Genomic DNA, 72,089 nt, shown 5'->3' with positions numbered 1-72,089 from the left:
ACAAGTTAACAATAGAGGACAAAGAAAAGGCTGAGATATTAAACAGGCACTTTTCATTGTGTTCAATGAATTAACTGTACCAAGGATCATTCAGCAAGGTAAAAACCAAAGTTCACTACCTGATATAACTAGTTTAACACAAGAAGAAGTACACCAACGTCTGAGTAAATTAAGCACTAAGGCTGGTTTCACATTTGCGTTTTTTTTCGCGGTAATTTAGCGCTAAATAGCACATGCGTTTTTTTTTCCTATACTTTGCATGGGATGCGCTTATGTGCGCATACACATGCGTTTGTACGCGTTTTACCGCGCATGCGTTTTTTTGCGGTATGCGCTCGGGCGCACAAAATGCAACTTGTTGCATTTTTTGTGCGTCCGATTTGCCTCAAAAAACGCATGCACGCGCAATGCGTTTTTTTACAGCAAGACACCCATTATAAGTCTATGGTGAGCATATGTGCGCATTGGCATGCTTATGTATGCGTTTTTTTGCACATGCGTTTTTTTTTACCATTAGTTTAGACAATGGAATTTAGGGGTTTGGGTAAAGTTAGGGTTAGTTAAGGGGGTTTAGGGTTAGGGTCAGGGTTAGGGTTAGGGTTAGGGTCAGGGTTAGGGTTAAGTATGGTTTGGTTAAGGGTTAGGGTCAGGGTTAGGGTTAGGGTTAGGGTCAGGGTTAGGGTCAGGGTTAGGGTTAAGTATGGTTTGGTTAAGGGTTAGGGTCAGGGTTAGGGTTAGGGTTAGGGTTAGGGTCAGGGTTAGGGTTAGGGTTAGGGTTAGGGTCAGGGTTTGGGTTAAGTATGGTTTGGTTAAGGGTTAGGGTCAGGGTTAGGGTTAGGGTTAGGGTCAGGGTTAGGGTTAGGGTTAAGGTTAAGTATGGTTTGGTTAAGGGTTAGGGTCAGGGTTAGGGTTAAGTATGGTTTGGTTAAGGGTTAGGGTTAGGGTTAGGGTCAGGGTTAGGGTTAGGGTCAGGGTTAGGGTTAGGGTTAGGGTCAGGGTTAGGGTTAGGGTCAGGGTTAGGGTTAGGGTCAGGGTTAGGGTTAGGGTTAGGGTCAGGGTTAGGGTTAGTAAAGTCATGGTTTGGGTTAGTGTGAGTGGCCACCTAATGTTGGAAAAAAATGCAAACGCGGTAAAAACGCATACAAACGCTTAAAAACGCTGCGTTTTTTTCATGCATGCTCATAAAAATGCTTGAAAAAAACGCAGCAGTTGTATGCTTTTGTATGCATTTTTCAATGCTTTTTTTGTGGGAAAAACGCGCTGCAAAAAAAAGCAAGTGTGAAACAGGCCTAACAAATACTCCAGCCCAGATGGCATTCATCCACGGATACTGAGGGAGCTGAGCTCAGTAATTGACAGACTGTTGTATCTTATATTCTTAGCCTCTCTAGTAACAGGGGTAGTGCCAAAGAATTGGAGGATAGCTGATGTGGTACTGATATTTAAGAAAGGTAAGAAGGTGGAGCCAGGCAACTACCGTCCGGTAAGCCTGAATTTTTTAGTGCATTATAAGAGATGACCTGCAGAATTATCTTGCAGAGAATAATGTAATAACTGACAACCAGCATGGATTGATGAAAGATTGGTCGCGTCTAACTAACATGTTGGGTTTCTATGAGGAGTTGAGTGCAAATCTGCATGTTGGTGATGTGGCTGATGTGATTTATCTGGACTTTGAAAAGGCATTTGATACTGAATCTCATAACAGACTTATACTGAAGCTCCATAAGTAGGGGCTGGGAAAAACTATATACAGAAGTGTAAGGAATTGGCTAAATGACGGGATACAAAGAGTCGTAATATATTCTCTATCTGGGAAATAGTCAGCAGTGGGGAGCGCATGGATCTGTCCTAGGATCAATTCTTTTTAACTTCTTTATTAAGGACCTCTTGAATGTGATAGAGAGTAAAGTGTCAGTCTTTACTGACAACACCAAACTATGTAGAATTCTAAAATCTGACCTTGACATTATAATTTTGCAAAATGATCTGTATAAGTTGTCTGATGGGCAAACACTTGGCAAATGAGGTTTACTGTAGATAAATGTAGAGCAATGCACCTGGGACAGAGTAATCCTATTGCTGTGTATACATTAAATGGGATCACACTTTGGACTACAGAACAGGAGAAGGAGTTGGGTCTTCTGGCTTCAAGTAAATTGAGCATTAAAACTCAATGTCAAACAGCGTCCACAATAGCAAACAAGATCTTTGGGTGTGTAAAAAAAGAGATAAAATCCCGCAATTCCAATGTATTTTTACCGCTTCATAAATCACATGTGAGGCTACATCTAAAATATTGGATTGTTTCGTGCTCCATGTGTAAAAAAAAAGGCCATTCAGACATTAGAGTCAGTTCAAAGGTTATTACAAAAAACGGAGGCCTCTCATATGATGAAAGGTTGGAAAAGTTGGGCTTGTCTAACATAGAAAAAGACACCTCAGTGGTGATCTCATTGTATAAACATATGTGTAGTCAGTGCAAGGGGCTGATGCATGACCTATTCCTTCTAAGGACCATACTAAAGACTAGGGTTCTCTCATTACGGGTGGAAGAATGGTGATTCCAATAGCTAAATAGAAAAGGGTTCTTTACAGTTAGAGCAGTCAAAATGTGTAATGCCCTAACACAAGAGTAATGGCAGATACTATAACAGCTTTTAAAAAAGGGTTGGATGATTTTTTTAATACATATAACATTGCAGGATACAGTTAATTTAGTGACATAATGAACAATTGGTGGAGAAATGTAGAAATGGAGAAAGGAAGACTTCAGGTACAACAGGTGCAAAATGTGGACATACAGAACATAAGTCAAGGTGCGTGCAAGAGCGCGCCGAGGTCCAAGATTTGAGGAACTCTTCAGGGTGCAACAAGAGCAAACACAGAGTTCGTGGAACAGGGTGCGTGCAATGGCACGCCGAGGTCCAGGCATGGAACATGCAGATGGTATGCGGACATCGGACTCCGGACAACAGTCCACGATCAACCAGGGCATCAGGGTCTGTAGCTCAGAGGCTGATCGGCAGGATCCGGACTTCCAGAAGCCAGCCAGGGTTCCATGCAAGGAAACAAGATAGAGTTAGTGAAATGGTGCGTGTCAATGGACACGCCAGGATCAGGTTCACAGAACAGAGACCTGCGCATGCCAAGGGGCATGCCAGGGACGGGTCAGGATCACAGGACGGTGGCCTGCACATGCCAAGGGGCATGCCAGGGACTGGTCAGGTTCACAGGACGGTGGCCTGTGCATGCCAAGGGGCATGCCAGGGACGGGTCAGGTTCACAGGAATGGTGGCCTGCGCATGCCAAGGGGCATGCCAGGGAAAGGCACAGAGTACGGTGGCATCGGAATCCAAATGCTGGCATCGACCGACAGGGTCCAGATATCTGGCTATGGACATCAGCTCAGGACATCAGGCCGCAGTCATCTAGGTCTGGACCTCTGGCAGCGGTCGGCAGGTTATGGAATCCGGCAGGCAAACTAGGGAACAGAGAGGAGCAAAAGAGGCAAAGGCTTTGTGCAAGAGTAGCACAAAAAGGCACAGTGCGAGAACCAGCGTGAGTGTAAGAAAGCACAGAGACCACGGCTGGGAGCACCGGCAGGTGGTACCGACGATGGCAGTTGCAAGCGGACACGACTAGAGGCGGCACCACTGCGGGGCCATGCAGCCAGACCACTATAGCACTGGACGGGGCACGGCTGGGGCATACAGGCGAGCACGGCCAGAGGCGGCACGGCTGAGGCACACCAGGCAGGCGCAGGTGACCAGGCACGTGCACGAAGGCATGGAGCCACAAAGCAGGGCTAGGCAAAGGGTACAGGACAGAGCCACATGCGAGACAGCATGGCAAAGCCTAGTACGAAATGTGCAAGAGCGCACGAAACAACAGGGACAAGACAAAGAACGAGGTAGAGACCTGCGCATGCGGAGAGCATGCCAGGGACAGTCTAGCAGTTGAGCATAGGCCGAAGCCCAGAGCCGGGCCAAGGAAGGACCTTGGGACTAGACAAGGTACAGAGTGAGGCCTGCACGTGTAGAGACACGCCAGGGAGAGGTTCAGAGCGGAGACCTGCACGTGTAGAGACACGCCAGGGACAGGTTCAGAGCAGAGGCCTGCACGTGTAGAGACACGCCAGGGAGAGGTTCAGAGCGGAGGCCTGCACGTGTAGAGACACGCCAGGGAGAGGTTCAGAGCGGAGGCCTGCACGTGTAGAGACACGCCAGGGAGAGGTTCAGAGCGGAGGCCTGCACGTGTAGAGACACGCCAGGGAGAGGTTCAGAGCGGAGGCCTGCACGTGTAGAGACACGCCAGGGAGAGGTTCAGAGTGGAGGCTTGCACGTGTAGAGACACGCCAGGGACAGAGACAGAGGCAGGGTACCTGAAGCCACAAAGCAGAGCGAGACATGACACGAGGACAGAAACACGGAACAGAATCAGAGCAAACAAGGACTACAAGGCAAAGCAGAGCAGGGACAAAACATGGGATGAAGGACAAACACTAGACAAGACACGAGACCAGAGAAGGAATACGAGCACGGAGCGTGAGCAGAGATGCACAACAGAGCAGAGTGCAAGGGCACAGAATAGAGGGCGCGCCCCACAGACCAAGCAGCCATGCAGGGACACCACACAATACTCAGGCCCTGAGCATAGGAAGGGGCGGCCTGATATATGGCATAGCACCTCCTCTTCCAGGTCAGGACCAGGGGAGCACTTCTGGGTTCAGATCCACAGGATAACAGAGCGTAGTCACATGATCAGAGTTCCAGACATGACGAGACGACTGCAGAATCAGTGCTGAAACCTAGACAGGTCACATGATCAGAGTTCTAGACATGACGAGATGATTACCAAACCAGACAGTGCAGGATCCTAGGAAAGGTCACATGATCAGCGTTCCAGACATGACGAGATGATTGCAGAACCAGACAGTGCAGGATCAAGACAGGGACACCTGATCAGAGATTCTAGACATGACGAGAAGATCACAGAAGACAGAGCAGAAACGCAGGCATCCTGCAGCTCAGACATGAGGTGAGTGTGTGCACACTGCTCTAGGGAATGAGCAGGATAGCAAAAAAGATATGCGCATGCACATCGCTCCAGGAGTTCTTGAGAGAAAACAGACAGGGCAGACATGGCGGACATGACAATTAGCTGTGTGTGCACATTTCAGCAAGCCAATCAGAGCATAAGAAATATTAACCATGTCCTGACACAACGGCTTGTGTCTTTAGCTACTGAAATCACTTACATAACTAGTGTCTTGTGTGGCTGTGAAATTAACCTTCCATCATATATTTTTTTTGTGCCATTACTGAGGTCCACAGACAAAGACAGCAGGGTCCATGTCATAAAAGAGTGTTGTGCGCTGTTTCTATTGTTCTCCATGCAGGACTCGACATTTCTAAATGTTATTTTTTCAGTTGTTAAATGTTTTACAGCAAATCCGATGTCATATTGTCATTCAGTGACAGTGACATTGTTCTGCAATTTGAGCTGTTGGTCAGGAAAAGATATGTTTTTGGCTGTTGCTACTGTGATTCATCACACCATATCTCACCTTGTCATTTACTGGCAGTGAAATGCAACTGTTTGCATAGCTCAAGCACATTAAAAAAAAAAAAATCTGTTGCTAAACATGATACAGCCCGACATATCACACGTTGTAATTTTATATAAAATTCTGAGGACTGGTTTTTCCAGCAGGACAATGCGCCATGCCACACAGCTAGGTCAATCAATGTGTGGAGGAAGGAGCACCACATCAGATCCCTGTCATGGCCAGCCCAATCTCCAGACCCGAACCCCATTGAAAACCTCTGGAATATAATCAATAGGAAGATGGATAGTCACAAGCAATCAAACAAAGAACTGCTTACATTTTTGTACCAGGAGTGGCATAAGGTCACCCAAAAGCCATGTGAGAGACTGGAGGAAAGCAGCCAAGACGCATGAAAGCTGGGATTAACAATCATGGTTATTCCACAAAATATTGAGTTCTGAACTCTTCCTGAGTTAAAACATTAGTATTGTTGTTTCTAAATGATTATGAACTTGTTTTCTTAGCATTATTTGAGGTCTGCAAGCACTCTGCATTTTTTGTTATTTTGACCATTTCTCATTTTCTGAAAATAAATACAAAATGTAGTGCTTGGAAATTCGGAGACATGTTGTCAGTAGTTTATAGAATAAAAGAGCAATTTACATTTTACTCAAAAATATAAAGAGAAAAATCAGAGAAACTGAAAATTTTACAGTGGTCTCTTAAATTTTGCCAAAGCTGTATATATATTTTGTAACATGTGAAGAAAGAGAAAAGCGCGGAGGGCACCGCTTTTACCATATAACTTCTGGTGGTGTGCGGTATCCGGAGCACTTAATACTGGCAGCTTCAAGTGCTGGTCTGGAGATCCACAAAGCTGAATATACCCAAAAAGAAAGAGAGACCGCACTCCATAAGCTGGTGAAGATATTTCTTGATTTATTGGCACATGTAGTACATGTCGGCCGGGGGAGTGATATCAGGGAATGAAATACAGCTGACAACGGCCGTTTCGCGCTATCAAAGCGCTTCGATGGGTCCGGGTATATATATTTTGACAGTGTGTATATTATATATATATATATATATACAGTATATATATATATATATATATTTATATATATATATATATATATATATATATATATTATACACACATGGTCAAAATTGTTGGCAACCCTTGTTTAATGACATAAAAACCCACAACGGTCACAGAAATTTGGCTAGGTGAGAGGCTTTTAGCCTAAATCATATTACAAGACTCGCTAAAGGGTTGATTGTGACTTGTAGGATCGCTACTACCAACAGGTGGCACTGTAGAATTCAAGTCCTCTACCTCTCTGAAGAGGAAAATTGCATATTACTTTCCCAGAGGAGCATTGCCTTGACAAGCCAGAGCTGGCATGTCACTCTCCACAAGGAGAAACCTTACCCCTTAGACCTCAGTCTAGAGCCTCTCACCTTGCCAAATCAGTTCTCAAACTTTGCACTTTACTTTGCCAATAGCCCAAAACACCGTGTCTGCAAATTGAGATTCTGATTTGGCTTTTAGCCTAAGTCATATTACAAGACTCGTTAAAGGGTTGATTGTGACTTGTAGGATCGCTACTACCAACAGATGGCGCTATAGAGTTCAAGTCCTCTTCCTCTCTGAAGAGGCAATTTGCATATTATTTTCCCAGAGGAGCATTGCACGGCGAATAAGCCTCCTTACCTTGACAAGCCAGAGTTGGCATGTCACTCTCCACAAGGAGAAACCTTACCCATCTGTCTTTGTATGAGCCAAAGTGGACTTCATGGGCGACGACAAAGGAGGACACCATCGTTGAAAAAAAAAAAAACATTAAAAAGCCAAACTGGAATTTGACAAACTACATGGTGACAAAGCTTCTGGGAGAATGTCCTATGGACAGATGAGACAAAAATGGACTTTTGACAAGGCACATCAGCTCTATGTTCACAGATGGCAAAATGTTAGGCGTCAGTTTCCTGCTTCTGCACTGGAGGAAGCCCAAGACTTGCCTTCTGCGCTCTCCCATTCTGTTCCATCCACAGAGGATGTTGCTTAGCAAAGGTGTCAATCCCGGTGTCTTGCGCAGGCACATGCTGTAAGGTTGGTTGCTGCCACCACCTCTGGTTCAGCTTTAGCAATCTGCACTAGCCAGCAGTGAGCAGCTCCAGATTCTAAGTCCTTTTTGCAGCCTACTGAACATGCCCTTGGGCATCAGTTAAATATCTCTGCATGGTGGAGCATGGGCTGCGAATGCACCTAAATACCATGTTTATTATTTGGTGCGTTCCACCAGCCCTTAAGAGTATACTAGCGCCAGGGTCTGGCTAGTAATGGCGGATGAACAGTGACTGCTGCGGTACATTCGGTAGCTGAGGGCTGGTTGGCTGCTCTCGAGCATTCAGTCTCAGTTGCGGATTTTACCATGATTGCTGTTCAGGCAGTCACAGATGCCAGCTCCCATGTGACCACTGCCATCCCTGCCCACACTTTGTCCCGCCTCCCATTGCCCGAGAAATTCTCGGGTGATGGTGCTTCATGTAGGGGTTTCGTGAGCCAGTGTGCTATACAGCTAGAGTTGTGGGCTGCACGATTCCCCTCTGAGCAGGCTAAGGTGGGATTTGTTGCTTCCCTCTTGTTGGGCAGGGCTTTGGAGTGGGCCACACTGCTGTGGGAGCGTGGTGATCATGTGATACAGAGCGCCTCTCAGTTCTTGGCCACTCTGAAGCAGTCTTCTTGTGACCGTGAGCCACCCATGACACCACGCTCCAGCTGCTGGCTTTGTCACAGGGCTCATCCTTGGTCAGCTATTTCGCCATCCCGTTCTGGACTCTGGCCTCCTAGTTGGAGTGTCCAGATAAGGTCCTCATTCTGGCATTCTGGAGAGGTCTGGCTGACCATGTGAAGGATGCCCTGGCCACCAGAGAGATTCCCGCCATACTGGAGGAGCTTATCACCGTCTCCACCCGTATAGATCTTCACTTCATCGAAGGAAGGTCGGAGCGGTCCCAGTGTAGTCAGAGGTTTAGGTTGTCGCCTAGTTTTGCTAAACCCCTAGAATCTCTCGATCGGGTATCCGAGCCTCAGGGGGCTTCTCGTGCGGGATCCAGGTCCCGGTCTGCTCGAGCACCTGTGGTCTGTCATGTTTAAAGTCAGTCTGGTCACCTTGCCAACTGATGCCCACAGTGGCCGGGAAAACGGTCGCGGCTAGTGGTCGTAGGAGGAGGCTCTCTAGAATCAGCGGCGTTTTCCTCCAAGCTGTCCTATAAGGGGATGCTTGAGTTTGGCTCATTCACTCTTGCGGTGGAGGTTTGCGTGGACCCTGGAGCGGAGGGCAATTTTATGTCATCTGCATTCGCTCAATGGCATGCAATACCCGTGATATCTAAGCTAGTCACCATCAGAGTGGTGAACGGCGCGACTCTACCCACCAGACCGCCCCGTTGATACTCTCGGTGTCTCCATCTCATCCGGAGACGATATCCCTTTTCGTCATGCCTGAGGGAATTGATCAGGTCCTTTTAGGGGTCCCTGTTATGAATGGGCACCGAAGAGTATAGCAGGCCCAGACTAAGCCACAGAAATCCAGAGAGGTTGGTAACTAAGCGGAAGCAGACCCCTGATCATGTCCACACAACTAGCAGTAGCCGTGGAGCGTACCTACGATAATCCTAGATGCCTCGGCATAGCCGGAGAGCTAACTAAGCCTAAAGTAAGGAAGGGGAAATCTAAATTGCCCCGGAGAAGACCCCAAAGGAATAGATAGCTCCCAAACATATTGTCGGTGAGACAAGATGAAAATACAAACGTAGGCATAAAAATAGACTTAGCAAACGATGGGGCCCACACTGACTAGACAGGACAGGAAAGGAAAGACACTGTCTGCAATCACACAAAAAAACCCTGCAAAAGTCTGTTGCAAAAAACACTGAAGTCACACGAGTTCGCCCCCCACTATATCAGCACCCTGGTATATTCTGAAAGCAAAGCAAAAAGAGACCAATATAAAAGGGGACAAAACAAACCGGCACATGCAGTAACATATAGGTGGTGATTCAGCACAGCCCCAGCCAGAGCTAGCTGACCCGCACAAAGCAGAGATAAACAAAACCAGATCAAATGCAAACAGAATTGCAAATTAACCACTTAGATGAACATGCAGGGTAAGAGCAGGAGACATCAGACCTCAGGAGGCACAGGAAAAAAATCACCAGCAGGGATAGAGAGAGTCAGCTGTCTTAAATTCCAATCAGAAACCCCAGATCTCCAATCGTCTTCCTCATTATCAGGTGGCAAGCCTCTGTCAATCAGATCAGCTCCACTACCTCCAGTAACCACCAGAGGGAGCCCAGAAAGAGAACTCTCAATCTGACCAGCTACACTATCTTCAGCAATCACCAGAGGGAAGCCAGAGAGAGAATTCACAACAGGTCCCCTGGTTGCGGTATCATTCTCCCCATATAGAGTGGTCCTCGGGGAGAATTCTCGGTTGGAGTAAATCCTTTGAGGGTAGATGTCTGAGGGAGTATGTTCAGGTTGCCTCCACTGAGGTTTCCGCTGATCTTTCCTCTCTCCCCAAACACTATCAACAGTTTGCAGACGTGTTCTCCAAGAAGGCGGCTGAGAAGCTTCCGCCTCATCTCCCATATGACATTCCTATTGACCTCTTGCCTGGTGCTGAGCCTCCCCGGGGTTGAGTCTATTCCCTGTCTCTCCCGGAGACAGAGGCCGTGTCTCAATAAATCAGGGAGAGTCTGGCCTAGAGGATTCATTAGAAAGTCGGTGTTAGCAGCGGGGCGGGATTCTTCTTCGTCCAAAAGAAGAATGGAGAGCTTTGTTCCTGCATCGATTACAGGGGCATTAACACTATAACCGTTAAAAACAAGTATCCTCTGCCCCTGATATCGGAACTGTTTGATAGATTATGGGGAGCGAGAGTTTTCACCAAATTAGATTTGCGGGGGGACCTATAACCTGATTCGTATCAGTGAGGGGGACAAATGGAAGACGGCATTTAACACCAGGGATGGCCATTATGAGTACCTGGTCATGCCCTTTGGTCTCTGTAATGCTCCGGCCATCTTCCAGGACTTTGCAAATGATATTTTTCGGGATATGCTCTCCACCTTGGTGGTTGTCTGTCTGGATGATATGCTCATCTTCTCTCCAGATATGGACTCCCACCGGAGAGAGGTTTGCAAAGTCTCCGACCGCTTATGAGCTAACTCCCTCTATGCCAAGAAGGAGAAGTGCCTGTTTGAGCAGGAGTCCTTGCCTTTCCTGGGCTATATCATCTCTGCGCAGGGTTTGGCTATGGATTCTGCCAAGCTACAGGCAGTAATGGATTGGCAGGAACCCCACTCGCTTAAAGCAGTGCTATACTTTTTGGGCTTCATTAATTACTACCGCCAGTTCATTCCCCACTTCTCCACTTTGGTAGCTCCCTTGGTTGCCCTCACCAAGAAGGGAGCAAATTCCAAGTTGTGGTAGGAACAGATCTCCAATGCCTTCTCCTCCATCAAGACCCACTTTGCTAGCGCTCCCATTCTTCATCGCCCCAATGTAGATAAGCCATTCATCTTGCAGGTGGATGCCTCTTCCATCGGTGCCAGAGTGGTCCTCTTCCTGAAGGATGCTCAAGGTCAGAAGCAAACTTGCTTCTTCTCCAAGACCTTTCGCCGGCGGAGAGGAGCTACTCCACAGGCAGTTGCTAGCAATAAAGTTTGCCTTCTCGGAGTGGAGACATCTCCTGAAGGGGGCTTGGTTCCCCTTCCAGGTGTTCACTGACCACAAAAACTTGGTGTACCTGCAGACAGCCCAGCAGCTAAATTCTCGCCTGGCCAGATGCTCCCTATTCTTCTCCTGGTTCCATTTCACCCTTCATTTTCTGTCCGGTGAGAAGACCATCCTGGCTGATGCTCTCTCTTGCTCTGTGGTGTCTGCGGAGGAGGAGGCGGAGGAGCTTCAGCTGACTCTTCCATTGAAGAGCCTGAAGACCGTGTCTCCGGTCGCCCTCGAGTTGGTACCTCCAGGCAAGACATTTGTTCCTGCCCGTCTGAGACCTGAGGTCCTCTCTTGGGCTCACGCATCCAGGGTGGGTGGACACTTTGGAACAAAGCAGACATCTGAGCAACTGGCAAGGTCATACTCGTGGCCGCATATGGCCCGTGATGTCGTAGACTATATTCGGGCTTGCATTTCCTGCGTCAAGAATAGATCTCCTCGGCAATAGCCTGCTGGGTTACTTTACCCCCTGCCGGTGGTGGACAGGGAAATGGTTGGCATGGACTTCATGGTGGGTCTACCCAAGTCCAGTGGCAGCACGGTTATCTGGGTCATCACCAACCATTTCTCTAAAATGGTGCATCTGGTGCCTCTCTCTCGGCTACCTTCTGCACAGGGCCTGGCAGTGCTGTTCATCAAACTTGTCTTCTGACTACACGGCATACCAGACAAGATTGTCAGTGACCGGGGTCTCTAGTTCGCGCCTCGGTTTTGGAGAGAGCTCTGTCGATTGCTCAGCATTGAGCTGATTCTCTCCTCGGTCTACCATCCCGAGAGGAAGGGGTTGGTAGAGAGGGCCAACCAGACCCTGGTCACATAGCTACAACATTTTTTCTTGGCCAGGCAGGATGACTGGGCATCTTTGCTGCTGTGGGCAGAGTACGCCTTGAAAAACACAGTGGCCGACTCCATCGGTCAGACCCCATTCCTCGTTTACTACGGCCAGCATCCGCTCGTCCCTGTGCCCATGCCTATGTCTTCCACCAACTCTAGGGTAGCAGACTGGGAGGTGGAGGCATGTGATATTTGGGACTGCACCCAGGATGCCATTTGGGCCTCCAAGGAGAGAATGAGGGTTTCCGCGGACACACACCGGCACCCTTCTCTGATCTTCGTCCCTGGTGACTTAGTGTGGCTCTCCGCCCATAACATCAGGCTGCGTGTCGAGTCCACTAAGTTTGTGCCTCGCTACATAGGTCCTTTCAAAGTCCTCGAACCCTGTGGTCTGACGGCTGGCTCTTCCTCCATGTCTTGGTATCACTGATACCTTCCACATATCCCTCTTTAAGCCTGTCCACATGTTCTGGTTCTCCGAGTCATCTGCCGGGACATCAGGCTTGTCCTCGGACGAGTTTGAGGTGAATGCCATTTTTGGGTGCAGGGTGGTATGTGGGAAAAAGTATTATTTGGTGGACTGGAAGGGTCATAGTCTAGAGAATCGGACCTGCAAGCCTGTGGACAACATTCATTACTCATTGCGGTCTTTGAGCATAGCGAGGCTTATGGGGGAGGGGGCCCTGGGGGGGTAATGTTAGGCGTCAGATTCCTGCCTCTGCACGGGAGGAAGCCCGAGCCTTGCCTTCTGCAGTCTCCCATTCTGTTCTGGCCGCAGAGGAGGCTGCTCAGCAAAGGCGTAGATCCCAGCATCTTGCTCAGGCGAGTGCTGTCAGGTTGGTTGCTGCTGCCACCTCTGGTTCAGCCTTTAGCAATCCGAACTAGCCAGCAGCAAGCAGCTCCAGAGACTAAGTACTTTTTGCAGCCTACTGAGCATACCCGTGGGATGACCTCTCATTGGAGGTCGGGGCTCACATGCTCAGGTCCTCAGGCAGCTCAGATTGGACCATCAAGAAGGTCTCGGAAGGACGCTGCTATAAAAGGTTCGCATGGCCTCTCGGCCATGCACTGGTATAGACTCTATTTGCTGTTTGTGTGTGTGATGCTGGATGCTTGAGATTGGTGACTCATTATGACTCCCTCCCTCTGGTTGTGCTTGTTTGTAGGGTTTAGGGTTTAGAGTCAGCGCCCACTAGTGGCATGGTCTTGCGCCACTGAAGCTGCATAGTCACAGCACATCATGTAGCGCCATACGGTACTGTTCTGTTTAAGGCATCTCTGTACCGAGTTAAGTAACTGCATCCACCAGTGCGGCATTGTGCGCAAGTCTAGCGCTTTCCTCCCTTTTCCGGGTGGTTAGTGGCATCCGCCAGAGCGGTGTTGTGTGCATGTAGTGCACTTTATCTATTTATTTGTCTCTTCCTGGCACCGCAGTTGTGATGCCAAGCACTAGTGTGTCTAGAGGGATTCTAACCCAGTGTCACAGGGGCAGAGTCCTGTGACTATACACTAACGCTCACACTGACGAGCTCTGTGGGCATAAACAGGCTATGGCATATATATTAGGCAGTCGTACAGCTCTGTGAGGTAACAGAGTCCGCCTATATACACACTGGGTGAAGGTAACCCCATGTGTTCCTCTATTATACCATCATATAGCGTCCGCCATTACCGAGCAGCAGCTAAACATCTCTGCACGGTGGACACCGGGCTGCGAACACACCTAAATACCGTCTTTATTATTTGGTGCATTCCGCCAGCCCTTAACAATATCAAGGACACTCTCCTTACTGTGAAACATGGAGGCGGCTCTGTTATTTTCTGGGTCTGCTTTGCTGCATCTGGCACAAGGTGTCTAGAATCTGTGCAGGGTGCAATGAAATCTCAAGACTATGAAGATATTCTAGAGAGAAATGCGCTGTCCAGTGTCAGAAAGCATTGTCTCAGTCACAGGTCATACGTCTTGCAACAGGATTATAACCCACAACACACAGCTAAAAACATCCAAGAATGGCTATGAGGAAAACATTGGACTATTCTGAAGTGGCCTTCTTTGAGCCCCGACCTAAATCCTATTGAGCATTTTTGGAAAGAGCTGAAACATGCCGTCTAGAAAAGGCAACCTTGAAAAAATTTCAGACAACTGGAGCAATTTACTCCTGAGGAGTGGGCCAAAATACCTGTTGAGAGGTGCAGAAGTCTCATTGACAGTTACAGGAATCGTTTGATTGCAGTGATTGTCTCAAAAGGTTGTGCAACAAAATATTAAGTTAAGGGTACCATCATTTCTGTCCAGGCCTCTTACATGAGTTTTATTTTTTTTAAAATTCTGTGGAAGCATGGTTGTAAAGCAATGTCTGACCTTCATTTGTTCAGTTTCATAGATTTTTAATTTATTATTACTCTTGTCAGATTCAAGTTATTACTGTTATTACTGTGACTATTGTGGGTTTCTCTGTCATTAAATGAGGGGTACCAAAAATTTTGACCACGTGTATATATATATATATACAGTGGGGCAAAAAAGTATTTAGTCAGTCAGCAATAGTGCAAGTTCCACCACTTAAAAAGATGAGAGGCGTCTGTAATTTACATCATAGGTAGACCTCAACTATGGGAGACAAACTGAGAAAAAAAAATCCAGAAAATCACATTGTCTGTTTTTTTTTCATTTTATTTGCATATTATGGTGGAAAATAAGTATTTGGTCAGAAACAAAATTTCATCTCAATACTTTGTGATATATCCCTTGTTGGCAATGACAGAGGTCAAACGTTTTCTGTAAGTCTTCACAAGGTTGCCACACACTGTTGTTGGTATGTTGGCCCATTCCTCCATGCAGATCTCCTCTAGAGCAGTGATGTTTTTGGCTTTTCACTTGGCAACACGGACTTTCAACTCCCTCCAAAGGTTTTCTATAGGGTTGAGATCTGGAGACTGGCTAGGCCACTCCAGGACCTTGAAATGCTTCTTACGAAGCCACTCCTTCATTGCCCTGGCGGTGTGCTTTGGATCATTGTCATGTTGAAAGACCCAGCCACGTTTCATCTTCAATGCCCTTGCTGATGGAAGGAGGTTTGCACTCAAAATCTCACAATACATGGCCCCATTCATTCTTTCATGTACCCGGATCAGTCGTCCTGGCCCCTTTGCAGAGAAACAGCCCCAAAGCATGATGTTTCCACCACCATGCTTTACAGTAGGTATGGTGTTTGATGGATGCAACTCAGTATTCTTTTTCCTCCAAACACGACAAGTTGTGTTTCTACCAAACAGTTCCAGTTTGGTTTCATCAGACCATAGGACATTCTCCCAAAACTCATCTGGATCATCCAAATGCTCTCTAGCAAACTTCAGACGGGCCCGGACATGTACAGGCTTAAGCAGTGGGACACGTCTGGCACTGCAGGATCTGAGTCCATGGTGGCGTAGTGTGTTACTTATGGTAGGCCTTGTTACATTGGTCCCAGCTCTCTGCAGTTCATTCACTAGGTCCCCCCACGTGGTTCTGGGATTTTTGCTCACCGTTCTTGTGATCATTCTGATCCCACGGGGTGGGATTTTGCGTGGAGCACCAGATCGAGGGAGATTATCAGTGGTCTTGTATGTCTTCCATTTTCTAATTATTGCTCCCACAGTTGATTTCTTCACTCCAAGCTGGTTGGCTATTGCAGATTCAGTCTTCCCAGCCTGGTGCAGGGCTACAATTTTGTTTCTGGTGTCCTTTGACAGCTCTTTGGTCTTCACCATAGTGGAGTTTGGAGTCAGACTGTTTGAGGGTGTGCACAGGTGTCTTTTTATACTGATAACAAGTTTAAACAGGTGCCATTACTACAGGTAATGAGTGGAGGAAAGAGGAGACTCTTAAAGAAGAAGTTACAGGTCTGTGAGAGCCAGAAATCTTGTTTGCTTGTTTCTGACCAAATACTTATTTTCCACCATAATATGCAAATAAAATGAAAAAAAAATAGACAATGTGATTTTCTGGATTTTTTTTTCTCAGTTTGTCTCCCATAGTTGAGGTCTACCTATGATGTAAATTACAGACGCCTCTCATTTTTTAAGTGGTGGAACTTGCACTATTGCTGACTGACTAAATACTTTTTTGCCCCACTGTATATATATGTGTGATGCAGCAGGCTAGATCCGATTTAGAAATTGGTTGTGGTATATCTTCAAGGTTAGGAAAGAAGGGAATATAACACCTCTGGATCCTTCATCAGAGAGGTTGCGCTGGTAGATTTATGGAGAAAAAAAATTTCCTCATACCTATCAATATTCGTGCAATTCCACAGCACATAATTCCTTGTCACGTATAGATTTGGCTCGGGGGAATTTGCCTATGGATCGCCTGGTGGGAGATATTCAATACTTGATCCCAGCAAAGAGCAAACAGATGAACGGCAAACTAGGGCACACAAATCACCACATTAACAGACGGAGCTATTTATCTGAAGTATTGCGGCATATGATTCAGACAAAAAATGAAGGTGCTTGCATGAAAAAACATGAATATTTCAATGTGAAGCAAAAAAAAGAAGAAATATGCAGCACTCACCAATGTAGCTGAAAAACTGTGAGTCTTTATTTCACATATTTTCCATCAAATGTGTGGACATGCAGGACGTGGAGGAATGCTAGGGGATGGAGGTGCCGGACAACGGCCGTTTCGCGATTACTCGCTTCTACGGGTCCAGGTTACAGAGTGCAAGATACTAGTAAAGAATAAATCTTTCCATATCGATTTACAAGATAATCTATATTTTTACAATATAATAGGAAGATATGAAGCGAGTAATCGCGAAACGGCCGTTGTCCGGCACCTCCCTCCCCTAGCATTCCTCCACGTCCTGCATGTCCACACATTTGATGGAAAATATGTGAAATAAAGACTCACAGTTTTTCAGCTACATTGGTGAGTGCTGCATATTTCTTCTTTTTTTTGCTTCACATTGAGATATTCAATACTTGCCTAGAGTTATCTCACATCACAGTCCTCTTCGAATTTCTCTCAAATTGGGCACAAACTACCCTAGGCACTGGAAATTAAATCAGTTCTGACTACAAATCAAACTGTAAATGCAGAAAAAGTGGCCATAAACCTCAAAGAGTTTTTCCAAATTAATAATGGAACAGCATCTATTCCTACGGTCTGGGAGTCTATGAAGGCCTACCTGAGAGGGATGTTTATTAGAGAAATAACTAGGAGCAAAATGAAAACCTAAAAAGCAGATCAGGCTGCATTTCAAGAACTCAGACAGGCTGAAGTTAACATGATAGATTATCCTACACTTGATGCTCAAAGAAGGCTTAAAACTGTCCTTTCCCCGGCTACATGAACGTTAAAAAAACGCAAAAAGCTGAGAGGAAAAAAGCCTTTCAGGGAATCACCTTTTTTGGAGAAGGTGAATGAGTTGGGCACTTACTATCTCTTGTTACTGTAGCGCAAAGGGATTTGTCCCATATTTATAAGCTTCGCTCTTAAAATGGATATTGGGCAGAGTCTACGGGAGAGTTTCTGGAGGTACTGCTTTCATTTTATGAGACACTACTATTCAAAGGTTAGACCTCCAGAAGGAGAAATTTAGAATTTCTTAGAAATGGCCAGGTTGCCCACATTGTCTGAAGATGAGAGGAGGGCTCTAGACGGTCCCCTGTTACTGGAGGAACTAGTAAATGCTCTAGAAATATTTTTCCATGGGAGTTTTTAAAAGAAATTCTTGTTAAATACAAGACAGAAGCAATATAAATATATAATTTAAGCAATGTTTTTATTGTAAAAGATCCCATTTATATATTATTAATTATTTATTGATTGTTTAATTTTATATATAGCGAGCCTTTTAATTCTGGATAAAATAGCTTAATAATTGAAAGTATTCCATATATATCAGAGTGAATTGTTGAGGTTGCGGTTAAAAAACTGAATGTACAACGCTCACCTGCTGTTTGCCCCTTGCCAAGGCTTCTAAATAGAGCCTTACTCTTTTTTCCTGCAGCACAGGAAATCTCTTTGCTTCAGTATTTGAATTTACTTCAGTAAAATGATAGTTATACAAAGCTAAAGATCCTATTTATATATTATTCATTGATTGGTTTTTAATATATCTATTTGCATATAGGGAGCCTTTTATATGTTGATATAGAAACTTAGGAATCAAAAACGCTCCACATCTATTGGAATGAACTGTTGGTGCTGTGAGTAGTAAATGGCATGAGCAATGTGAACCTGGTGTTTGCCCCCTGTTAGGGGTTCTAAATGTAGCTTTACTCCATTTTGTCCTGCAACACAGGAAATCTCTTTTCCTCAGTATTGTTTTTAATTTTGGTTTTACTTTGATGAAATTAATTATTTTTTTTTCCTCTATAATTATTAACTCGGGGCGCCTTCAAGAAAATATATCTTTCAAGCCTGCTCATATTCCTCTTATAAATGATTTTATTTCTCTATCCCCTGGCATGATGTGAGCTCCTCAGATGGTGGAAGTGAATGTCGCTGAGAAGAAGTTGCACTATAGTGATTTTATAAAATTAGGGTATGGTCTGTGAATGGGACCTTTATTAAATATTCCTTTATTAAATATTTCTTTATCCTCCGAATTGATATGTGTTTCTCAGGTGGTGGGAATTAATAGCGCTGCAGAAGGAGTTGCGCTATAGTGATTTCAATTGAAGTTAGAAAGTATTGTCTTTAATATGACTTGCACTGGCTGCTGGGCGGTCCGTCTTTGTGCTGGAGCTGCTCGGAGCCTTGTGCTTCCTGGGATAGCGCTGTGTGCTCCTCCTGGGATAGCGCTGTGTGCTCCTCCTGGGATAGCACTGTGTGCTCCTCCTGGGATACCGCTGTGTGCTCCTCCTGGGATACCGCTGTGTGCTCCTCCTGGGATAGCGCTGTGTGCTACTCCTGGGATACCGCTGTGTGCTCCTCCTGGGATAGTGCTGTGTGCTCCTCCTGGGATAGTGCTGTGTGCTCCTCCTGGGATACTACTGTGTGCTCCTCCTGGGATAGCGCTGTGTGCTCCTCCTGGGATACCGCTGTGTGCTCCTCCTGGGATAGCGCTGTGTGCTCCTCCTGGGATTGCGCTGTGTGCTCCTCCTGGGATAGCGCTGTGTGCTCCTCCTGGGATACTACTGTGTGCTCCTCCTGGGATAGCACTGTGTGCTCCTCCTGGGATACCGCTGTGTGCTCCTCCTGGGATAGCACTGTGTGCTCCTCCTGGGATACCACTGTGTGCTCCTCCTGGGATTGCGCTGTGTGCTCCTCCTGGGATAGCGCTGTGTGCTCCTCCTGGGATACTACTGTGTGCTCCTCCTGGGATAGCGCTGTGTGCTCCTCCTGGGATTGCGCTGTGTGCTCCTCCTGGGATAGCGCTGTGTGCTCCTCCTGGGATAGCGCTGTGTGCTCCTCCTGGGATAGCGCTGTGTGCTCCTCCTGGGATTGCGCTGTGTGTTCCTCCTGGGATAGCGCTGTGTGCTCCTCCTGGGATAGCGCTGTGTGCTCCTCCTGGGATTGCGCTGTGTGCTCCTCCTGGGATAGCGCTGTGTGTTCCTCCTGGGATAGCGCTGTGTGCTCCTGCTGGGATAGGGCTGTGTGCTCCTCATGGGATAGCGCTGTGTGCTCCTCCTGGGATTGCGCTGTGTGCTCCTCCTGGGATAGCGCTGTGTGCTCCTCTTGGGATAGCGCTGTGTGTTCCTCCTGGGATAGCGCTGTGTGCTCCTCCTGGGATAGCGCTGTGTTTTCCTCCTGGGATTGCGCTGTGTGCTCCTCCTGGGATAGCGCTGTGTGCTCCTCTTGGGATAGCGCTGTGTGTTCCTTCTGGGATAGCGCTGTGTGCTCCTCCTGGGATAGCGCTGTGTGCTCCTCCTGGGATAGCGCTGGGTGCTCCTCCTGGGATAGCGCTGGGTGCTCCTCCTGGGATAGCGCTGTGTGCTACTCCTGGGATACCGCTGTGTGCTCCTCCTGGGATAGTGCTGTGTGCTCCTCCTGGGATAGTGCTGTGTGCTCCTCCTGGGATACTACTGTGTGCTCCTCCTGGGATAGCGCTGTGTGCTCCTCCTGGGATACCGCTGTGTGCTCCTCCTGGGATAGCGCTGTGTGCTCCTCCTGGGATTGCGCTGTGTGCTCCTCCTGGGATAGCGCTGTGTGCTCCTCCTGGGATACTACTGTGTGCTCCTCCTGGGATAGCGCTGTGTGCTCCTCCTGGGATACCGCTGTGTGCTCCTCCTGGGATAGCACTGTGTGCTCCTCCTGGGATACCACTGTGTGCTCCTCCTGGGATTGCGCTGTGTGCTCCTCCTGGGATAGCGCTGTGTGCTCCTCCTGGGATACTACTGTGTGCTCCTCCTGGGATAGCGCTGTGTGCTCCTCCTGGGATTGCGCTGTGTGCTCCTCCTGGGATAGCGCTGTGTGCTCCTCCTGGGATAGCGCTGTGTGCTCCTCATGGGATAGCGCTGTGTGCTCCTCCTGGGATTGCGCTGTGTGTTCCTCCTGGGATAGCGCTGTGTGCTCCTCCTGGGATAGCGCTGTGTGCTCCTCCTGGGATTGCGCTGTGTGCTCCTCCTGGGATAGCGCTGTGTGTTCCTCCTGGGATAGCACTGTGTGCTCCTGCTGGGATAGGGCTGTGTGCTCCTCATGGGATAGCGCTGTGTGCTCCTCCTGGGATTGCGCTGTGTGCTCCTCCTGGGATAGCGCTGTGTGCTCCTCTTGGGATAGCGCTGTGTGTTCCTCCTGGGATAGCGCTGTGTGCTCCTCCTGGGATAGTGCTGTGTGTTCCTCCTGGGATTGCGCTGTGTGCTCCTCCTGGGATAGCGCTGTGTGCTCCTCTTGGGATAGCGCTGTGTGTTCCTCCTGGGATAGCGCTGTGTGCTCCTCCTGGGATAGCGCTGTGTGCTCCTCCTGGGATAGCGCTGGGTGCTCCTCCTGGGATAGCGCTGGGTGCTCCTCCTGGGATAGCGCTGTGTGCTCCTCCTGGGATTGCGCTGTGTGCTCCTCCTGGGATAGCGCTGTGTGTTCCTCCTGGGATAGCACTGTGTGCTCCTGCTGGGATAGGGCTGTGTGCTCCTCATGGGAAAGCGCTGTGTGCTCCTCCTGGGATTGCGCTGTGTGCTCCTCCTGGGATAGCGCTGTGTGCTCCTCTTGGGATAGCGCTGTGTGTTCCTCCTGGGATAGCGCTGTGTGCTCCTCCTGGGATAGCGCTGTGTGTTCCTCCTGGGATTGCGCTGTGTGCTCCTCCTGGGATAGCGCTGTGTGCTCCTCTTGGGATAGCGCTGTGTGTTCCTCCTGGGATAGCGCTGTGTGCTCCCCCTGGGATAGCGCTGGGTGCTCCTCCTGGGATAGCGCTGGGTGCTCCTCCTGGGATAGCGCTGGGTGCTCCTCCTGTGATGCAATGGTAATGCGATGTTACATGAGCTGAGCGCATTGCCCATCCCATTCTGCCATCTAAGACATGGCAGTTCATCAATCTTCTCTTCTTTTTCTTTTTTTATACAATTTTTTAAAAATTGGAATAATGAGCCTGACTAAAAATATAACATTTTTTTATTAATATAAATCTTATTTTTACTTGATTAAAGTTCAAAACCTACACATTTTAATTAATGGTTTATTTTCAATTAATTTTCCATTTTAAGATGTAACCACCCACATCGGATGCACTGGAAGGAGCCTGCTAACATAGCTGAATGGCCTAATTGTTAGGCAATGCATCTTGAGGAAACTGAAGCATGTCTTTTGGAGTTCGAGACAGGGATCTTCTTTTTTTGGTTCAGTATTTAATATTTTTCTTTTTTTGTCAAACAAACCTGTGAATTCAAAGAGACATGTTATTATTATGATTCAAAAGATAACAAACTATTTGTCGGCAAACTATGAACTTTGACATGTGGCATCTGACTTTTTTTTTAATCTGTATGTATTTAATGCACCACCTATGTATGTCTCATGTGGTATCTCCTGATGAAGGTGTTGCAAAAGCATTGAAACGCATAGAATACCACTGTCAACTTTAATAACCGTCTGGAACTTCATCTTTTGGGCAGCGCGGTCAAAAATCCACTTAGTCCTCTACAGGATTCGGTGTTGAGAAAGACCTGTTGGTCCCTATTTGACTATTTCTACTGTGGTGAAATTGATGACAATTTTGTGGTTTCTGCCAATAAATTTTGGAAATGTGAACACTCTTGGCTAGGTGTCCATCTGCTGGATTGGGTATAGTGAAAGACCTGTCAGTCCCTATTGTACTACTAGTACTGTGGGGAAAATGATGCCACTTTTGTGGCGTAAGGCCCTCAGTTCTCTAAACGTGAACACCCCTTGTAGGGTGTCGATCTGCTGATTTGGGTGTAGAGAAAGATCTGTTGGTCCCTATTTGACTATTTATAATGTGGTGAAATTGATGCCACTTCAGTGGGGTTAGGCCCTCCAGTCTATAAATGGGAACACTCCTTGTTGGATTGGGTGTAGAGAAAGACCCATTGGTCCCTATTCTGCTATTTCTAGTGTGGTGAAATTGATGCCACTTTTGTGGTGTCTGTCAATAGTTTTTGGAAATATGAACACTACTGGTTACTAGTTATGTCTCCTTCATGTGTGTTGCCAGTAGCAGTAGGCCTCCGAGACCATCAGTCCTCCACTTCCTTGCACTCAGCTACCCGTGTTACTATCCTTAATTTTTTCTGACAATGGTAGTCTAGAAAACTGATATTTGTGCCACCTGAGTGTGGCTCAGCAAGAGCAGGTAGAGGTGTTTCTTGTGGTATCATGGCTCCTAGCAAAGGGGCCCTACACCAATTGCTCACCCACCTCATCTTACTGTGATGTTCATTGGAAAGCTGTAAATGCTGTCCCAAACCCCGATACTTCATGCCTGGCTGATTGCTGCAGTTCAATGCTGCAGTTTGTACTGTGGCTGAATTGAGGCCACTTTCTTGGTGTCTGTCCCTGAGTTGATGTGTTTTGGCAGCATTTGGGGCCATTATAAGGTGTTGTGTGTTATGAATGGGTCACCGAGGAGGACAACTAAAAGCCAAGTCCCAGAAAACCAGAGAGGTTGGTAACTATGCAGATTGCAGATCCCTGATCCTATCCACACAACTAGCAGTAGCAGTGGAGCGTTCCTACGATGATCTAGACGCCTCGTCACCGGCGGAGGACTACATAAGCCTAAAGCAAGAAAAGGGGAAAACTAACTGCCCCAGAGCAGACTCCAAAGGAATAGACAGCCCCCACACATGTATTGACGGTGAAACAAGATGAAAACACAAACACAGGCAGGAAAATAGGCTGAGCAAACGATGGGGCCCAAACTAACTAGAAAGGATAGGAAAGGAAAGACACTGTCTGCAATCTGCAAAAAACCCTACAAAAATAATGTCCAACACTTCTGATAGCAAAATTAACCCTGAAGTCACTAGACTTCTCCCACTATATCAGCACTCTGAAATATTCTGAGACAGAGCAAAAAAGAGGCCAATCTAATAAGGGAATAAAAAGCAAATTGGCAAATACAGATAAATAAGAGTGGAAATTCAGCACAGCCCAGCCCGTGCTTCCGGAGGCATGCACCTGTAAATTAAGCAGGTTCTCATCATTTCAGAAATGCCAGCCATGGACACAATATGTAGTTTAGGCTGTGGAGCTCAGAAGGAAGGGGGGGCATTTGGATTTCAGAGTGGAGAATTTGCTGAATTTCTTTTGGTGGATGATCAGTAGAGATGAGTCACGTTCGCCGAATGAGCATGATTAATTTGTTGAATATTCGCTGAACTTTACCGAACATCATTCATGTCAATGGGAGGCAAAAACAAACTCATGCACAACTGTTGTGAGTTCATTTTCCGGTCCACCAGTTGTGACTTCTCCTTCCAGGCTCCCTCTGGTGGTAACTGGAGGTAGTGAGGCTGATTTAATCAGTAGACATCTGCCACCTGATAATGAGGATGACGATTGGACCTCAGGAATCTCAGACTGGATTTAAGACAGCCGACGCCCTAGTCTGTTGCTGGTGATTCCTTCTGTCTTGTCAGGTCTTTGTTTTCAGCTCTGTTCCAATCATCTAAAGCTAAGTTTTTCTGCTAATGTTCACACTTGATTTTGTTGGTCTATTCAGTTTTTTGTGTGGTCAGCCAGCCCTGGCTGGGGCTGCGCTAAATTTCCACTCTTATTTATCTGTATTTGCCAATTTGCTTTTTGTCCTTTAATAGATTGGCCTCTTTTTGCTCTGTCTCAGAATATTTCAGAGGGCTGATATAGTGGGAGAAGTCTAGTGACTTCAGGATTAATTTTGCTATCAGAAGCGTTGGACTTTATTTTTGTAAGTTTTTTGCAGATTGCAGATAGTGTCTTTCCTTTCCTATCCTTTCTAGTTAGTTTGGGCCCCATCGTTTGCTCAGCCTATTTTCCTGTCTGTGTTTGTGCTTTCATCTTGTTTCACCATCAACACATGTGTGGGGGCTGTCTTCCTTTGTGGTAATTAACATGGCTCCTATCAAGTTAACCACCTTGCCTCTGGCAAGAACCTTTGTGGCTGAGAATAACCGAAAACGAGTGTTAAACTGGGGACATTCGTCCAAGATGGCTGGCTACGTAGGTGTCAAAAAGACTTTTTGCTTAATCTCTCGCTACTATTGGTGGCCTTCCCTCTCCCAGGATGCTAAAGACTTTGTGGCATCTTGCCCTTCCTGTGCGCAGAACAAGATACCCAGACCACCACCCTCCGGTCTTCTGCTCCCTCTTCCCATACCGTCGGCTCCATGGCAACACATAGCCATGGATTTCATTACTGATCTGCCTTGTTCTTCCGGTTGTACTGTGGTCTTAGTGGTTGTAGACCGATTCTCGAAGATGGCCCACTTCCTTCTTCTTCCTGGACTACTCTCTGCTCCTGACTTGGCGCAGATCTTCATTTCTCATATCTTCAGAATTCACGGCTTCCCTCTGCACATCGTGTCGGACAGAGGGGTCCAATTCACCACCCGGTTCTGGAGAGCTCTATGCGGACTCATGAAAGTGTCATTGGATTTCTCTTCCGCCTATCGCCCCCAAACCAATGGACAGGTGGAACGTACCAACCAGATCCTTACATCATATCTCCGGCACTTTTCAAATGCTCATCAGAATGACTTGGTCAGTCTACTTCTTTGGGCTGAGTTCGCCTACAATAATCACTCCAGTGAATCGTCCACCAAGTCTCCTTTCTTCATCGTCTTTGGACAGCATCCCAGTGTGCCTCTACCAGTACTTCATGTCTCGGGGGTACCTGCTGCCGATTCTCTGTCTGTGGAGTTCTCCAGGGTATGGCAGGAGACCAAAACCGCTCTCGAGAAAGCACGGGACAGAATGAAACTACACGCTGACAAGAGGTGCCTGGACGTTCCTCCATATCTCCCTGGTAACAAGGTGTGGCTTTCCTCCAAATACATCTGCCTTAAGGTATCATCTTACAAACTGGGTCCCCGTTACATTGGTCCTTTTGAGATCCTCAGGCGTATTAATGATGTTGCATACAAACTGAAGTTTACTCCTTCGCTCCGTATTCCCAATTCCTTCCATGTGTATCTCCTCAAACCTGTGGTACTTAACCGGTTTCATCTTTCTCCAGGCCACACACCACAGCCTGTTGGCATGGGGGATGAGTTTGAGGTGAATGACATTTTGGCCCTGAAGAAGGTAAGAGGGAGAACCAGGTTCTTGATTGATTGGAAGGGTTTTGGCCCTGAGGAAAGGTCATGGGAACCCAGGGCAAATATCCATGCACCCCACATTTTGTCTAAGTTCCTCTCCAGCTTTAGGAAGAGGGAGCGTAAAGGGGAGTACTGTCACGCCGCACTCCCCTGGGGGCGGGACCTCGGTCCCGAAATCACCTCTTTCGGAGCCGCGGCCGCTCCGGGGGTCCCTCTTGTACTTAGGCTCTTGTTTGCACCATGTTCTGTGTGCGCATGCGCGCTCTTCTCAGCTCTGTCTCCAGGTCTGTCCTCTCTATGGTATTGGAGGACTTGACCTGGAAGCCCTAGTGATCATGTGCTATATCAGGCTACCTCTTCCTATGGGAGGTGCCTGATTATTGTTGTGCTTCCTGGTTTGGTCTGCTGTGTCCCTGCCTGGCTGTGCGCTGTATTCGGGTCCTCTGCCTTGTGCTCCGCTGTGCCTCCTGGCACACACTCTGTACCTGCACTCTGCCTTGTACTCTGTTGTGCCTCTTGGCACACGCTCTGAACTTGCACTCTGCTTTGTACTCCGCTGTGCCTCCTGGCACACGCTCTGAACCTGCACTCTGCCTTATACTCTGTTGTGCCTCTTGGCACATGCTCTTAACTTGCACTCTGCTTTGTACTCCGCTGTTCCTCCTTGCACCACTCTCTGAACCTGCACTCTGCCTTGCACTTTGTTGTGCCTCCTGGCACATGCTCTGAACCTGCACTCTGCCTTGTGCTCTGTTGTGCCTCCTGGCACACACTCTGAACCTGCACTCTGCCTTGTACTCTGCTGTGCCTCCTGGCACACGCTTTGATCTTGATCTGTCTCATGCTCAGTTATGCCTCCTCCTGGCACACACTCTGTTCCTGTACTGTGTTGCACCTCCTGGCACTCTTGCTGCATAACTCAGTACTTTGACGTGCTCCTTTGCACGTGTCCTGTTTTGCTCACACCAAGATGTACTAGTCGCTGCACGCCATACGTGCCCTCGTGTGCCCGTTTGGTACTACTCTGTATCTAGCGCACTCCCGCGTCCACACATTACACTTTCCTGCAGATCAACTCACCCTCTACCGTCCTGTACTCCATGTGTCCCTGTGTCCACGCTTTACACGTTCCTGCAGACACACTCACTCGTGTCTCCTGCGAGCCGGCCACCTGGTGCTAGCAGTCATGGTACCTTACCCACTTGGGCTTGCCGCTGACACTCCCTGTATAGGGGGTGGTCCTCACTAGGCCAGCTCGCCCTGGGAGGGCTGGTGCCACGACCCAGAGGGTCCTCTCCAGGAGCTGTCACAGTTATAAACCACTATATATATAAATAATACATCATGATTATCCCAAATATATAAACCAAAATGTATGCTTAGTCATAATTGTCCTAAATGCACCATATTTGGCCAGCTAAACAAGCAAAGTGCACTGTGCTCCGCTCCTCAAAGCTACGAGCCAAAAAAATGTAAATGCAGACTGACCCAGATTATTATCAATAGCATATCATGGCTACTACTTACAATGAAGAGTTCCTGGCTAGCCAAAACACCCGGGCATACCCTGGCAGCACTGTTTCGCCTGAACGGCTTCCTCAAACAGGGGCATATGTGTGTGCCTTCAAAAGGTGCCATTTAAATATCGCTGCTACAGCTGGGCTCGGCGTCGGTATAATCTGCCGTGTTCCGCGCATGCTCAGTCTTACGAACTTCCCCGCTGTTGAAAATATGACTTCCGGCACAGCCCACTTGGGACACAGGCGTGGAACGCACTGCAGACCCATCTAGGCACCTCCGTAAGTCAGGGAATTATTACAGACCACGCATGTGCTGCCAGAATATCGAGACCAAGCCCTATAGTTTTTCACAAGCAATGTAAATAACTGAATCACTGATAAAAATACAAAGTGCAAATATAATAACCTAAATATTAATTGTGCATATATATATTTCACCAATATTTTGTCAATAATAACAACTAGGGTTGAGCGAAACAGGTCGGTCAGATTCAAAAATAGCCGACTTTTGCCAAAGTCGGGTTTCGCCTATCGAAATCCGACCATAGCGTAAGGTCGGCCATGAGGCCGCCGATCAGCGCGCCAAAGTCGCGTTTCAAATGATGCTTGCAGCGCCATTTCTCACCCAGTGATGGAGGACGCACACTGTGGGCAACGTGGTGACATGCGCAGCGGCCAGCACCATCTTAGAGAAGGGCACTGAAGTGATTTGCTGGCTTTGTGTGGCATCACAGTGGGTAAAAAAGACTGTGACCGCTGACCGCCATCTTACTTCTGCCGATCTTACAATAGGGAGAGGTGCTGCTGCTGATTCTGAACAGGGAGAACGTTAGGCAGGGAAGAAGAAAAAAAACTGCTTCTGCTGATAGCGCTTTTCACTGTACAGTTAGTGTGCAGTGAAAGGGGAGGATTTTTGTTGTGTGCAGCAGCGCTGGTGGTGATTAGGCTGCCTTTTAAGGCTACCTGCTCAATATACCTGTTCAAACTGCTTTTTTCAAAGCACTCCAAATTTTATTATTTTGTCCTGTTGAGTTACTGAGCGTTCATTTTTTCACACACCGTCTAGCGGTGCACGCTCCTCACACACTACCGTGTACCGCCTTGTATCATGGACAAATAGAAGCTATCTGGGTGTGACTCTGGAAGAAAAAGCCGAGGAGTTTTTCCGTTTTTCCAGACCTACACCTTAGAGTTGTGTCCGTTTTTCAAACAGTTTCATATATCTGCTGTTTGATTACAGTTAAAACTAGACAGAGACAGCGTGTGTCAGTCCGTATACAAATACACGGAGCTTGACAATTTTACATACGCACACCATACAGCAGTGTACGCTCCTCACACACTACCGTGCACCGCCTTCTTGAATGGACAAATAGAAGCTACCTGTGTGTGACTCTGGAAAAAATCGCCGAGGAGTTTTTCCAGACCTACACCTTAGAGTCGTGTCCGTTTTTCAAACAGTTTCATATATCTGCTGTTTGATCACGGTCTAAACTAGACAGAGACAGCGTGTGTCAGTCCATATACAAATACAAGGAGCTTGACAATTTTCCCTACACACATCATACAGAGCTGTCCGATTCTCCAACAGTATTGTATATCTGCCGTTCGCATTACAGTCACTTTTATACCTAGTCAGCGTGTGTGTGTGAGACACTCCGTAAATACATATACGGAGATTGTTAGTTGCAATCGTATACAGCTGTACACTTCTGATACAGTTCCGTATATCTGCTTGTTGGATTACGGTCCAATACATACTGTGGGAGTGTCTGTGACTAACATAATATATACGTTGATTTAATTTGTTTAATACACCTTACACAGCTGGACGCTCCTCATACAGTACCATCTCTTGGTGTTCCAAGGTCAGGGACAGTGTTTGTGCGTGACTGTAGGGATGTGGATTTGCCAGAAACTGCTCCTCCACCCACCACGGGCAGTGCATCATTGACATCTGGAACATTGACCCACATGTGCGATTATGCCTTGCGGATCCTAAAAAAGGACCCCCACATTGCCAAAATCATGAGGGATGATGACTACTGGCTGGCCAGCATCCTCGATCCACGCTACAAAGGCAAATTACACAACATCATGTCACAGGAGAACCTAGAGATAATATTGGCAAACAAACAAGCAACTCTGGTAAACCGTTTGTTTGAGGCTTTCCCAGCACACATCAGCGGTGCTGGTTCTCCCACGAGCCGTAGTGGGCACAATGGAAGAGGTGTTTGTGGTGCACACAGCAGAAGTGGCGTTGGAGACAGGGGTTTAATGACCATGCTGTGGAATGATTTCTCAAGTACCGCTCACACGACTGCTAATACTGCATCGATTAAAAGTGACAGGAGGCAGCAGTTGTCAACTATGGTTACAAACTACTCCTCCCATATCGATGTTCTCCCTCACAGGTCATTCCCCTTTGACTATTGGCCCTCTAAATTGGACGCCTGGCCTGAATTGGCACAATATGCCTTAAAGGAGCTCGCTTGCCCTGCTGCTAGTGTGTTATTTGAAAGAGTCTTCAGTGCTGCTGGATCAATCCTGACAGAAAAAAGGACACGTCCGTAGACCCAAAATGTTGATGATCTAACCTTTATTAAAATAAACCATGCATGGGTTACAAAGGATTTTGTCCCACCTTCCCCTGATGACACATAGATTACCAGAAAAGCACCTCGGCTTTTTCCTCCTCTTCCTCGGACTTGCCTAATTACGCCCTTTGCAGCAGCTGAATGTCCAGCCAACACATCTACATATGCCAATTTTTAAACCACCCCAACTGGGCTGCCCACCCCTCAACACAACGGTTCGGGTCAAGACCTGGTGCACCCGGGCAAGTAACGTTGCTCTGAACAGGTGGATGGGCCCACTGATGGCCGACGGCAATGGCACAGGGCCCCTCATAGTACAATACAGTGTCTCAGACGGTGGGAGGGTCCACTCACTGTCAGACACACCAGCATACTATGAGGGCCCTGTGCCAGTACCGTCGACCACGATTGTGTCCCCCTGCTTGGTCATAGCCACAGCACTTGCAAGTTGCAATACTTTACTCTCCCTGCTCCACCGCTGTGTAGTCTGTGCAGTTAAATCCTTCACAGGGACGGCTACTAGAAATTTGGTGTATTGATCAATGATGGATAAGATGTAGCTATGGCCTGTCCTGCTGGCCTCTACCTTCAGATGATCAATGGCTACCATTTGAAATGGACGTCAACTTACAAGCGGTTGCAGTGGTGGTTTATGATCACCTTTCACAGTTATGATAGTCACAGACGTGTGACATTCTGGCCACCATTTTTCAATGTCTCCTCTCATGCCAATCCAATAGAATCGCCTACGGCCTGTGGCTTCTGTCTTTTGCACTCCAAAATGACCAGACACATCATGATAGGCAGTGAGGACCATGGGTACATCTCTCCCTGTGATCACAATAAGATGGAGATGAGTAACAGTGATTTGATCCACGCTACTGCGATAAAGCAATCCTTTCTTCACAAAGAACCTTTCTCTCTTTCTCCACAGACACAGTAATTGAGGGTCTGCATCGCCTCTGCATCATCTACCGGGAGGTTTTCCTGCGATGAGTAATTCCAAAATTTCTGCTAACACTCGACTTTGCGTCTATACTTGTAGCCATGTAGTTTCCAGTAGCGGAGATTCTTGACTGGCTTACTGAGATTGAAATATATACGAAGATTTAAAAGTACCACAACACTGTATATTGGTGTACGCAATGAATACCTTTCCTTTTTCTACTTTTGAAATTCTGGTGTGTTACACCGCTCCGCCATACTCACCCAGCCTCCGCTCCCACACCGCAGTCGGCCTCCGCTCCCACGCCGCAGCCTCTCTCCACCCGACGGCCGCGGCGGTCACCTGAGACGGGGTCGCGACCGATGCCTTCCCTGCATGCTTTGCGCATGCGCCATAGGCCGCAGCCGCGCCTCCTTCCTGCTTCTTATGCTCCGGCTGTGCCCTGACCCGGAAGCACCTTTGGACCAATGGCTGACCAGACGGGGCCATATCAGGCTGCTTCCCCTTGAGGGAGGCGCCTGATCGTTGTGTTTCCTAACACTCTGGCCTTGCTTCTTCGTGTGCACTCTGCTCCTGCAGTTCCAGTCTCAGCTGCTCCTCGCAGCAGCTTCTCAGTCCTGCTACCCGTGTTCCTTGTTCTCTTCCGCAGTTCTGTCTCCTGTGTTCCTGTTGTCCTGCTCCAGTCCTGTCTCCAGTGTTCCTGCCGTCCTGCTCCAGTCCTGCCTTCAGTGTTCCTGCCGTCCTACTCCAGTCCTGCCTTCAGTGTTCCTGCCATCCTGCTCCAGTCCAGACTCCAGTGTTCCTGCCATCCTGCTCCAGTCCAGACTCCAGTGTTCCTGCCGTCCTACTCCAGTCCTGCCTTCAGTGTTCCAGCCATCCTACTCCAGTCCTGCCTTCAGTGTTCCTGCCGTCCTACTCCAGTCCTGTCTCCAGTGTTCCTACTCCTGTCATTCCTTCTCGCTCCAGTTTTCTGTCTCACTTCATTCCGGCCTCCTGGTTCCAGTCTTGTTCTGTCATTCTTTACTCCAATCTCAGTCTTTCTCCGGTCCATCCTCAGCCGCCCCTCTCGGTACCGGCTACCATGGTACTCGAACCCCTGGGCCTGCTCCTAATGGTCCCTGTATAGGAGTCGGTTCCACCTGGCAGCTCGCCCGGGGTCCCTCGGTGCCATGGTCCAGAGGGTCCACTCCAGGAGTTTCCTGGTATAGACCACCCACGCTAACATGGTGAAATACATAGTGAGCCTGTGAGTGTCTGTGTCTGACTCTGGAAGCATAGATGGAAATTTAACCCTAGACTGGACACACCTGGTATGTGCTGATACAGTATCTTGTTTCAAAAATTTGTATTAAGGTATCATCTGTAGGATAACCAACTGTGGGGGGGACCCTCTTCTTGCCGCAGGCAAACACGAGACTGAGACAGAGTTTGTATTGAACAGGTCCAAATTTAGTGCTCATCCTTCTGTCGACAACAGCAATTCACCACAGCCATTTCACATTTCTCTGTACACAGGCTCCGGTACCTTCACTTCCTTTGTAACAATAATTGTGGTGTCCTCTGTGGCTCTTCCACTGTCGCTGGCCTAGGCCCAACCACCACAGCGCTGCACCAGTCTGAGCACACCATCCGTATGATAGCCCCAGGCCGTCTTCGTCTGCGGCTACCATCCTCTAGGCCAACCCCCCGTGACCGCCTCAACTGTCAGTCCTCTCTGGAGCCTTTCCACTGTCTCTATTTCCTCAGCAGAACTTCCTCTTTACTATGCTCCCTTCACTGACTGACTCTTCCAGAACCTTTCCTCAGCCTTTTATACTTCCTGTTCTGGTAACTCTGCCCACCATCACCTAACAGTTTCTCTGACCAATAGCAGTTATTCAGTCCCACTCCTACACTCTCCACTGCCCTCCAAAGGGCAAGCTGAAACACTGCACCCTTTCTTTTTATCTTAGCGGTTTCACACCTACACTGCGTTACACCTCTGCTTCTCACTACAGGCTGATTTGTCTGTCAGTCCACCTTCCCTACATCATCCATAGTGAGTGAGGGTGTGTGGATTATGCCTTCTATATATACAGTGAATCGGAGAAACAAATGTTTACACTATACTCGGTGCGGCTTGTATCTTGTTATACAGTACCTTTGTTCGACATTTAGCAATACGGTCAAATCCATACTGTGTAAGCGTCTGAGAGTGACTACGGGACTATTTATATGGAGATTTCAATTGTACCCTAAAAATATAGACTTGATATCTTGTTATCCAGGACCTTTTTTACAACATTTTTTATTATGGTCAAAACCAAACTGAGTGAGCGTTTGAGGGTGACTACAGAAATATATACCGATATTTTCAATTTGGCCAACACTGTATACAGCAGAACGCTTCTGATATAGTAACCTTTTTAGCTATTTAGATTCGGGTGTAATCCATAATGAGCCTGTAAACGTCTGTCTGTTACTCCGGCAATATATTTGGAACTTTAAGATTACCCCAACACTGTATACAGCTGTACGCTTGTGTTACATAACCCATTTACAGCTTTTCATATTCTTGTGTAAACCATACTGGGCCTGAGAACGTTTGTGTCTGCCTCCTGAAATGTATACGGAGAATCAGAATGTTTACACTATACTATATATACCTTGTATCTGGTGATACTGTACCCTTTTTCAACTTGTTATTTTATTGGGTAATCCATACTGAGCCTGTGAGTGTCTGTGTATGCCTCATGAATTATATATGGAGATTTACTCTTATCCATAGACTGTACAGAGCTGTACGCTTCTGATACAGTACCATATATCTGCTGGTATTTTGGGTCCATTTTCAAAAACATGAGGAAGTACGGTGGAAGAGGATGCAGATGTGGGTGTGGAAGACCACCTGGTACTGATGGTGGTGGTGGTGCATCTGCTGGTAGTGCCAAAAACACAATAGCAGCTAAGGCAAGAGGTCATGGTGCAGCTCTGGAAGGCCTGTAAGGCTCCCTTTTCTGGGAGTAGGTAGACTGCTTTTAAAGCCGGAGTATCAGGAACTGTTTGTGGCTTACATTGCTGAAACAGCCTCCAGCTCTATTGCCTCCTCTTCTGAAGTTGTAAAAAATGCAAGCACTGAGTTGTAAATGCAGGCTTCTGGTCAGGAGCAACCCCTTTCCTTGTGTCCTTCACCCACACCAAAAGTGAAGGATGTGGAAGCACACAGCTCAGATTACTCCATGGAGCTCTTTTCACATACCATGCCTGGGTTAATTAAAAATAGGGCCCATCATGTACTGGAGCAATGTAAATGGGGCAGATCAGACACTGAAGCAGCATCTAAGGGGCCCATTATACACTGGAGCATTACAAATGTGGCCCATTATATATGGAGCATTATTGAGCCCATCAAACACTGGAGCATCATCCATGAATCCATGAGGCCCATCATGTACTGGAGCAATGTAAATGGGGCAGATCAGACACTGGAGCAGCATCTAAGGGGCACATTATACACTGGAGCATTGCAAATTGGGCCCATTATATATGGAGCATTATGTGGAGCTCATCAGATACTGTATGGAACATTAATATGTGACTAATTATTTGGTATGGAGAAATATATGGGGCTCATTTTTCTGTATGGCGCACAATGTGGTGGCCATAACACAGTATGGAGTAATATACTGTCTTGCTTTTGAGCTATTGTACAATTTAAAATAGATCAGTCATGTCATGTAAGCAGTGAAGTATGTGTCATTGTACTATGCCTATATTTCTGTGGCGTATCGGAGCATCATGAGTTGTGGTATGTGTTAAAGGGGCACACTGACACTCTTTGGCCCAGGGCACATGAAAACCTGGAGCCAGCCCAACCCCCCCACAACTTTAGCCAAATAACCCCCAGTTTTCAATGCGTAACTATTATTAGGAAGTAAATTAAGGTTGACAAGTTTCAGTTATAAGAATTGATGTTTTTGGCATTGAAATGGCCACTGTAGGTGTATTTACTGTCCTCCACTCCCTGCTGACCTTGCTTCCCCATTGACTTGTATAGTGTTTCGTGTTTCAGTTGGCCTTCAACTTTTCCCTATAGTCGGCCGACTTTGTTCATCCCGACTTTTGCGAAAGTCGGGTTTCATGAAATCCGACTCGACCCGAAAAAAGGCAAAGTCGCTCATCTCTAATAACAACACAATATGATAATCATATAATAATATTATTAATAACATTAATATAATACCCATATAATACCAATATTTAATAAATGCCAATAATAAGTTATACTAAGTGACATTAAGCTTTATAGAAAATACATACATACATACAGATAAACCTATTAATGTGCAAAATATATTATCAAATTCCATATTGTGCTACACATTGGAAGGATTCAGAAAAAAGGCACAAAATGACAAGCTTCATCCCTATCATGACATAAGTCTCTACTAAACGACAAGACATAAAAAGTGCTTATATCCAAAGCAATCCCATACATTTATTAATATTAATTTTAAAAGACAAAAATTCCCAAATACCCTTCCAAACAAGTGTAATGCCATATAAACAGGCTGCAAACAAATATAGAGAACATAGCAGTCCCATGGATTTCTTCTATCTTGCTTTCTTGTCTAGTGCTTTAGTTCTCCATTCCCTGTTGTGTACTAGTTTAGTTCTCCAATTTATGCTGTTTAGTAGTTTAGTTCTCCAACACCTGTTGTCTATTAGCTTAGTTATCCATATTCTGGTGTGTATTTGTCTCATTCTCCAACCCTTGCTGTTTAGTAGTTTAGTTCTATGGCCCTTGTTGTGGGATAGTTTAATTCTCCACCTTATGGTGTGTAGGGGTTTAGTTAGGAATTTAGTAGTTAATTTCATGAAGCCCTGATATCTAGTAGTTTAACTCTCCTTCTTGTTTAGTTCTCCATCCTCAAGCTCCCTGCAAACCTTGGGAATTCCAAGACTTGCTAAGTAGCCCATTCCCCACCTGCTCCCACAGCCACCAGAGTCACTCAGTGCCCAGTCAGCAAGGTGTAACAACCCTGTTTATGCTTGCTCGTCCAGGTTCAAATGTACCCCAGCAGACAGAGAATATTTCAGGGAATGGATGATGTTATCTGTGACATGCCGGTGTAGCGCAGGCACATCTTTCTTCGAGAAGTAATGGTGACTGGGCAACTAGTACTGGGGGACTGCGACAGCCATAAGTTTTTGGAAACCATCTGTATCCACAATGCGGAAAGACTGCATTGATTGGGCGAGGATCAAACGAGGAGGCTGCATGCTATTCACAATATTTACATCTAGAAAAACTAATAGTGAGCGTACAGTATATCCACTTCTGGATTAGAACGCATGGCATATATGTATATGCCACCATACAATCATTGCTAACACCACGATAACCCCACACATCTCGCTGCCACTACAAATCCTGTTTTTAAACAAACAAATAAATAAATAGAAGCCCATTGGATGCTATTCTTCTTTGGAGGTTCACACATCAAGATCTTTCATCCCATTTCCCTCTGAGTAACAGTCCTATACTGTCCCCCAGGCTCACCCACCATCTTCCTTTACTACTTTTCTGCTTTGCTGCCCCACTTCATGTCCTCAGAATTGTAAACCCTTATCCTGGAAAACTTCATCAGCTCCACCTCCCCAACTGCATCCTAGCTTCTATCTCTCACCTCTTTTCGTGGCCTCTCACAACTTTCAACCTCTGATACACGAAAAGGCGATAACACTCCTGATTTCATCTTTGCCCGGCTCAGTTCAATCACCTACCTAGATAAATCACCTCTTATCCTTTCTCCCCCATAAAGTTAGGCATATAACCACAACTTGTGCATTTTTAGGTGTCCCTAAAAACACATATGTTAAGGACCGCCTATCACTTTGCTTAATGAAAGTCCTTTTTATGTAGAGCCTATTCTCTGCTTCTCTGAAAATAATTCTCCATCAAACTCAACCATACCCAAAAGCCTCATGCAGCTGGGTCGCCCCCGCTGGCTTCACCCAGGGCTGTGGGGTACTCGGTACCGGGCCGGTGTCAGGGAGTTGAGGTGTCACAGCAGCGGTGACCCGGTCCGTGGCCCTGGGCCCCAATATCAATGGCGGTGGTGTTTGTAATGTAAAGTTCGTGACGCCACATGTGGTATTTGGCAAGTGAGATGGTAAGCCAACGCTGCTTGCAGATCCACTGGGACTGATGGTGTGATGCAGCTAAGATGGTGTAGCTCCCCACAGGTGGAGCTGTAGTCCCAGGGCAGTGTATAGGTGCGATGAAGGAGTAGGAGCACAGAATGGTGTAGATGTTGATACCCCCAATGTAGCGGTGCTGATGCAGGAATGAATGGAGGACACCAGGGCTTGCAGTTTCAAAGCTTTACTCACAGTTTGTAGTGCACACAGGTGCCCGCTTCGGTACCGTGTCCTCCGGGACAGAGGCCCAGCCAACCTCCAGGCAAGATAGGGCTCTCCCCGCCAGCACCCCTCCAACATGTGCCTTTGCTGAACGACTCCTCTATAGCGCTTATTGGTGTGAAGAGCTCCAGCACCGTGGTTCTCTGAAGTTCCTCCTGTCAGATGTTCCTAACAACTCTCTCACTTGTAGGACAGACAGCTGTAGCCTGCTTCGAGGACTCCCTTCTCTTGAATCCCGGCTCTCTATCCGTTTCGCTGTTGTGTCCCAAGTCTTGGATGGGAGTAGTGCATTTACAGCCAACTACTCCACTGGTGTCTGCTGCAGAACCATAAGTGTCCATACAACCTCGGGGACCGGGCCCCGGCCGTGTGCTGAGAACCTATAGGCAGGGTTCCTATCCAACCCACTCCTCCTCTCTGTTTTCCTTCTACTTCGTTCTGTACTTGTCTATCTCTCTCTTATGGAAATGCATGTTACAGTTCTACGTCTCTCTCTCTCTCTTTCTTTCCCGTGCCAGCTGGCTCAGGTCACTGAGGCAGCTGCAGCACTGTTTCTTCTCTTTCTTCCTTCCAGGGACCCTCACTTCTGTCTGAGTGGCTTCCTTCCTGACTGACCTTCTACTCCCCCCTGGGAGATTGACCTTAACCCCCCTCTGGGAGACTGACCTCGACTCCCCTCTGGGAGACTGACCCCAGACTCCACTCCGGTCAGACTGACCTAACTGTGTCTAACGGCCCCCTAAGGGACTGACCTGTAATTCTATCTTTCCCATTCTTTTTATACTAACTCCACCCACCTCCCAGCACATCTCGTGTTATGAAGCAGGGTTCCACGAAGGGTGCTCTGCTACCCCCAGCCTGAAGCTGCTAGGTGTCCTGCTGAAATATCCTGTGTGTGGGATGCAGGTGTTGGAGTGTGGCAGGGAGTTCCCACCTTACCTGTATGGTGGGGCACTACACCTTAGGAGAAGGTGCAGTACCTCTGTGGCGACCGAGCCTCAGAGGTGCCACACTGGATTTATGTACCCCTCATTTTCTCAAGATGGTTGGACCACCATAGTAAATAAGCACCTGTACGGACCTCATTGTAGATTGTAAGCTCTGGTGAGCACCTTCCAAGAACACCTACCTTCTTTATGTTACCCAAAGTGCATAAGTCACTGCAAGAGCCTCCAGGTTCATACGTGAAGGATTCATCTCATCTTAAACAACAGCTTGATGATCTTTCCAGTCTTCCCAATACATGTCTAATAATACTTGATGTAGAATCTCTCTACACCAGCATTCAACACGACTTCGACGATATCTGGAATGCCATACCTGGAAAAATGGGCCTTGAGTTCTTTAATCACTGTTGTCGCCCTTGTGTCCTGAAACAAATCAACCTCCCAGAAGTTAGAGAAATAGTCCACTGTATTCTGGTAGTCTTCGTCCTTCCATGTGAACAAGTCTGTTCCTACTTTTGACCATGGCCTATGTGGAATTTCATGCGGTTGCATTAAAGCTACAGGCACTCTTCTTGTGGGTAATTTGGTAGGCTGCACGGTGTTGTCAATTTCTAGCCTATATTTACCTTCAAAGCAACAAGGTAAATTAACTCCTTCTGTTACAAGGGTTCCGTATTTTGAGCTTACATGTCCCCATCGGTTTCAGAACACTTTTGTTGTACATCACCAGTACCTTGTCAGTTGGCTCAATAGAAACCTGTACGTTCAGCAGAGCACATGGAATTACATTGCAGCTTGCTCAACAATCCAGCTGAAATCTTAAGGGCTTCTCATCCAACAATAATGTTGCATAAAACTGCTTGCCGTCCTTGCCTACTGACTGCCTGACTGCATTGACTTTCTCTGCTGCAGCCTGCAGTTGCAGCCATGTAATGTCCTCTGTTATGAATGAGTCACCGAAGGAGGAAAAAACAAAAATACAAGCTAAGTCCAGAAAACCGGAGAGGTTGGTAGCTATCGGATTCAAGACCCCTGATCCTATCCACAACAACTAACAGTAGCCGTGGGAGGTTCCTACGATGCTCTAGACCCCTCGATCACAGCCGGAGAACTAAATAGGCCTAAAGAAAGAAAGGGGAAATCTAAACTGCCCCAGAGCAGACCCCAAAGCAATAGGCAGCCCCCAACATATAATGACAGTGAAGCAAGATGAAAACACTAACACAGATAGAAAGATAGGTTGAGCAAACGATGGGGCCCAAGCTAACTAAAAAGGACAGGATAGAAAAGCTGCTGTCTGCAATCCGTAAAAAACCCTACCACAAAATGTCCCAACCGTCTGATAGGAAAAACAGGCCCTGAAGTCGCTAGGACTTCAAAAAGACTATATCATTACTTAGGTAAATTCTGAAGACAGAGCAAAGAGACAAACTGATCAGAGACAAAAATGGAACTCAGCACACCCCCGACCGGGGATGGCTGAACTCCAAAAAACAAGGTAAACAAAACAAAACTAATAAGTTCAATAGCAGAGCAAAAACTTATCTTTGGGAAGCAGGAATCAGACTGGTCTCCAAGAATCCAGCAGAGAAATCACCAGCGATTCAGAAGGGCGTTGGCTGCTTTATATCCAGTCAGAATTTCCTGTTACCCAGTCATCATCTACCAGATCAGGTGTTTGGTAATCAGCCTCACTACCTTCCTTCACCAGAAGAGGGAGTTCATCAGACATCGACGGTGAAGGGGAAAACGAACTCAGAACAGTACCTCCCCCTTGAGGAGGGGTCACCGAACCCTCATCCACGCCACCAGGGCGATCAGGATGGGCCCGATGAAAGGCACCAACCAATCTTTCGGCATGACTATCGGATGCAGGGACCCAAGAATTATCATCCTGGCCATAACCCTTCCATTTAACCAAATACTGGAGTCTCCGTCTAGCCAGGCGAGAATCCAGTATCTTCTCAACCTCATATTCCACATTACCTTCAACCAATACCGGGTCAGGAGGTGCCACCACAGGAACTACTGGCTCAACAAACCTCTTTAATAGAGACTTATGAAACATGTTATGGATCTTAAATGTGACAGGAAGAGCCAATCGAAAAGAGACTGGATTAAGAATCTCCAAAATCTTGTAAGGTCCAATAAATCTAGGTTTAAACTTTGGAGAAGCCACCTTAATAGCGATATTCTTTGATGACAACCAAACCATATCACCCACCTTAAACTGGGGACCAATGGTCCTATGCCGGTTGGAAAACTGCTGGGCCTTTTCCTGGGAGAGAGACAACTTATCCACCACTTGGTCCCAGATCAGGTGCATTCTCTCCACCACAGTGTCAACACCTGGGCAGGCAGAAGGCTCCACCTGCCCTGAAGAGAATCGAGGATGAAACCCAAAGTTACAAAAAACAGGTGACGTCAAAGTGGCAGAACTAGCTCTATTATTTAAAGCAAATTCGGCCAAGGGCAAAAATAAAACCCAATCATCCTGATCAGCAGAAATAAAACATCTCAAATACGACTCCAAAGTCTCGTTTGTTCTCTCCGTCTGCCCATTGGTCTAAGGGTGAAACGCAGAGGAGAAGGACAACTGAATTCCCAGCTTGGAACAGAAAGTCCTCCAAAATCTATACACAAACTGAACTCCTCTGTCAGATACAATGTTCTCAGGAATCCCATGCAAGCGAACCACCTGTTGCAAAAACAAGGGCACCAACTCTGAGGAAGATGGCAACTTAGGGAGTGGTACAAGATGGACCATCTTAGATAATCTATCACAAATCACCCAAATAACAGTCATTCTCTGAGAGACAGGCATATCAGAGATAAAATCCATTGAAATATGGGTCCGTGGCCTCCTGGGCACCAACAAAGGCATCAACAACCCACTAGAGCGAGAGCAAGGTTTAGACCGAGAGCAAGTCCCACAGAACTGCACAAAATTCCTGACATCACGAGACTAGGTGGGCTACCAAAAAGACCGACTCACCAAATCTCTAGTACCAAAAATACCTGGATGACCAGCCAATGCGGAGCAATGAACTTCAGACATTACTCTCTTCCTCCACTGGTCAGGAACATACAATTTTCCAATGGGACAACGCTCAGGTTTGTCCTCCTGAAACTCTTCCAGAGCACGTCTCAAATCCGGCGAGATGGCAGAAAGAACTACCCCCTCACCTAAGATGGTAGCAGGCTTGGTCACAACAGGAGAATCAGCAAAGAAACTCCTAGAGAGGGCGTCTGCCTTGACATTCTTTGTGCCCGGAAGAAAAGAGACCACAAAATCAAAACGTGTGAAAAACAAGGCCCACCTAGCCTGTCTAGGATTCAAGCGTTTGGCCGACTCCAGGTAAATCAAATTCTTGTGGTCAGTAAGGACCACGACTTGATGATTAGCTCCCTCCAACCAATGTCTCCACTCCTCAAATGCCCATTTCATGGCTAACAGTTCCAATTCCCCTCATCATAGTTACGTTCGGATGGGGAGAACTTTCGGGAAAAGAAAGCACAGGGATTCATTTTAGATGTTACAGGATCTTTTTGGGACAAAACAGCTCCTGCACCAATCTCAGAAGCGTCCACCTCTACCTGAAACGGGAGTGAGACATCAGGTTGCCGCAAAACCGGAGCAGAAGCGAACCTTCGCTTCAGCTCCTGAAAGGAAAAAACAGCCTCCGGAGACCAATTCAGCACATCAGCACCCTTCTAAGTCAAATCAGTCAATGGTTTGGCAATGCCAGAAAAATTAGCTATAAATTTACGATAAAAATTAGCAAAACCCAAAAATTTCTTGAGGGCCTTCAAAGAAGTGGGCTGAACCCAATCATAAATGGCCTGTACCTTGACCGGGTCCATTTCAATAGTTGACGGAGACAAAATAAATCCCAAAAATGAAATCCTCTGTACACCAAAAAAGCATTTCGATCCCTTGACATACAGGGAATTCTCCCTCAAAATCCGGAACACAGTCCGAACATGTTCCACATGAGAGTCCCAATCCTTGGAAAAGATCAAAATATCATCCAGATAGATGATCAAAAATGTATCCACCAAGTCTCGGAAAATATCATTCATGAAGCACTGGAAGACAGAATGGGCATTAGTGAGCCCAAAAGGCATACCCAGGTACTCAAAATGTCCCTCCGGAGTATTAAACGCTGTCTTCCATTCATACCCATGCTTAATGCGAATAAGATTATACGCCTCCCTGAGGTCAAGCTTTGTAAACCAGCAAGCACCTTTAACTCTGGAGAATAGATCAGAAATCAGGGGTAACGGATACTGATATTTAACAGTAATTTTGTTGAGGGAACGATAGTCAATACAAGGCCTTAATGACCCATATTTCTTAGCCACGAAAAAAAACCCAGCACCTAAGGGTGAAGAGGATGGTCTAATATGACCCTTCTCCAACGACTCCTTAATATAGGATCGCATAGCCTCATGCTCGGGTACAGATAAATTGAAAAGTCGACCCTTGGGAAATTTACACCCAGGGCTCAGCTCAATTGCACAGTCATAACTCCTATGAGGAGGCAAAGACGCAGACTCATTCTCACTAAATACATCATAATAATCAGCCAAATAGTCAGGAACATCATGCGACTGGGGAGAGGTGGAGAAAACAGGAGCATCACTAAGGGCACACCGACAACCCCAACTCACCACAGACACAGATTTCCAATCCAAAACTGGATTATGGATTTGCAACCAGGGAAACCTCAGAACAATGGTATCATGCAAATTATGCAGCACCAAAAATCTGCAATTCTCTTGATGGTCTGGGGTGACCCGCATTACCACCTGGGTACAAAACTGAGGTTTATTCTTCGCCAAAGGAGTAGCATCAATCCCCCTCAAAGGGATAGGTGTCCGCAGAGGTGTCATAGGAAATCCACAACGTTTAGCAAAATCCAAGTCCATCAGGTTCAGAGCTGCTCCCGAATCCACAAAAGCCTTAGCGGAAAATGTGGACAGGGAGCAGATCAGAGTAATTGCCAGAAGAAACTTAGGTTGAACACCACCCACAGCAAATGTGTGTGCAAAACATTTCTCTCATTTAGGGCAGACAGAAATAATATGCGAGGCATCACCACAGAAGAAACACAGCTTATTACGCCTTCTGAACTCCTGACATTGCGCCCTAGACAAAACTCTATCACATTGCATAGGTTCAGACATTTGTTCAACAGGTGGCAACACCTCTCGTGCGGTTTTGCATTCACGCAAACGCCGATCAACCTGAATGGCTAATGACATAGAATCGTCAAGACCAGAGGGAACAGGAAATCCCACCATAGTATCTTTTACGGTTTCTGACAAACCCTTCTGAAAGAGAGCTGCCAAGGCACCATCATTCCAGGTAGTAAGGACCGCCCACTTTTGGAACTATTGACAGTACAACTCTGCAGAATCCCGACCCTGGCTCAATGCCAACAGGGCCTTTTCAGCCTGATCAATAGCATTAGGTTCATCATACAACAACCCCAAGGCTTGAAAAAATGCGTTCACATTAGTAAGAATAGGATCATCAGGTTTCAAAGAAAACGCCAAATCCTGGGGATCGCCGCGTAGCAAAGAGATGACAATTTTAACCTGCTGTGCGGAGCTCCCCGACGAATTAGTCTCCAAGGCAAAAAATAATTTACAATTATTCTTAAAATTCAAAAAACACATCAGGATGTGAATGAGCAAGATAGGCGGAAATTCCCCGCACTTCAGCAGTGAGCTGCTCCACACGATCAGACAATTGCTTCATCTCCATTTGGAAAGAAGAGAAAATTCACCCTACGGCCTCAGAGACATAGAGGAAGAAATATACACAAAAAAAAAATTCTGACAAACTTTTTTTTTTTTTTTACAATTCTCTCCTGCTATTGAGTACCCTAGGATCTGCGGTATGGCTGGTGATTCTGTTATGAATGAGTCACCGAAGAAGGAAAAAACAAAAGTACAAGCTAAGTCCAGAAAACCGGAGAGGTTGGTAGCTATCGGATTGCAGACCCCTGATCCTATCCACAACAACTAACAGTAGCCGTAGGGGGTTCCTGCGATGCCCTAGACCCCTCGATCACAGCCAGAGAACTAAATAGGCCTAAAGAAAGAAAGGGGAAATCTAAACTGCCCCAGAGCAGACCCCAAAGCAATAGGCAGCCCCCAACATATAATGACAGTGAAGCAAGATGAAAACACTAACACAGATAGAAAGATAGGTTGAGCAAATGATGGGGCCCAAGCTAACTAAAAAGGACAGGATAGAAAAGCTGCTGTCTGCAATCCATAAAAAACCCTACCAAAAAATGTCCCAACCGTCTGATAGGAAAAACAGACCCTGAAGTCGCTAGGACTTCAAAAAGACTATATCAGCACTCAGGTAAATTCTGAAGGCAGAGCAAAGAGACAAACTGATCAGAGACAAAAATGGAATTCAGCACACCCCCGACCGGGGATGGCTGAACTCCAAAAAAGAAGGTAAAAAAACCAAAACTAATAAGTTCAATAGCAGAGCAAAAACTTATCTTTGGGAAGCAGGAATCAGACTGGTCTCCAAGAATCCAGCAGAGAAATCACCAGCGACTCAGAAGGGCGTCAGCTGCTTTATATCCAGTCAGAATTTCCTGCTACCCAGTCTTCATCTACCAGATCAGGTGTTTGGTAATCAGCCTCACTACCTTCCTTCACCAGAAGAGGGAGTTCATCAGGCATCGACGGTGAAGGGGAAAATGAACTCACAACAGTCCTCTGCATTGTCAGTGTCTGATGTCACAATGTGGAGCTGTCTGTACTGTTTTCCTGTTCCCAGCCTGCAGACAGCTGAGAAATTATTCTTCTTGCCAAATGACCTGCAGTTTTCCCCATATGCTGAACACTTGGTTTTGTCTCTCTCATGTCTTTTCCCACAATAATTGCAGTGGACAGTGCTCATAGAGGAGCTATACCTCACCCCCGCTAGATCACCACTGTGGTATAAACTGGAAGCAGAGCAAAATATACTATCATGACAGGGGACTGAACAAACTGACCCAAGCTGTAACATATGGCACGGGGCTCAGCGCTGCCCCCCGCAGGAAGTACGTTGAATCCTAGCAGCAAAGCAGAAAGCAAAAAAAGGCACAACCAGATTAGATGCAAAGGATTAGCAAAATAATCATTTAACTGAACCATGCATATCAGGCAGGAGACAAAAGAACTCCAAATGCACAAGGAGGAAATCACCAGCAACCAACAAGAGCAGCCAGCTCAATTGTATGCTCCCAGCCAGTAATCCCAGGTTCCCAATTATTGTCGTCAGATGGGAAACTTCCATCAACCTGGCCAGCTCCACTACTCCCAGTAACCACCAGAGGGAGCTTCAGCTCACGAAGCCCCAGCAAGAGAATTCACAACACACTATTCTGTATTTGATTAAACTGTCTCTGATCTCTCCAAAACCACAAGTTGCTGCCAGCCTCCTCAGCTCTGTCAGATATCTGTCCACATTTTCACCATCCTCCTGATGTCTTGTGAAAAAGTTATATCCATCTACTGTCTCATTCTTCTTTGGGTCACAGTGTTTATCAAATACCTGCACAATGTCTGCTAGGAGGGGGTTGTCTGTCTGGGAGTAAGGTGTGGGCTAAGGGGTACTTCACACTAAGCGAGATGGCTAGGGAGATCGCTGATGCGTCACTGATTTTATGACGCATCAGCGATCTTGCCATCGATCTCGCTGTGTGTGGTACGCTTCAGCGACCACCCCCCCTGCTGGGTATCGCTGATCGTGCAGGAATGTCCTGGGCCATTTTATGATCGTTGATCTCCCACTGGCCAGCACATATCGCTGCGTGTGGCAGTGGGAGACCAATGATCAGTGAGCTCCCAGCGCTGTAAGCAGATGCTGGGAGCTTGTATCCAGGGTAAATAGCTGGTAACTAAGCGCGCGCGTTGCTTAGTTACCCGCTGTGTACCCTGGATACCAGCAAGCTCGCGCTTGGAGCTGGTATCCAAGGGAAACAGCGGGTAACTAAGCGCCGCTGCTTTTGTACTGATCACAGACATGGCTATGACTAAGAACATTTTTGTTCAAAACGCATAATCCCCGGATTTACAATTTTAACAGTATGTTTTTAAAGGCATTGCAATAAAGATGAAGTTTTAATGTCTATTCAACAATCTGACTTGGATGCTTGTTGCTGGAACTTTTTTGTTTAACAAAGACACGTTTCACTTCTCTTATTCCAGCCCCAACACCATGTGTCCCCAAACTGCACAAACCCCTCATCCTCCTGAAACCCCAATGCTGAGCCGCTGCTGCCATATGTGTCCCTATTACTGCACCTGATACCCCAATGCAGAGCCACTGCTGCCATATTTGTCCCTATTACTGCACCTCTGCACGCCGTGGGCACGCCCCTCAGAGCGTGGGGCCTGGGGCCACCGCTCCCTCTGACCCCCAGGTAGTTACGCAACTGGGCAGAGATACTCCCCAAGGCAGATTATGGTGTGGAACATAATGGTGTTTGTAGTGCAGGGCATATGACGCAGCAAATAAACTGAGGACACAGCAGGGTGCAGTCTTTACACTTTTACTCACAGTTCTGTTGTTACAGTCCCCAGTCGGGGTGCTGTGTCCTCCAGGCTTGTGGTCCAGACAGCTCTCAGGTAGCTTGGGGTGTACGTTGCCAGGGCTCCCTTTGATGTTCCTTTCCTGGCCGTCTCACTACGCTGGCTACCACCTCTCCTGCCCTGCATCTTCACACATAGTGTCCCATAGTGTCCCAAGCAGCAGATTCGGATCTTGTCGGGCGACATTGGTCAGACCCCTGAATTCTATATGTCTGCCTTTTCGGCAAATGAGTGTGGAGTCAATTACAACACTTAAAGATACTGCCACCTCTGGTTTCCTAGCTGATTCCTTAGTTTCTCCACTAGTTTTGGGGCCGGTCCCCTAACTGCGACCTGGTTCCTTCACCGACCACGCCGGTGGATGCCGGCCTTATGGATGGATTGCTCACTATCCATGCCCCTAAGTCCTCTTCTTCCTCTTCTCCAGGAGCTTTCCTTTCTTTTCTATCTTCACTCCGTCTCTGTCACTCTCTGTAGTCTGGAGACAAGCTGAACTCGGCCGGCTTCAATCTCCACAAGCGACTCCTTTTCTCTCCATCCTGACTGAATGACTGACTCCTTCCAGAACAATCTCTGTGCCTCAGCACTAACTCCTCCCACCAACTGTTACTCCCTTAAGCTCTGCCCATTCTCTACTTTCTCCACCCACACCCTCTAATTAACTCCCTCCTGGCTAGATGGGGACCAATGTTGTGTGCTGGTGTGTGAGTTCAGGCAGTGCCCCTTCCTTACCTGAGAGCTGAGTACCACACCTCTGGATGGAGTCCAGCACCCTGTGGTGACCGAGACCGCAAGGGCACCACATACCCCACCTGTTAAACACAGCACAACTTCGGGCTGGAGCAGAGCAAAAAATGTTAAGGACATGCAAGCATTTTTCTTCATATGCATTTTGACAGAAAAAAGTTAAACAGAAACTCTTCTTCCCTTTATAGAAGGTACTTTCACTTGTACATTACGTAACATTATAAAAATATAGATTTTACCTTAATAAAAATATCAACTACTAGAAATATAACACTTAGCTTCCCTTTAATTAACAACTACCTATATAATAAAATATAGCTATTGTATTAACTTTCTGCAGCATGAAATAACACTTTCTATCAATAAAATTCTGAACTGAGGTAGTTTACTTGTTCCTTAGTGCAATGTAGGAGATCCATCTTAAACCCCCAACTTAGGCCTTGGGCGTGACTACCAGGCATGGCTGGTCACCTCATTGGACCACTTTTTTGTCCATGCCAGACAGTTTTTCTTCTTTGGTCTAGTGCAGAACGTAGAGTGTCTTGCTTGCATCCTATCAGGCTCTATGTAAAACCAATAAGAAGTGCTATCTATTTACAATGGAAAGTCTCTGGTCATTCATAGTCCATGACCTTACTGTCTCTTTAAAATTTCAACAAACTTTAACACACACACCTAACCAGGTAAATTTTTGATGAACTATTTACAGTCATATATGCATTTCTTCTTACTGATTTTGTTGTTTCAAGGGCAATACCTGGTTGTTGCAATCTCCTAGCTGGGAGTCCAATCTTATTCCAGATAGTGCAAAAAAGGTGATCAGTATACACTATGTGAGTCTGAGTGCTTCAGAGCGTGTTTCACTGGTGGTTTGCGTGGCGTGGGAACACAATATATCTGGTACCTCCACTGCTGCAGGTGGAGATGTGACATCTCCAGGCAGTGGATCTGGAATTGCTGCAGGTGTTGCTATGGCAGCACACATTGAAGCCACAGGCAGTGGTACAGGACTGGATACAAGTGACATGGGTGCTGTCCCTTTTGGTGTACATTTATGGACATGCAGAGCATACCATCCCTTCTCACCCTAGTGCCGTGTATGTAACATGGTCTCCCGGGTAGAGATCCCTATCCGGGTGTCCCTCTAGAAGGTTGGATTCCAAATCACATCGGGGGACAAAGACCTCTGCCAGCATCCTGGGTTCCTTAATTAACCCCATCCCGCTTTATATGGAAGGCCACCACTGTGCCCTGCCTCCATGGGCTCCGATCTTCATATTTAGACTTGCGAGTCTGGGCCTTAGCTCTAAAATTCCTTTCATCTATGGCTCTGCACTGGATGTCTCGCTCTTCCTCCTCTTGCTCCTGTTGAAGCGCTTGCTGCTGGTTGTATTCCCCCAGCTAACGAACTCTACACAATCCCCCTCCGCTTGGGCCTTCCCGGGGAACCCCATTAGGTCGATGCCAGAATGCTCCCACTGGAACGCCACCCATTCTCTGCTCACCTCCCAGAGCGCTCTCTTCGGCTGCATTGGGACCACCTGGTCATCTATAATACCCGAGGGCCAGTCCCAATCAAAATTTCTGTGTACCCGATCGGGTGGAAGAGCTGGCGAGGTGTTAAAGAGCCCTATTAGAGTGTCCTCAGCTACTGGGGCAGGGTCGGTCACTTTACCTGCCAGAGATGTAATTCCTGTTGGGGATGGGTATGCTTGGTGCCTGGTCAGCGGCTGCTTCCATACCTCCTCCACCTCAGCCGCAAGAACCGCTGGGTTCATTGCTGACGGCTGGTCATATTTCTCCTCCCGTTGTCCGGAGTAGCTTCCTGCTTCCTCCCCACACTTCAGGTGACCTCCGCTCGCCATCTTGCCTTTTGGGTCCTGAGCCGCACCTTCTTGTTGTTTCCACCCTCTCCTTTGTAGACGGTCCTTTTTCCTCCTTTTCCCGCCATCCCAGACAAGAAAGCAGATCTCTCTCGTTGATGGACATATTTCCCTCACATAGCAGTACTGATAAGGGGCGGCCATCGGTTTTGCGCCTTTCCTCCAGGTTCCACCCACGATGGCACGCCCCTCTCCTCCAGCCTGCCACATGATGCTACAATGGCGGCTATTTTACAGTTCAGTCAGATCTATGGAGCACAAGACCCGGTGGGAACGGGTCGGTACATCCTGTTTGTGATGCCAAAATTGCCCTACCCCGCAGGGCTGTGGGGTACTTAGTGCCAGGCTAGTTCTGTTACTTCAGGGGATGTTACGACAGAAGTGACCTGGTCTGTGTCCCTGGGCGAGCAATCAAATGATGAAGGGAATAGTTATTACGGAGGATCCAGTTCGTGACACCAAAATGGAGCGCCTGCCAGGGCGGAGATACTCAGTACCGAGCTCAGTCAGTTCTTAAAAGGATGTCTCACGGCAGTAGTGACCAAGTCTGTGGCCCTGGGCATCCAATAAAGATGGTGAAAAGGGGTTTAAAGTTTATAAAAGATTCGTGACGCCACCTGTGGTACTCGGCAAGTAAGGTGTTAGCCGATACTGCAGATTCAGTCCACTGGGGCAGTTGTTGATGCAGCAGAGTTTATTCAGCTCTCCACAGGCAGAGCTATTCCCCAGGCCAGATTATGGTGTAGAAGATAATGGTGGTTGTAGTGCAGGGCAGATGATGCAGCAAATAAACTAAAGACACAGCAGGGTGCAGTCTTTTCACTTTTACTCACAGTTCTGTTGTTACAGTCCCCAGACGGAATGCTGCATCCTCCAGGCTTATGGCCCAGACAGCCCTCAGGTAGCTTGGGGTGTACGTTGCCAGGGCTCCCTTTGATGTTCCTTTCCTTCACTAGTTTTGGGGCCAGTCCCCTAACGGCGAACTGGTCCCTCCACCGACCACACCGGTAGATGCGGGCCCCATGGATGGATTGCTCACTATCCGGGCCCCTTAGACCTCTTCTTCCTCTCCTCCTGGAGCTTTCCTTCCTTTCTTCACTCCGTCTCTCTCACTTTCTTTAGTCTGGAGACAAGATACACCCAGCTTCTATCTCCACAAGCGACTCCTTTTCTCTCCCTCCTGACTGAATGACTGACTCCTTCCAGAACAATCTCTCTACCTCAGCACTAACTCCTCCCAACAACTGTTACTCCCTTAAGCTCTGTCCCTTCTTTACTCTCTCAACCCACATGCTCTAACTCCCCCTTGGCCAGAAGGGGACCAATGTTGGGTGCTGGTGTGTGAGTTCTGGCAGTGCCCCTTCCTTACCTGAGAACTAAGTACCATCCCTCTGGATGAAATGCAGCACCCTGAGGCAAACAAGACCGCAGGGATGCCCCAAATGCATCTGCTCATCTCCAGTCCAAAATATTCCACATACAGCAGACAGTCCCAGAATTGGGTCTATGTCGTGCAATCCCGGGCATTTCCTGAATTTCCCTAACTACCAGCGTCCCACTGACAACTTATCCTGTTGAGGGGAGAAAGAAATGGTAAATGGGCATTGGTTGGGGTATGACCAGGGTCGTGGCCAAAATTTTCCATGAAGGGCTATGAGTGTCTAATTATCTATCCCTCTTTCTGTTCTTCAAAAGTTGGGGGTATGGTACTTATATGAGCGAAGGGTGCAGAGTACACACAGTATCTTAAGCGACAGTATTCCCATGGGCGGAGGGTGCAGAGTATACACAATATCTTACAGGACAGTACTCCCACAGGCAGAGGGGGCAGAGTATACATAGCATCTTACAGGACAGTACTCCCACAGGCATAGGGTGCAGAGTACACACCAGAGGCGTATCCAGGGGGGCAGCCGGGGCAGTTGCCCCGGGCGCAGGCAGCAGGGGGGCGCAGTCAGGCCGCCTAATGCAGCGGTCCGCAGTGTCTTCCCCGGCAGCTGCGTTCTGCCGCTCCCCATCCTGTGAGTCGGCTGTTCTCTGTGACGGCTGTCAAGCTGACAGCCGGCGCAGAGAAGGAGGCCGCGGCAGCTCCCAGGCAGCAATTGTACTTGGCGTCTATACAGACGCCAGTACAATTGAAGCTCTGACCACCGGGTCAGAGCGACGTCAGCAGCGTGATCATGTCATGTGATCACGCTGCTGACGTCACTCCCCGGTGCCCAGAGCGAATGCTGGTGGTAAGTGTGCTCCTCTGTGGAGCTGAAGAACCACCGAAGATGGGAGATGGGGGTGTTAATGAGTGGGGGGGTTAATGAGTGGAGATGGGGTTTAATGTGGGGATGGGTGTTAATCAGTGGGGGGTTAATGAGTGGAGATGGGGGTTAATGTGGGGATGGGGGTTAATGAGTGGGGGGCTAATGAGTGGGGGTTAATGAGGGGATGGGGGTTAATGAGTGGGGGTTAATGAGTGGACATGGGGATTAATGAGTGGAGCTGGGGGTTAAGGAGTGGAAATGGGGGTTAATGAGTGGGAATGGGGGTTAATGTGTGGGTTAATTTATGGGGGGCTAATGAGTGGAGATGGGGGTTAATGAGTGGGGATGGGGGTTAATGAGTGGGAATGGGGGTTAATGTGTGGGGGGTTAATGAGTGGAGATGGGGTTAATGAGTCGGGATGGGGGTTTATGAGTGGAGGGGTTAAAGAGTGGGGATGGGGGTTACTGTGTGGGTGGATTTGGAGTGGGGGTACATAATGTGTGGGGGGATTTGGAGTGGGGGTGCATAATGAGTGGGGGGATTTGGGAGTAGGGACGAGGGGTACCTAATGTGTGTGGGGGATTGGGGATGGGGGGATTTGGACTGGGGATGGTATTTAATGTGTGTGGGGAGATTTGAGGACACAAAATGAAGAGTATGCATGTATGAGGGCATGTATGAGGAAACAGTATGGGGGATGGGTGCAGACAGTAAGGGGTGCGAACGTGTGAATGCATGTAGACACAGTATGGGGAGTGAGGGTGATGGCATCTGTGCAGACACAGTATGGGGAGTCGGGGATATGTGTGAGCAGACAGTATAGAGAGTGAGGGGGTAAATATATGAGGAGACAGTATGGTGAACAGAGGGATGATAGTGGAGACAGTATGAGGAAGGAGGGGAATAGTGTGAGGCGACAGTATATTGCAGATATTTGTATTTAGGGGCATTATAATGACACTTCTATCTTTAAGGGCATCATGTGGAGATTTGCTGCAGAAGACCGGAGAAGATGGAAGTCTGCAGAGACGAGATGTGGATGAGAAAACTCATCATGGGGTCTGGACAAGAAGAAGAAAAGAAGGAGAACGACTCCAGAGACGACATCATCTATAAGGTACCTGGATGTAAATGTTATTTGTGATACTGACTTATTCTCTTGTTTTTATTTATGTTAGGAACATTAAAGGGGTTCTCCAGGTTTGTGCTGAGTCTGCTGTCATTCTATGTGACTGCAGACTTCTGAATTCTCACAGTGCTCACTGAACGCTGTTAGGATTCTATCATGCCGGTAATTTACATACATATGGCCACATGCTGACTAGACATGGCCTCACTCAATGAAAATGAACGGAGCGAGGCCGGGCACGTCTAGTCGGAATGTGGCCAGAAGTATACAAATCAAATACTTGTGCTGACATGACTGCACATCAGCAAGAGAGAATTCTAAAAGTATGCAGTGCATTCATTGTGAGAATTCAGAAGCTGCAATGTCAGGATTCAGCTATGCAGGTTCCAGTTGTCATCACATGGACACTTCACTCATATGCGATTTTCATAGTTATGGTCTTTTGACAACGAGCTTCTCATCCTGCTTTCAGTTTTTTACAGAACATTGAGAGCATTAGGGAGAGCGGCTCGTGGGTACATGGCTAAATGTGCAAGTCACATATGTACTTGGGGGGGAGGTTTGGCACCAAACCAAATTCTTGCCCCGGGTGCCAGAAAGCCTAGATACGCCTCTGGTACACAAAGTATCTTACAGGACAGTACTCCCACAGGCGGAGGGTGCAGAGTACACACAGTATCTTGTAGGACAGTACTCTCACAGGTGGAGGGTGCAGAGTACACACAGTATCTTGTAGGACAGTACTCTCACAGGCGGAGGGTGCAGAGTACACACAATATCTTGTAGGACAGTACTCTCACAGGCGGAGGGTGCAGAGTACACACGGTATCTTGTAGGACATTACTCCCACCGGCGGAGGGTGCAGAGTGCACACAGTATCTTACAGGACAGTACTCCCACATGCGGAGGGTGCAGAGTGCACACAGTATCTTATAGGACAGTACTCTCACAGGTGGAGGGTGCGGAGTACACACAGTATCTTATAGGACAGTACTCCCATATGCGAAGGGTGCAGAGTACACACAGTATCTTGTAGGACATTACTCCCACCGGCGGAGGGTGCAGAGTGCACACAGTATCTTACAGGACAGTACTCCCACATGCGGAGGGTGCAGAGTGCACACAGTATCTTATAGGACAGTACTCTCACAGGCGGAGGGTGCAGAGTACACACAGTATCTTGTAGGACAGTACTCCCACAGGCGGAGGGTGCAGAGTACACACAGTATCTTGTAGGACATTACTCCCACCGGCGGAGGGTGCAGAGTGCACACAGTATCTTACAGGACAGTACTCCCACATGCGGAGGGTGCAGAGTGCACACAGTATCTTATAGGACAGTACTCTCACAGGTGGAGGGTGCGGAGTACACACAGTATCTTATAGGACAGTACTCCCATATGCGAAGGGTGCAGAGTGCACACAGTATCTTATAGGACAGTACTCTCACAGGTGGAGGGTGCAGAGTACACACAGTATCTTGTAGGACAGTACTCTCACAGGTGGAGGGTGCAGAGTACACACAGTATCTTGTAGGACAGTACTCTCACAGGTGGAGGGTGCAGAGTACACACAATATCTTGTAGGACAGTACTCTCACAGGTGGAGGGTGCAGAGTACACACAGTATCTTGTAGGACAGTACTCTCACAGGTGGAGGGTGCAGAGTACACACAGTATCTTGTAGAACAGTACTCCCACAGGCGGAGGGTGCAGAGTACACACAATATCTTGTAGGACAGTACTCCCACAGGCGGAGGGTGCAGAGTACACACAATATCTTGTAGGACAGTACTCTCACAGGTGGAGGGTGCAGAGTACACACAATATCTTGTAGGACAGTACTCTCACAGGCGGAGGGTGCAGAGTACACACAGTATCTTGTAGGACAGTACTCTCACAGGTGGAGGGTGCAGAGTACACACAATATCTTGTAGGACAGTACTCTCACAGGTGGAGGGTGCAGAGTACACACAATATCTTGTAGGACAGTACTCTCACAGGTGGAGGGTGCAGAGGACACACAGTATCTTGTAGGACAGTACTCCCACAGGCGGAGGGTGCAGAGTACACACAATACCTTGTAGGACAGTACTCTCACAGGCGGAGGGTGCAGAGTACACACAATATCTTGTAGGACAGTACTCTCACAGGTGGAGGGTGCAGAGTACACACAGTATCTTGTAGGACAGTACTCCCACAGGCGGAGGGTGCAGAGTACACACAATATCTTGTAGGACAGTACTCTCAAAGGTGGAGGGTGCAGAGTACACACAGTATCTTGTAGGACAGTACTCTCACAGGCGGAGGGTGCAGAGTACACACAGTATCTTGTAGGACAGTACTCTCACAGGTGGAGGGTGCAGAGTACACACAGTATCTTCTAGGACAGTACTCTCACAGGCGGAGGGTGCAGAGTACACACAATATCTTGTAGGACAGTACTCTCACAGGTGGAGGGTGCAGAGTACACACAATATCTTGTAGGACAGTACTCCCACAGGCGGAGGGTGCAGAGTACAGACAGTATCTTATAGGACAGTACTCTCACAGGTGGAGGGTGCAGAGTACACACAGTATTTTATAGGACAGTACTCTCACAGGCGGAGGGTGCAGAGTACACACAATATCTTGTAGGACAGTACTCTCACAGGTGGAGGGTGCAGAGTACACACAGTATTTTATAGGACAGTGCTCCCACAGGCGGAGGGTACAGAGTACACACAGTATTTTATAGGACAGTGCTCCCACAGGCGGAGGGTACAGAGTACACACAGTATTTTATAGGACAGTGCTCCCACAGGCGGAGGGTACAGAGTACACACAGTATTTTATAGGACAGTAGTCCCACAGGCGGAGGGTGCAGAATACACACAGTGTTTTATAGGACAGTACTCCCACAGGGTGCAGAGCACATACATTGGCTTTAAGCACATTACTCCCCAAGTCAGGTTTGAAAAGTAGCCATAGCGACTTTTACCACACAAATAGCACACATAGGGGTTGCAGAGTACACACAATGTTCTGTTTGCAGAGTGTGTGGTTAGAATCGGTCCCTCACTCCTGATGTATCCTATCACTACACTAACTAGAGCATAATAACGGCGGCACTCGTGATCCGGCCTTTATACAAGCCTGGTCACATGTTGCTCTGGCCAATTACAGGCTGTGATGGCTTCAGAAGTGCCCACAGTCTAAAAGCTTGTTAATTGGCTGTGCTGCAAACATTCAACAAACTTTATTAGACTAGCAAAACCAGACATACAGTAAAACGTTTGATTTCGATGTTCGGTAACAGACAATAGGCGTCCAGTAAGAAACCTAATCTTAACGATTTGTGCTCACTTATCCCTAGTTATCAGTGGTTGATACCTTTTATTACTTAACTGGAAAGATGGTAATAAACAAAAAGACTTCACAGCCTGATGAAGAGATAATACAATAGGAAAAGCAAAACTTGTATAAAAGGAGAGGAATCATTATTATATCTATTCCTGTTGCCTTCTCTATATTACTCCAGGCGCTAGTCAGCAGATTTAGTGTTAAAATGCAAACACAGGTTTTCATGATTACATAGTAGTGAATGGTGGTAAAATCATATTAATATATTCAAAATATCAAACCTAGAGGATTTAGAGCTATGACCAAGCAAAATGTTAGGGAATCTGTCAGCTGGATTTTCTGTCACTCCAGCTCTACTTCTCACCCAGCTCAGCCTCCTCCTACTTGACTAACAGTCACTATATTGTGTGACTTTAGATAAAGAGTATCAGTCAAACAGGAGGAGGCAGTGCTGGTTGGGGAATAGAGCTGGAGTGACAGAGGCTTCAAATCTACAAATAGTTCTTCAGCCTCATTTGCATGTCAACTCAAACACTGATTTCTAAGTAGTTTAGGAGCAAACTGAGTGCTGGACTTGTCTTTGAAGAGCTACATGCGCATATCAATAGTTTGGGAAGTGCAATTCTGCTAATAGATTTCCATTATATCCCTATTTTTTAACCTATTAACCCCTTAGTGACGGCGCCAAATATTAAAAATCTGACCCATGTCCCTTTATGTAGTAATAACTCTGGAACACTTTGACAAATTCCAGTGATTTTGAGATTTATTTTTGTGACACATTATACTTTATGATAGTGGTAAATTTAGGTTGATATGTTTTATGTTTATTTATAACAAATATCAGAAATTTGACAAAAATGTAAAAAAAATTGAAATTTTCAAACTTTGAATGATTATCCCTTTCATTCAGATAGCCATACCTAAAACATTAATAAATCATATTTCCCACATGTCTGCTCTACTTCAGCACCATTTGTAACATGATATTTTATTTTGTTAGCATTTTAGGAGGTTTAAAAATGTAGCAGTAAGTTTTCATTTTTTCATGGAAATTTGCAAAATAATTTTTTTAGGGACCTTTCCAGGTTTGAAGTGACATTGGGGGCCCCATATATTTGAATCCCCCCAAAGGTGATACCATTTTAAAAACAACACCTGCTGACATACTGAAAACTGCTGTTAGGTAGTTTATTAACCCTTCAGGTGATTTTCAGGAATTAATAGAAAGAGGCATGATAGGAATGAAAAAGTTGATTTTTGCCACCTAAATGTCGCTGACTTCTGAACAGGTGTCTGTAGCCCGCAGGCTCTAAGGCCGCTATTTGCTTGTGAAATGCCATGGCTAACATCAGGACCACACAATGATATTCTTAGGGTCCGATAGGGATAAAGAGGGAGAAACCACACTCTGAAACATTTATACGATATAGTCACTATTGACAGCAACACCTAAGGGGTTAAACAGATATGGACGGTGACAACACTGATTGTGGCTGATGCAGCAAGCTGTCAGCTATAGTGTACAGCCGACAGCTGCTGGATTGTCACCTGTATGGGGATGCTATTCTCTTATATCTCAGGTCTGTTGGTAGAGACCATTATACAAATTAGAGTAAACAATTATTAAAATTAATTTTATAACAAGAAACATTATTTAGAGATCACATCTATCATCACATTAATAGTTCACATATTACTAACAATTTCTATTTTTTTATGTTAGACAGTGAAGTTTGCTATAAATGTCCTGAGGATGAGTGGCCTGATGAGAAGAAGGTAAAATGTATTCCTAAAACTTATGAGTTTTTATCCTATGAAAAGGACATTTTGGTTCCAATTTTTTTAGTTCTTTCTTTATCTTTTTCTATTATAACTTTGTTCATACTCGGAATCTTCCTTTATCACTGGGACACTCCAATTGTTAAAACCAATAACCGGACTGTGAGCTTCATCCTATTGGCCTCCATCTTCTTCAGCTTCCTCTGTGTCTTATTCTTTCTTGGTCAACCAAAGGAAATAACTTGCTTTCTGAGACAAATATCATTTGGCTTCTTCTTTTCCATCTGTGTCTCTTCACTTCTAGCAAAAACTATCATTGTCTGCATTGCCTTTAAAGCCACCAAACCTGGAAGTTCATGGGTCAAGATGGTCTCCCCCCAAGCTTCTTATTACCTGGTCTTGGTGTGTTCTTCTGTACAAGTCTTCATTTGTCTCATTTGGCTGTTGTTGTCACCTCCTTATGTAGAACTTGACTATCACTCCTACCATGGAATAATTGTCATTCAGTGTAATGAAGGTTCAGATATCTGGTTCTACTCCATGTTGGGTTATATGGGGTTCTTGGCAGCTGTGAGCTTTGTTCTGGCCTTCTTGGTAAGGACATTACCGGACAGCTTCAATGAAGCCAAATACATCACCTTCAGCATGCTGGTGTTTTGTAGTGTCTGGATTACCATGATTCCAGCTTATCTGAGCACCAGAGGAAAGTATATGGTAATTGTAGAGATATTTGCCATATTGACCTCATGTGCTGGCATTCTTGGCTGTATATTTTTTCCTAAACTTTATATTTTGCTTCTAAAACCTGAGCTGAACTCCAAAAATATCATTCTGTACAAAAACAAGAAATGAGTGACAAACAAGATATGATATGTGTAAATGTGTGATCTGTTATTGTTCTTTATGTTATCATTTTAATTATGTTTATTAGAGATGAGCAAGCACTAAAATGCATGGATGCTCGTTACCAGAACCAAGCAATTCCCAATGCTCGTTTTGAGTAAAGAGTATAATAGGAGTCAATGGGAAATCTTTTCTGGCAGACCCTAAAAGGAAGTCTGGAGGGAAGAGAAAATGTTGAAATAGATGGAAAACGTGCTGAACAAAAGAAAAACAACATGGGTAAGACCCCTTGAAGCATTTCTGACTCTCAGATCGCTGCTGAGAACAATGATGTGACACTTTTACTCCACTCGACTTTTGGTCTGACAATAAAACATTCAAAATTGATGACAAATTAAAGGTTAAAAGATAATAATAAAATGTTAAGAAACACTCTTTCCTGTAAGATGAGTTGTATATGAAGTAAAATAAAAAACATAATACTCTAAGTAAACCAAAATTGATAATTTAGTAAAAATATTGGAAATTGCAGTGTAATTTATGAAGGAAGCAAGAGCTGCCAAAAATTTGATGGAAGAGGGACTCAGATACACCCAGTATTATACATAAAGGAGGGTCTTACATACATTCTGTTCAAATTGCCATGTAGTGGTACTCCTACACTCATAAAAACTGTGCATACAGTGCAAAGCCCACCAATAATTGTAAGCAGGGTCATCCATGCACCCTTGAAGGAACCAACTGTAGTGTAAAGTAAAAAGTTCAGAAAGTGTAGTGGTACTACTACTGTCATGATCCAGGTTGGATTATGACAGATTTTGCACTAGTAACCTTTTTTTTCCTTAAGCTGTGTGCTTAAAGATAGTTTTGCCCCCGGTGGCCATTTGAGTCATTGCACTGTGTGGTTTCAGTTCTAGTTTTGCCCCCGGTGGCCATTAGGGTCATTGCACTCTGGTTACTTTAGTTTAGTGCACGTGATTATAAAGCAGGTGTGATTGCTGGCTCTTACCTATAAAGTAGTGTCAGGTGGTTGCAATCACTGTTGGTGATATTGCCGAGTTCCAACCAAGTCTGGTGGAGGAAGGAACTTGAGAAGAGTCCCGGGCAGCTCAGTCAGAATCGTGGAGTGGCAGCTACGATGTCAGCGAGGAGTTCTTGCAAAGCTTGGTGGAATGGCAGCTATGGTATCAGCCAGAAGTTCTTGCAAAGCTTGGTGGAGTGGCAGCTATGGTGAAAGCTGCACTCAGATGCTGGACTCTGTTGCTGGAAGAGAGCTGCACTCAGATGCTGGACTCTCTTGCTGGAAAGCTGCACTTGGATGCTGGACTCTGTTGCTGTAAAGCTGCACTCACATGCGGGACTCTGTTACTGGAAAGCTGCACTCAGGTGTTGGATCTGGTTGGAGGAAAAGATGTACTCTGGTCGGACTCTGGTCGGACTCTGTTGCTGGGAGCATTAGCAACAGAGCAAAGCTAAGTGGTGTTTCCCTGTTTGTCACTTTCCTCAATGCGTGTTTTAGTGCAGTGGTGGGATTAGTTTCTGCACCGTCCATTTCACTAGAAAGGGCTAGGTGCAGTGCGAGCTAGGGTTTTTAGGTTCCTGGTCGGCACCCGGTGCGAAACCGGCCTAGGGATCGTTAGGAGTGTAGAGACACTGACTCAGGAGAGTGTAGGAGGTCTTCACGTCCCCATTCCGTATCGTAGGGCCCTCCATTGTATCAGTTTCCCTGGTGTTTCCCTTTATTATTTAAATTTGCCCTGCTGGCGGCAGTGTATCGAGGGTCACGTGTGCCATAGAAATTCGCCCTGCTGGAGGTGGTGTGTCCAGTCACACGTTTACCATCACAACTACACACATAAAGGCTTTGCTCAAAGTGCAAAACCAGGAAAAATTTATAAGTATGGTCATCTAGTCATCCATCGACTATAGAAAAAAACAACTGGTGGGCCTCATTCAAATATTGAACATTAAAAACACATTAAGTGATAGTGTCATCTGCTGGTGTTGAAAATTTGGGTCCAATCCAGGCTTTGTTCAGTGTTATCAGAGTGAGCCTGTCAGCATTTTCTGTTCACAGGCTTTTTTTTAGTTTAACCCCTTCACCCCCAAGGGTGGTTTGCACGTTCATGACCGGGCCTATTTTTACAATTCTGACCACTGTACCTTTATGAGGTCATAACTCTGGAACGCTTCCATTGATCCCAATGATTCTGACATTGTTTTCTCGTGACATATTGTACTTCATGTTAGTGGTATAATTTCATTCAAATAACTTGCGTTTATTTGTGAAAAAAATGGAAATTTGGCAAAAATTTTGAAAATTTCGCAATTTTCCAACTTTGAATTTTTATGCCCTTAAATCACAGAGATACGGCACACAAAAAACTTGATAAGTAACATTTCCCACATGTTTACTTTACATCAGCACAATTTTGGAACAAAAATTTTTTTTTGTTAGGAAGTTATAAGGGTTAAAAGTTGACCAGCGATTTCTCATTTTTACAACACCATTTTATTTTTAGGACCACATCACATTTGAAGCCACTTTGAGGGGTCTATATGATAGAAAATACCCAAAATTGACACCATTCTAAAAACTGAACCCCTTAAGGTGCTCAAAACCACATTCAAGAAGTTTATTAACCCATTAGGTGCGTCACAGGAATTTTTTTGAATATTTAAAAAGAAATGAACATCTAACTTTTTTTCACAAAAAAAATACTTCAGGTTCAATTTTTTTTATTTTACCAAGGGTAACAGGAGAAATTGGACAGCAAAAGTTATTGTGCAATTTGTCCTGAGTACGCTGATACCTGATTTGTGGGGGGGAACGACTGTTTCGGTGCATGGCAGAGCTCAGAATGGAAGGAGCGCCGTTTGACTTTTTCAATGCAAAATTGGCTGGAATTCAGATTGGACGCCATGTCACGTTTGGAGAGTCCCTGATGTACCTAAACAGTGGAAACCCCTACAAGTGACCCCATTTTGGAAACTAGACCCCCCAAGGAACTTATCTAGATATGTGGTGAGAACTTTGAACCCACAAGGGCTTTACAGAAGTTTATAACGTACAGCGGTACAATTAAAAAATCATATTTTTTCCACAAAAATGATCTTTTCACCCCAATTTTTATTTTTCCAAGGGTAACAGGACCCTAAAATTTATTGTGCAATTTGTCCTGAGTACGCTGATACCCCACATGTGGGGGTAAACCACTATTTGGGCGCATGGCAGAGCTCGGAAGGGAAGCAGCGCCATTTGACGTTTTTGGCTGGAATTGAGATCGGACACCATGTCGCGTTTGGAAAACCCCTGATGTACCAAAACAGTGGAAATCCCCCCAAATGACACCATTTTGGAAACTAGACCCCCTAAGGAACATATCTAGATGTGTGGTGAGAACTTTGAACCCCCATGGGCTTCACAGAAGTTTATAACATAAAGCCATACAATTAAAAAATCATATTTTTTCCACAAAAATGATCTTTTCACCCTCAATTCTTATTTTTCCAAGGGTAACAGGACCATAAAAGTTATTGTGCAATTTATTCTGAGTACGCTGATACCCCACATGTGGGGGTAAATCACTATTTGGGCGCATGGCAGAGCTCGGAAGGGAAGCAGCGCCATTTGACGTTTTTGGCTGGAATTGAGATCGGACACCATGTCGCGTTTGGAAAACTCCTGATGTACCAAAACAGTGGAAACCCCCACAACTGACACCATTTTGGAAACTAGACCCCCTAAGGAACTTATCTAGATGTGTGGTGAGCACTTTGACCCCCCCAGTGCTTCACAGAAGTTTATAATGCCCGGGCGTGAAAATAAATAATTCGTATTTTTTCCACAAACATGATCTTTTAGTCACCATTTTTTTATTTTCCCAAGGGTACCAGGAGAAATTGGACCCCAAAAGTTGTTGTGTAATTTGTCCTGAGTATGCTGATACCCCATATGTGGGAGAAAACTACTGTATGGGCACACGTCGGGGCTCGGAAGGGAAGTAGTGACGTTTTGGAATGCAGACTTTGATGGAATGGTCTGCGGGTGTCATGTTGCCTTTGGAGAGCCCCTAATGTACCTAAACAGTGGAAACCCCCCACAAATGACACCATTTTGTAAACTAGACCCCCCAAGGAACTTATCTAGATGTGTGGTGAGCACTTTGAACGCCCCAGTGCTTCACAGAAGTTTATAACGCCCTGGCGTGAAAATAAAAAATTCGTATTTTTTCCACAAACATGATCTTTTAGTCACCATTTTTTTATTTTCCCAAGGGTACCAGGAGAAATTGGACCCCAAAAGTTGTTGTCCAATTTGTCCTGAGTATGCTGATACCCCATATGTGGGAGAAAACTACTGTATGGGCACACGTCGGGGCTCGGAAGGGAAGTAGTGACGTTTTGGAATGCAGACTTTGATGGAATGGTCTGCGGGTGTCATGTTGCCTTTGGAGAGCCCCTAATGTACCTAAACAGTGGAAACCCCCCACAAATGACCCCATTTTGAAAACTAGACCCACTAAGGAACTTATCTAGATGTGAGGTGAGCACTTTGAACCCCCAAGGGCTTCACTGAAGTTTATAATGCCAGGGCATGAAAATAAAAAAATCGTATTTTTTCCAGAAACATGATCAATTAGTCCCCAATTTTTTCATTTTCCCAAGGGTAACATGAGAAATTGGACCCCCAAAAGTTGTTGTCCAATTTGGCCTGAGTACGCTGACACCCCATATGTGGGAGAAAACTACTGTATGGACACACGTCGGGGCTCGGAAGGGAAGCAGTGACGTTTTGGAATGCAGACTTTGATGGAATGGTCTGCGGGTGTCATGTGCGTTTGGAGAGCCCCTGATGTACCTAAACTATTGAAACTCCCCACAATTGACCCCATTTTGGACACTAGACCGCCCACGGAACTTATCTAGATGTGTGGTGAGCACTTTGAACCCCCAAGTGCTTCACAGAAGTTTATAACACTCGGACGTGAAAATAGAAAAAATATTTTTTTCCACAAAAATGATATTTTTGCCCCCAATTTTTTATTTTCCTAAGGGTAACAGGAGAAATTGGACCCCAAAAATTGTTTTGCAATTTGTCCTGAGTAGGCTGATACCCTACATGTGGGGGTAAACCACTATTTGGGCGCATGGCAGAGCTCGGAAGGGAAGCAGCGCCATTTGACGTTTTTGGCTGGAATTGAGATCGGACACCATGTCGCGTTTGGAAAACCCCTGATGTACCAAAACAGTGGAAATCCCCCACAAATGACACCATTTTGGAAACTATACCCCCTAAGGAACTTATCTAGATGTTTGGTGAGAACTTTGAACCCCCATGGGCTTCACAGAAGTTTATAACATAAAGCCATACAATTAAAAAATCATATTTTTTCCACAAAAATGATCTTTTCACCCTCAATTCTTATTTTTCCAAGGGTAACAGGACCGTAAAAGTTATTGTGCAATTTGTTCTGAGTACGCTGATACCCCACATGTGGGGGTAAACCACTATTTGGGCGCATGGCAGAGCTCGGAAGGGAAGTAGCGCCATTTGACGTTTTTGGCTGGAATTGAGATCGGACACCATGTCGCGTTTGGAAAACTCCTGATGTACCAAAACAGTGGAAACCCCCCACAAATGACACCATTTTGGAAACTAGACCCCCTAAGGAACTTATCTAGATGTGTGGTGAGCACTTTGACCCCCCCAGTGCTTCACAGAAGTTTATAATGCCCGGGCGTGAAAATAAATAATTCGTATTTTTTCCACAAACATGATCTTTTAGTCACCATTTTTTTATTTTCCCAAGGGTACCAGGAGAAATTGGACCCCAAAAGTTGTTGACCAATTTGTCCTGAGTATGCTGATACCCCATATGTGGGAGAAAACTACTGTATGGGCACACGTCGGGGCTCGGAAGGGAAGTAGTGACGTTTTGGAATGCAGACTTTGATGGAATGGTCTGCGGGTGTCATGTTGCCTTTGGAGAGCCCCTAATGTACCTAAACAGTGGAAACCCCCCACATATGACACCATATTTTAAACTAGACCCCCCAAGGAACTTATCTAGATGTGTGGTGAGCACTTTGAACCCCCCAGTGCTTCACAGAAGTTTATAACGCCCGGGCGTGAAAATAAAAAATTTGTATTTTTTCCACAAACATGATCTTTTAGTCACCATTTTTTTATTTTCCCAAGGGTACCAGGAGAAATTGGACCCCAAAAGTTGTTGACCAATTTGTCCTGAGTATGCTGATACCCCATATGTGGGAGAAAACTACTGTATGGGCACACGTCGGGGCTCGGAAGGGAAGTAGTGACGTTTTGGAATGCAGACTTTGATGGAATGGTCTGCGGGTGTCATGTTGCCTTTGGAGAGCCCCTAATGTACCTAAACAGTGGAAACCCCCCACATATGACACCATATTTTAAACTAGACCCCCCAAGGAACTTATCTAGATGTGTGGTGAGCACTTTGAACCCCCCAGTGCTTCACAGAAGTTTATAACGCCCGGGCGTGAAAATAAAAAATTTGTATTTTTTCCACAAACATGATCTTTTAGTCACCATTTTTTTATTTTCCCAAGGGTACCAGGAGAAATTGGACCCCAAAAGTTGTTGACCAATTTGTCCTGAGTATGCTGATACCCCATATGTGGGAGAAAACTACTGTATGGGCACACGTCGGGGCTCGGAAGGGAAGTAGTGACGTTTTGGAATGCAGACTTTGATGGAATGGTCTGCGGGTGTCATGTTGCCTTTGGAGAGCCCCTAATGTACCTAAACAGTGGAAACCCCCCACAAATGACACCATTTTGTAAACTAGACCCCCCAAGGAACTTATCTAGATGTGTGGTGAGCACTTTGAACCCCCCAGTGCTTCACAGAAGTTTATAACGCCCGGGCGTGAAAATAAAAAATTCGTATTTTTTCCACAAACATGATCTTTTAGTCACCATTTTTTTATTTTCCCAAGGGTACCAGGAGAAATTGGACCCCAAAAGTTGTTGTCCAATTTGTCCTGAGTATGCTGATACCCCATATGTGGGAGAAAACTACTGTATGGGCACACGTCGGGGCTCGGAAGGGAAGTAGTGACGTTTTGGAATGTAGACTTTGATGGAATGGTCTGCGGGTGTCATGTTGCCTTTGGAGAGCCCCTAATGTACCTAAACAGTGGAAACCCCCCACAAGTGACCCCATTTTGAAAACTAGACCCACTAAGGAACTTATCTAGATGTGAGGTGAGCACTTTGAACCCCCAAGGGCTTCACTGAAGTTTATAATGCCAGGGCATGAAAATAAAAAAATCGTATTTTTTCCAGAAACATGATCAATTAGTCCCCAATATTTTCAATTTCCCAAGGGTAACAGGAGAAATTGGACCCCCAAAAGTTGTTGTCCAATTTGGCCTGAGTACGCTGACACCCCATATGTGGGAGAAAACTACTGTATGGACACACGTCGGGGCTCGGAAGGGAAGCAGTGACGTTTTGGAATGCAGACTTTGATGGAATGGTCTGCGGGTGTCATGTGCGTTTGGAGAGCCCCTGATGTACCTAAACTATTGAAACTCCCCACAAGTGACCCCATTTTGGACACTAGACCCCCCACGGAACTTATCTAGATGTGTGGTGAGCACGTTGAACCCCCAAGTGCTTCACAGAAGTTTATAACACTCGGACGTGAAAATAAAAAAATCATTTTTTTCCACAAAAATGATATTTTTGCCCCCAATTTTTTATTTTCCTAAGGGTAACAGGAGAAATTGGACCCCAAAAATTGTTTTACAATTTGTCCTGAGTAGGCTGATACCCTACATGTGGGGGTAAAACACTGTTTGGGCGCATGGCAGAGCTTGGAAGGGAAGGAGCACCATTTGACTTTTTCAACTCAGAATTGGCTGGAATTGAGATCAGACGCCATGTTGCATTTGGAGAGCCCCTGATGTGCCCAAACAGTGGAAACCCCCAATTATAACTCCAACCCTAACCCCAAAACACCCCTAACCCTAATCTGAGTCCTAACCCTAGCCCTAACCCTAACCCTAACCCTAGCCCTAACCCTAGCCCTAACCCTAGCCCTAACCCTAAGGCTGTGTGCACACGCTGCGGATTTTGCTGCGGTTCCGCAGCGGTTTTGGCTGCTGCGGACCCGCAGCAGTTTGTGCTGCGGTGTACAGTACCATGATTCCCTATGGGAATCAAAAACCGCAGTGCAGACGGTGCGGAATTTTCCGCGCGGATTATCTGCGGTTTTCAATCCGCAGAAAGAATTGACATGTCAATTCTTTCTGCGGATTCTCCTGCGGTTTGCCATCTCCTCTATTGAGGAGATGAAAAACCGCAGGACAAAACTGCAGAGCAATCCGCAGGTAAAACCGCGGTCTTTTGGTCTTTTGACCTGCGGTTTCACCTGCGGATTTTACAAAATCCGCGCGGATGAATCCGCACCTAATCCGCAGCGTGTGCACACAGCCTTACCCTAACGGGAAAATGGAGATAAATACATTTTTTTTTATTTTATTATTTTTCCCTAACTAAGGGGGTGATAACGGGGGGTTTGATTTACTATTTATGGCGGTTTTTATGTTTGCCAGCTGTCGCACGCTAAAAGACGCTTTTTATTGTAAAAATAGTTTTTGCATCACCACATATTGAGAGCTATAATTTTTCCGTATTTTGACCCACCGAGTCATGTGAGGTCTTATTTTTTGCGGGATGAGTTGACGTTTTTATTGGTACCATTTTCGGGCACGTGACATTTTTTGATCGCTTTTTATTCCTATTTTTGGGACGCAGAATGAACAAAAACCAGCGTTTCATGAATTTCTTTTGGGGGAGTGCGTTTACACCGTTCCGCGTGCGGTAAAATTGATAAGATGGTTTTATTCTTCGGGTCAGTACGGTTACAGCGATACCTCATTTAGGTCGTTTTTTTATGTTTTTGTCGGTTTTATGCAATGAAAACTATTTTATATAAAAAATAATTATTTTTGCATCGCTTTATTCTGTGAGCTATAACTTTTTTATTTTTTCGCTGATGATGCTGTGTGGTGGCTCGTTTTTTGCGGGACAAGATGACATTTTCAGCGGTACCATGGATATTTATATGCGTCTTTTTGATCGCGCGTTATTACACTTTTTGTTTGGCGGTATGATAATAAATCATTATTTTTTGCTTCGTTTTTTATTTTTATTTTTTAAGGGGTTCGCTAAAAGGGTTAACTATTGGGACAGTTTTATAGGGCGGGTCATTATGTACGCGGCGATACCTAATATGTGTACTTTTATTGTTTTTTTTTTTATTATTTCCAAAAAATGGATTTGTTGAGGGAATATTTTTTTTTTTTTTCTAATTTATTTGGTGATTTTTTTTTTAATTTATTTTTACATTTTTTTTTAATTTTTTTTTACTTTATTACATAGTCCCAGGTGGGACATCACTGTCCTGTGACAGATCGCTGATCTGTCACATCACAGATCACTGTGACAGATCAGCAATCTGTCACAGGCATTGAAGAAGACTTCCTCTTGCCTGCGCTTTGCAGGCACTGAGGAAGCCAGCTTCCTCAGGTCCCCGAAGGCCCCCGTCGCCATCTTGGATTCGGGGGCCTGGAGGATAGGAGCCCCCCGCAGCAGCGCTGCACATTGCGCTGCCGTGGGGTGCTCAGGGAAGCACGGAGGGAGCCCCCTCCCTGCCGATGCTTCCCTTTAACTCCCGGTACACTGCGATCATGTTTGATCGCGGTGTGCAAGGGGTTAACGTGTCGGGGGCGGTCCGTGACCGCCCCTGACACATAGTGCCGGGTGTCAGCTGTGATAATCAGCTGACACCCGGCCGCGATCAGCGGCGCTCACCACGTGGGCGCCGCTGATCGCGGTAGACGTACTATCCCGTCCACGGTCATACGGGCCCGGGTACCGTGGACGGGATAGTACATCGGATGTCAGGAAGGGGTTAATATCACCGATACAGTTGTGCTCAAAAGTTTACATATCCTGGCAGAATTTTTGCTTTTTCGGCCTTTTCTCAGAGAATATGAATGATAACACCAAAACTTTTTCTCCACTCAAGGTTAGTGGTTGACTGAAGCCATTTCAGTGGTTGACTGAAGCTGCTACTAGTGGTTCAGCCGCTCGATCCTTATTCACATTTACGTCACTTGGCAAGTGAAAAGGTTTTAAATACTAGAGTAGGGACTGTCCCACAAGGGTTGCCGTGACGTGGCGGGATGGCTTGTGCATTATTTTGATCAAAATTATGTTTACTAAATACCCTTATTATTATTACTACCTTTATGCATTATTTGCAGTATATTTGTTACTTTTTAGTTCAGGATATTTGTGTTTTTTGCTTTTTGAAGCCATTTATTGTCAAACTACTGTGTTTTCTCTTTTAAAATCATAATGACAACATTTACAGCTTTGAATTGAACTTGAAATTAAGACGAGGTGGGTGAGGGATCGGTGTAGGCCTGCTGCGCTGAGAGCCTTGATTGTTGTGAACACCTTTGACCTGGCTTCTGAGTGTGGGCTCCCTCTGGTGGTTGCTGCTGGTAATGGAGCTGGTTTTGCTGACAGAATTCAATCACCTGAGGATGATGATTAGAGGTCAGGTGTCACAAACTGGAGAGATTTAAGTGAGCAACCTTCCCTCAGTTGTTGCCAGTGATTTGGTTTGCTTCCTGAGCATTTTGGTAGTCTGCCTGCCTCCTGCTCTGTCCTGCATCTTTCAGATAAGTTATTTGTCTGCTTGAATCTCTTTTGCATTTTGATTCATTTTTGCTGTTCTCTGATTTTTGCTCTGCTGGTGTGATTTCAGCCGGGTTCCCTGTTGGGACCTGTGCTGGACTCTGTTTCAAGTGCCACAGCTTGTGTCCATCTTTTCTGTATCTCTAATCCCATGTTATATCAGTATCTTTGTTTTGCGTCCATTTCACACCAGAGTTCTGATTTAGTGGGGGAGAGGTCGTGTGGCCTCAGTATTTTTGCATATCAGACGTGTTGGATTTTTCTTAGGGTTTTTTCATGATTGCAGACAGTATCCTTTTCTGTCCTGTTCTATCTAGACAGTTTGGGCCCCATCATTTGCGTATTTTCTTCCTGTGTTTTGCGCTTCATCTTGTCTCCCCAGCAATATATGTTCGGGGGCTATCTATTCCTTTGGGGTTCTACTCCGGGGCAGTCTAGCTTTCCCATTTCTCTCCTTAGGCTTAGTTAATTCTTTGGCTGTGCCAAGGCATATAGGGCATCGTAGGTACGTCCCACGGCTAATTCTTGTTGTGTCATCAGTTTAGGGGTCTGCAATCCGCTAAGCTACCTATCTGGTTACCTAGCCAATTCATCTGCTATCCTCCTCGGTTACCTAATCATAACACCTGATACCACATGCAAGAGCTCAACCTGCTTTGATGCTCAAACACATTCAGATGGCACAAATGTAAGTTTTGGAGACTGCTGTTGTCAGAGAAATGTAAGGATAGTAACAGAGGCACTAGACTCACAGGAACTGAAGGCCTGCTGGTCTCGGTGCGTACTGAAACAGGCAACACACACGAAGGAGCCCCAACCAGGAGACTTCAAATCTAAAATAATAAATGGTCTTATATAAAGAACAAGACAACACCAAAGTGGTGGCAATTTCACAAGAGTAGAAATAGTGTAATGGGGATAAACATCTTTTCCACTGCAGGCAACCCAGCAGATGTAGACCAAACCAGGAGTGTTCACATATCCGAAAAATAGTAGCAGACACCACCAAAGTGGCATCATTTTCACCACAGTGAATCACCAAGGCTTGCAGGACAAAGCTCTGTATTTCACAATTCCTCCACTGTTTCTCCCTCCTACACCTCCTCTAAGGCTTCCACCTGCACCCTCAACCTCTGCCTTAATGAGACACATGTGCCAGAAGTGCAGAGCGAATCCTCACCACCTTCTTACTGTGCAGCCAGGGCTCACCACAATCAGGCAGTGTTAAAATTGATATGACTTAGAGATCACAGCTGTACAGCTGAAGGATTGTGGACAGGTCTTCAGCCCGAGTTTGATAAATGCCTATCTCTGCTCAATCTGCAACCAGGGAAGGCTTTGTCTGATAATGCTGCAAACCTGATGGCCACCCTACGCCGAGACAAGCTCACACACGTGCCTTACGTGACTCATGTCCTCAACCTGGTGGTACAACGATTTCTCCAGCACTATCCTGGGTGAGCTGCTGTAGAAATCACAGAAGTTGTGTGCTTACGTCCACCGTTTGCACCCCTCAGGTCATCTACTTGCATTAATACAGAGTTCATTATCCATGCAAGTTAACCAGTTGATATACGATGTACCGACACAGTGGAATTCCATTCTGCACATGTTGCAGTGACTGTGGCAGCAGCAACAAGCCCTACTGCAGTATGTCATATTGCATAGCCTGGGCCAGCACAGCACCGGTGTAGCGCATATGACTGTGGATGTGGTGCATATCAAGTTTATGGAGTAGGCACAGATTAAAAACCTCTGCACCCTTCTGCACAGTTTCTAAATAGCTACTAAAATGGTTAGCACTGACAATTATGCCATCAGTATCACTATTCCGGTAATATGCATGCTGGAGCAGACTTTTAATAACCTGCTGAAGAAGGTGGTCATCCCAAAGGAAGAGGAATATGCAGAAATGTTAACATTGTCTGAACATTCCAGACTGTTGTCACTCAGATGGGTGCCAAGGGATGGTGGATTACAGCGATTGAGGGGGGCTGGTGATATTAGACAAACTGTTAGTGAAGGTGCAATAGCCAAGGAACAAAAGGAGATGAAGAGGAAAATTTCCCCTCTCTGCTTTTTGTGGTTGGTGGGAGAGGATGGAGGAAACAAGCATTAGTGTTACCCAGCCACCAACAAAGCATGGGCTTGGACCTCATGGAAGAGTCCAACATATGAGTGCCTTCTTGCTGCACTATTTGCCACATTATCCCCATATAGTTATGATTCTAAATAGTTCTGACTACTGGGTTGCCACTCTGTTAGATTCATGTTATAAAACAAAATTTTCCAGATGCTTCCAGCCCTGGAATGGGACCCGTGTATGCTGGGGTATCAAAACACACTTTTACACAACCTTAAGGGTATGTGCACACGCTGCGGATTCTGCTGCGAATCCACAGCGGATTTGGCCCTGCAGATCCGCAGCAGAATTAGCTGCGTTGTACAGTGCCATTACATTCA

General features: G+C 46.2%; 1 protein-coding gene across 1 annotated transcript; it reads left to right on the top strand.

Moving 5' to 3' along the window:
* The first annotated feature begins 49,736 nt into the window (after positions 1 to 49,736).
* Positions 49,737 to 59,029, top strand: LOC141098820 (vomeronasal type-2 receptor 26-like). Its single transcript, XM_073586793.1, has 3 exons — positions 49,737 to 49,794; positions 57,970 to 58,858; positions 58,957 to 59,029. The coding sequence occupies exons 1-3, from the start codon at positions 49,737 to 49,739 to the stop codon at positions 59,027 to 59,029; spliced, it is 1,020 nt and encodes a 339-aa protein (XP_073442894.1).
* The last annotated feature ends 13,060 nt before the right edge of the window (positions 59,030 to 72,089 follow it).

This window comes from Dendrobates tinctorius, unplaced genomic scaffold, assembly GCF_039654945.1.
Source record: "Dendrobates tinctorius isolate UK_male_01 unplaced genomic scaffold, ASM3965494v1 ptg000095l, whole genome shotgun sequence".
Classification (NCBI taxonomy): Eukaryota; Metazoa; Chordata; class Amphibia; order Anura; family Dendrobatidae; genus Dendrobates; species Dendrobates tinctorius.
Note: the sequence above shows the minus strand (reverse complement) of the source record. Positions and strands in the feature narration are given on the sequence as shown.

What these genes read in the sequence shown, in the direction of transcription:
- LOC141098820 (XM_073586793.1), top strand. Translation starts at nt 49,737, where the DNA reads ATGGCGGCTATTTTACAGTTCAGTCAGATCTATGGAGCACAAGACCCG. An exon ending in ACAAGACCCGGTGGGAACGG is followed by an intron (nt 49,795 to 57,969) that starts GTCGGTACATCC and finishes TTTTTATGTTAG; the next exon opens with ACAGTGAAGTTTGCTATAAA. An exon ending in AACTCCAAAAATATCATTCT is followed by an intron (nt 58,859 to 58,956) that starts GTACAAAAACAA and finishes TATGTTTATTAG; the next exon opens with AGATGAGCAAGCACTAAAAT.